The sequence below is a fragment of the Calliphora vicina genome, chromosome 1, assembly GCF_958450345.1.
Source record: "Calliphora vicina chromosome 1, idCalVici1.1, whole genome shotgun sequence".
Taxonomy (NCBI): domain Eukaryota; kingdom Metazoa; phylum Arthropoda; class Insecta; order Diptera; family Calliphoridae; genus Calliphora; species Calliphora vicina.
In genome coordinates, this window is record NC_088780.1 from 136,810,843 (window position 1) to 136,882,931 (window position 72,089).

Here is a 72,089-nt window from a genome sequence, read left to right on the forward strand (position 1 = left end):
TCATAATTCCAAAGATTGTATTGTTTCGCAAATTTGACAAATAACTAAAGGTAAAGGGAGTCTTTCGATCACTGTAGATGAGTGGTCCGATAGCTTCTTCTATAAATATATAAATATTACTGCAAGAAGTTACAATTCTAAAAACAAATCTTTCATAATGTTTAATTTAGGACTTAAACCAATGAAAATATAAGGTAAGGAATAAAATATTTGTTATTTAGTAAAAAAAGGCTGATTTTATAAATATAAATTTTAGCGTCTAAACATTAACATATGCTTGCGAAATATTAGCAAAATAGCAATTTGTTTAAAATTCTTTTAATGAAATCAGATATCTAAATAAAAACACATAGGAGCTTGTAATACACATAGGAGCTAATGCGTTTTTTAGAAATTATATTTCTTTTTTTAAATGGTCCAAATTGCATGATACACATAAAACCTAGCCCAAAAAATCTAGCTTTCTCTGAACACTCCGTATATACACTCCTATACACCATTGTATATCCGCCAGTTTCCGCCTGTGTACACCAGAGCAATTTTTCTGACCCAAGGTCAGATATTTTGAGATGCTTAATGATAAAATATGACACATTTTTGATACCAAAATGTTCTCCATAAAGATAACTTACAGAAAAACCTAAAATTTGTTTATGTTCTTAAAGTTTTTTTTTTAATAAAAAAGTGTTAAGTCACCTTTTCGGCTTTTTTAAATTTTTAAATTGAAAATCGTTTATTTTTGGATCCATAATACTGTGTGTAATTTTTATGTCATAGAAATATAACCATATACGGACACCAGTACGTGATAAAAGACCAAAAAAAAGTTTTGCTCAAAGTCATGCACATTTTTTTATGGGACCCAAAGATTTGGGGCCTCGGTATCATTTTTGCAAAAAAGTGATAATTTTCTCAGGCTCTTATCCTGCAAAAAGTTCGGAATTTTGATTTATTTTCTGTAGCCCTTGTTATAAAGAACAAAAATTGTGAACATACAAAATCAAAAAAACTTCATCTTCAAGATCAAAAACGCAAAAAACTTTAAAAAATTCGAAATAAATTTAGAAATTTATTTCGATATTGATCTAAAATCTTTTGTATATTATTTGTAATTTATATTTTTAAAAAAGCGGACCAAGGCATGACATGCCGAAGGGCCCATTTTAATAAATTGACATCCATGTCAAATTTTATCCCGAGCGGGCCAGACGTTTAGAAGATATATTTCCAAAAAATATACAGATTTCTCAAAAAATGGAGTTAGAAAACAATATTAAAAATGATAATTTAAATAGTTGCTAAGTAATATCTTCTGTCTATATCTATTTTTCCAATGTATTCATAGTATTAATTCAGTTCTTATTTAATTTAATTTTAATTTAATTTATTTTCTTTTTGTTTTCTTTAATTATGAAATGGCTAGTTTGTATACACCATTTGGTATGTATAGCTGTAAGCAGTTTAAAAGTAAATGTGTTTTTACACACAAAAAATTTAAATTTACATGAAATTGTTATTTTGCTAAACATTTTTTCAATTTACACCATTTTTGTTTATTTTTGACCGATAAAATCCTATATCTAGAGGACATTTGTGTGGAGGATAGGTGAACTTATATATTTCAATAAGCTACATCCTTGGGCAAACAATATCTATATGCCAAATTTTATCAAAATATCTTCAAAAGTGGGATCTGTACTTTGCGAACACAAGATGAACGGACGGACTGAAAGACATCGTTAAACTCACTAAGAAAGTGATTCTGAGTCGATCAGTACACTTTATGATGGTTGTTAGACAAATATTTTCGGGCGTTACAAACATCAGTACAAACCCATAATACCTTCCACACTATGGTGGTGCAGGCTATAAAATCCTCAATTCCATTGTTCTTCAGATTTTAATTTGCATCATAATTAGTTTAGCTTTTGTAATATATAACAATGCATTTTGCGAAATTATATTGAATTTTGTAATATTTTGTAATAGCTTATGGAGAGGGTTTCATTCATTTTATGCGTACAAATATAATTTTTAGGCTACAAAAGAAATTGTATGTTATCTGGACACGTCAGCTATGTATTGTTATACTATATTTATGTATTGTTGTCGGTTAATACTTTTCAAATCAACTCAGACACCATTACAAATATTTCATTGAATAAAATAGATTAAATATTGTATTTGACTTCAAATAACATAATAAACAAAATTACTTCATTTCGATATTGTGTATGGCTGTTTCATCTTTTCATTTACGTGTGTTTGAGACACATTTATATAAATAAATGATAAAATTTGTAAAAAAAAATATATTTTTTGATATAAAAACATTTCAACATGTCTACAATTTAACAATAATAACCACATTTCAAATACACAAAAAAAGTAAACTAAACACATACAGAGGCAGAGACAGAAATACTTACATTCACACAAAATAATAAAATAATGAATTGATTGAGTAAGTGAGACAAATATAATAATAATGATATGAAGGAACACATTCTCCAATACACACACACTCTCTCTCTATGTACAGGTAAATCCCGCTATGAAGAACGATATCGCACACCCAGTTCAAAAGTTACACAACTCAAAACCCAAAAAACTAATTTTCAGCTTAAACTATACACAATACACTTGTTTATCTATACAAAAAATACCAGTGCATTCTGTTGTTGTTTTAACATAGCGTTCATTCCGAGGGATTTCGATTCTAAAAATAATTTTATCATTAAAAATATCCACGTTTGAATGAATATACATTATTTGAATGAAGATTATTTAAAACAATAACACTTTTTTATGAAACGGAAGCTGTTTCTTTGTCTTTTCCAGAAGAAAATATTTTCTTTGTTCCAGATGCATTAGCGCATACTAAAATTGCAGGTTTATCGATAAGTTTCTTGCTGGAGCACTAGTTTTGCTAGCGTGAAAAAACTATTTTATCTGGTAACAATTTCCAATAGAGACCAGTTTCATTCACTCTATGAATAACATCATAAGTTAAATTGATCACTTCTCTCCTGATACTTCGAGAAGTCTTACAGCATATATATTAATTTTTAATATATCATCACTTACATAAAATCCACCATTATAAAACTATTTTTATGACTCGGTTTATTAAAGCAATTCAATCAACTACAATGTGTGTTCACCTCTGCACAGTGGGGCATTTCTAAACGGCTGGTCTGATCGGAATAAAATTTGACATTGGGGTAGCCAAGGAGTATTCGAGTTTAAGTTATTAAAATGCTCTAGGGGCTCAAAGTAGGGTACCTTTGACAAGTAAAATTTTTTTGTTTCCCATCCGATTTCCAAGATTTTTATGTCCTTCAAAAATATTGCACTTTTACATACTAAACAAGTAAGAAAGTATGGTCGGTCAAGCCCGACCATATAATACCCTACACCAAGAATGTGAGTAAAAATATTTTTCTTTTAAAATATCAATAATTTATATTCATGAGTGATTTTCGGAAGTGGACCTTATATGGGAGCTATGACCAATTATGGACCGATCACCTCGAAATTAGGTCGTGTGATTTATGTCTATATTAAATTTAATTATGTTGAATTTTGTGTATAGCAACATTTTTAAGCGATTTATGCACGTTAAAGTGATTTTCGGAAGCGGGTCTATATGGGAGCTATGACTAATTATGGACCGATCGTAACAAAATTTGGTGAGATGAATATTGTATATATAAAACTTATTTGGAGCTCAATTTGTGGAGATACATTTATAAATAAAATATTTATGACCGATAAAGTCCAATTTCGGAAGTACATTTGTATGGGGGCTAGGTGAAATAATGAACGGATTTCAGCCAGTTTCAATAGGCGTGGTCCTTGGGCCGAAAAAATAATATGTACCAAATTTGATCGAAATATCTTCAAAATTACGACCTGTACTCTGCGCACAAGGTTTACATGGACAGCCAACCAGACGGACAGACGGACATCGTTTAATCGACTCAGAAAGTAATTCTAAGTCTATCGGTATACTTTAAGGTGGGTGTTAGACTAATAGTTTTGGGCGTTACAAACATCTTCACAAACGCATTATACCCTCCCCACTATGGTGGTGTAGGGTATAAAAAGTGACATATTTTTTAAAATTTCATTGAAATATTGACTTGAAATTTTTTTGTAAGAACAAAAATTAACTTATCTAAACAAACAAATTAGTTCGGAATAAATGTGGATCAAATTGTTTCTAATATTTGCAATCCTATTAAAATTTTGTTATAAATTTTTGTTTAGAAACTCAATAAATATGTCAATAAAATCTTTATTTATTAACGGAACTCAATGAAGTTTTCAAGGTTTTTTAAATTTTTTCATTCATTGACAAGTAAAAAACTTGTCAAAAGGGGAAAAAAATGGACCTTAAATCCCAAAAATGGTAATGTTTACAATTTGGCCCATAGGGTCCACATTTTCTTCAGGGCTGGGAAAATACTTTGGCGATAAATAGGTTTCTAAAGCTGCTTTCTGTTTTCTGATCCCAGCTTTGGGATTTTAGAACATGTGGCCCAAATTTGAAATTTTGTTAAAAATAGGTCAAATTCCGAGGGCGTTATATTCGAAAAATAGGACATGTTTTTAATACCGAAATGTTCTCCATAAATTATAATTTTTATATGTTCTTAAATAAAGTTTCTTTTAATAAAAACAAGTAAGAAAGTATAGTCGGTCAAGCCCGACCATATGATATCCTACACCAATCTAATTATGGGCAGATCGTTATAAAATTAGGTGACTTGACTTCAATATATATAAAACCTATTTGTGTTGAATTTTATTTGAACAAAAAATTTTTTAAGAAATCTATACTTATTAAAATTATTTTTGAAAGTAGGCTTTATATGGGAGCCATGACTAATTATGGACCGATCGTTATAAAATTTAGTGACATGACTTTTGTATATAAATAAATTATTTGTTTTGATTTTTATTTGAATACCAACATTTTTAAGACATTTATGCTAGTTTATGTGATTTTCGGATGTGGCCCTATATGGCAGCTATGAACAATTGTAGACTGATCATCACAAAATTTGGGGTTCGGCTAACATAAATCTTATTTCTGATGAATTTGGTTTGAGTATCTATATAACTTGGAGATTTATGAGATCTAGGAGATATAATATACCGATTCTAACCAAATTCAATAGGCTTTGTCCTTGGGGCAAGAGAAGAGCTTGTACCGAATTTTGTTCAATTAGCTTTGAAATTGCGATCTGTAGTTTGATTAAAAGGTTTACATGGACGGACAGAAGGGCGGACGGACATCGCTAAGAAAGTGATCCTGATCAGATCGGTATACTTTAAGGTGGGTATACCTTCTCCACTATGGTGGTGTCGGGTATAAAAAACAGCAAAAATCTACTATTTTTTAATTTTTAAATTGAAAATCGTTAATTTTTGGATCCGTAATTGATATTGTTCTTATGTCTTTTATATATTATTCTTAACTTAAATAACAAAAAAAAATCAAGTCCATTCGGTCCAAAAGTACACTCTATATTTTTAAAAGAGCGGGCAAAGGTATAGCTAAATTTTAAAATTCTAATTTTGAAATACATATAACTCGGAAATTATAAGAGATAAATATAAAAATCTTTGAAATCGGATGGGTAACAAAAAAATGGCACGTGTTTAAATATTTTACATGTTGAAGGTACCCCCATAGCGCTGCCCCTGAATCATTTGTAGGGTATATTTTAATATCTTGAACTCGAATGGGAACACCCGTTTAGAAATGCCAGATTTATTTACAAAAAATTTTGATTCTGCCCCACTATGCAGACCAGATAAATCAACAATCACACTTCTTTTCCATCTGGGGAAACACATTATTCTTTACAAATCGAAGATTTTTTAAGCCATTCTTGAAAGCTTGATACAATTGTCAATGTCTTACGTTTCGAGCACATAATTGTTTAAACATTCGTTATATACTTAAGGTAGTTAATGTTGGTTGTACGTTATATCGGATGTTCGTTAAAGTGAGATTAGTCATACATGGCTTTTACTGTATATGTGTATTGTGTTTCAGGGTGTGTGTGTTTGTGAGCGTCGGAAATAATTTCAACAATAATGATGAGTTATGATGACAACCAAAAAAAAATAATAATAAAATATAATAAAAATATATAAGATAAAATGGTGTTAATATGTCAAAAGTTATTGTTGACATTATTATTGTTACGTTTTCCTTGAATGTGAGTGCATTAGAATGCGTAATTTACTTTAATTTAAAGGTTAAATATATTTTTTTTTTGGAGAAAAAGTTTTCAAATTGTTTAAAATGGCAAAAGTTAATTGTAGGTTATTGAATGATAACTAAAATATGAAGGTTGTAGACTATTAACTCTCACTATTAAAACTCAAAAATCCAAAAATAATCTGCACACCTTATGGTAATATTTGAATGGAGTTTAGCGAACAGCTAATCGGTAAAATCAAGTTGACCGAAGTTTTGACCGATTTCAGATACATAATGGTTGTTTTACGAAAGTGTTAACGAACAGGCATACTGCATTCACTTTTTGACATTTATGATCAGTATACTTTGGCAAATCATCATGAATAGATTGACTCTTGAACAACGCTACCCAATTATCCAAATTGACTTGCAAAATCAGTCGTCGATTCGCGCCACTTATAGACGACTGTTTTATCTCAAAATTTGGTTCTACGATGAGGCTAACGGGTTTGTTAATAACCAAAATTTACCACATATGGAGTGAAACCAATCCACAACAGACTCCATTACATCCGAAAAAATGCACTGTTTAGTGCGGTGACATAATGTGACCTTATTTCTTCAAAAATAAAGCCAGAGCGCGATGTGGTATACGGCGACTACAACCATTGATTTGTTGAAATCAACAAACATTTGTCAACAAATTGACCTGTCAATTTGCCTCCAAGATCGTGTGATTTGACACCTCTCGTGTATTTCCTGTGTGGCCACTAGAAGTTACTGGTTCATGCTGATAAACCAGCAACAATTGACTCTTTTTAAGCCAACATTTTTAGTGATATTCGGGACATATGGCCAGCTATGCTCGAAAAAATGGCCCCCAATTGGTTTTCCGGAATGTGATTAGTCAGAAACAGCCGCGGTAGCCATATGTCCGAAGTCATTTTCAAATATTAATGCCTTGTATTGAACTTTCGAATTAAAAATTATTTTGGTGTTATTATTATTTCAGTTCTATCGGGTTTAACAAACACCCTCTATAAGCATTTTCTTCAAATGCAAGAATTGCAAAAATTGGGTGTTTGACTTAAAAATTAGGGATTTTTACAAATTTGTAGCTTTTATTTTGAAATATTTGTACAAGATAAATTTATTAAAAGTATTGGCCTTTGTTAGCTATGACATTTTCCCATCTTTCTGACAAAACATGGATTCCAAGCCAAAAGAACTGATCATCTTTTGAGAGAGCGTTTTGCATCGATCGAAACAAATAGTAGTCGGACGGGCACGATCTGGACTAAATACTTTTTAACAGTTATTGCAACATGTGGCAAAACGTTGTCATGATGGAATATTATGGTTTCATGTCTCTTCAAACTAATCAGATGTGTTAAGTACAGGTTGATGTGTTGATCTGACCAGATTTCAGCAGATCATAATACATACCTTAGCGACAAGGATATTTGGCTTTGTAGTCATTGCGGCTGGTTGATTGGGCTTCACGTACGATCTCTTACACTTACATTTTTCATCGCCAGTAATGATGTGGTGCAAAAATTATTTTGTTTTATAGCGTTAAAACATCATTTCGGATATGCAAAATCATTTCAAGGTCACTGGGCATCAATTCGTATGGTAGCAAATTATCCTGCTTTTGGATGAATCCTGCTGCTTGCTAATATTTTGAAATTACTGCCTGTAGCTCCAATGATTTAGCAAGCCCTTGTTGAGTTTGCCAACAATCTTTATGGATTAATGTCTCCAATTCTTGGTCTTCAAACTTTTTTGGCTGTCCGATCTTTGTCTTTCATATCAAAATCACCACTTCTGAACCGCACAAACCATCTCTCGCACATTGAAACTGATGGAACACATTCACTATAAGCTTTGGTGAGCATTCGTTGTGCTTCCGTGAGACATTTTTGCAATTTAAGGAAGTAAAACAAAACTTCCCGCATATAAAGATTCGATGGTACATAATTCGACATTTTCGAAGCAAAAAAAAACTTAGTTGTTTACACTATAACACTACCTAATTTGTTGGCGATGGGTCCATAATTGGTCATAGCTACCATACAAGGCCAATTGCGAAACGAGCATAATCCCATCATTAATGTTGGTATCCAAATAGAAATTAACAGAAAGAAGTTTGATATAGAAGTAACGACCTAACTTCATGGCGATCCGTTCATAACTGAACATAGCTCCCATATAAGCCCACTTCCGAAAATAACTCACGAACATAAATTTTTGATATTTTAAAACAAAATGTGTTTGCTCAATCACTAAGTGAAAAGAATTATAGGGTCGGGCTTGACCGCCTAACTTTCTTACTTGTTTAAATTTCAATTGTAATGAATAATTATATTTGAAAATAACAATTTTTCGTTTATTTAAACGAAAGATCCAAATAATTTGGGTTGTAAATCAGTAATACTTAGCTTTCATCTAGTTCGATGTACATTTCAATTCCTTTTCATTCGTTACAAACTTTCATTATTATTTCTTTATAACAAATTGAGTTAAACTATAAAAGCATGAAAAATTACACTCTGCTACAAAATAACACTTTTTGTCAGAACCATAGAGAATAGACATAGAGCGGAAACTCTGCTGTCAAAGACCTAACTCAGTTGTCAGAAGCCTAAGTGGTGAGAATGTATTAGTAGAAAAAACTATGTGAAAACAAAAACAACACTCGTACGTGTGATTAATTTGAGTAATATTTTTGTTTGAGTTTTTTTCAAGTTTCCGCTCTATGTTTCTCTATGGTCAGAACTTGAAAAGCGACCTAATGGAGGTTGTAGGCCTACACAGAAAAAATTATATTTCAATTCAAACATTTATCCCATATGGAACTGGTTTCAATTATTTCATAATTAAATCAAGTATTCATTTACTCAAAAACAAAATTTCCTTATATTTTCTATTGTATTTTGAGTTTTGAATTTGATTATTTTGACAATTGAACATATAATTTTCGTTATTGGTTGAATTTCAAATACAAAAATGATTGAATAGATAATTTTCGTAATTGAAACACAAAAAATAACAAAAATGTGTTTTCAATTACGAAAATTGTCTATTCAATAATTTTTGTATTTGAAATTCAACCAATAACGAAAATTTTATATTCAATTGTCAAAATAATCAAATTCAAAATTCAATAGAAAATATGAAGAAATTTTGTTTTTGAGCAAATGAATACTTGATTAAATTATGAAATAATTGAAACCAGTTCAATATGTGACAAATATTTGAATTGAAACGATTTAAGAAATGTGTAGGTGAGGACATACTAAACCGTTTTCAAACATTTTGAAACAAACAAAATTTTGAGTTATTTTGATAAAACTATTTTAGGGTAGGTCGAATTACTTTAGTACCTCTAACTCACACAATTTAACACAGATTTCAAAATTGTAAACAACTCTGGATAGGCAAAGAATTAAGCTTTCATAAAATGTATGCAATGGATATATATTCCCCAAAGTTGTGTAAGTTTTTATAAAAAGTTTCACTTTACTTTTTATTTTTTTCGATATTTTTTCAATCACTAAATTGAACAATAGTGATTTCTTTCTATAAAAACCTATTTTGTTTTGCACAGTGTTAAAACTTTTTCGAAAAAAGTTCGAAAAAATTTACCTTGTAAATTAAAAATTGTACAAATATTTTTTTATATACTTTTTTGTTTTTTTTTTTGTATTCATATGCGCTGGCACAGTGCACATAGGTCTAGAAATACACAATTTTTGTTAAAAAAAAACTAGACCCCAGACCTATGTGCAGTGGGTGAAAACCCTAATTTAGTGGAATTAAATTCGTATCTTCTAAACACTTGGCCAAATTAATTTCATTAATATGGAAATATTGCAGGCAAGGAGGTAAGATAATAAAGTAATGCAAAATGGGTAGAATGAGCGGGAGAGGCTGCTGAACTACACTACCTCGGAAGAAATTTTATACTATTTTCAATTGTAAGAAATTATTTTAATATATCTTTCAAAAAATTTAAATTTTGTAAGTAATTTTATTTATAGCAAGTAACTATTTAAATCTATAGATTTTGGACATTTACCCGGCAAAGGTCGAAATATTCATATAAAATTAAACTTTTTTTAGTTTTATTAATAAGTTTATTTTTAAAAACGAATAACAATTATTAGTTATGAAATGATTTTATTTAATTATTATAAATAATTTAGTTATAATTAAACAATGAAATATAGAGTAATTAAGCTAACTAACACTTGTTACAATTTTGTGAATTTTTATTATGAGATTTTTAAAATTTATTTAAATTAGTCGTCTTCAGAGTCTGATGAATCACTAGGAAGTAATGGATCCAACAAAAGTTGCCTAACATCTTTTGATAACGGTTCCAATTTGTTATAGCTTACAGATGAAGTTCTGGACAATGTGGATATAACACAGCGTTAAAACAAATATATTAATATTGACATAAAACGCTTTGCAAATGTTATATTTTTAATCTAAATAAAGCACTACCATATTTAAAAGGACTCATAATTTTATGTCAAATTTGGTATATGGGTATTTGTTTTTAGCAACTTGTAAGTAGTTAGAATTACATAAATTTCATTTTTATATAAAAAAATAAGGAACAAATTTAGTACGAGATTTTACATCGACCCAACGATAATAATTTCTTAAAAAAATTATATAAATTCACCTCGCACTTTTTCGTAGCTAAATTATTCACCATATGTAGTCTATAATATATCCCTGATATTGGTAAAAAAATTAGGACTGCATCTCACACCTTCCGAAAATTCAAAAAGTAAAAAAAAAATCGATAAGAATATGGCCATTGGTTATCACAAATAGCGGAAAATATATTTTTATTTTTCTGATTTACCACATAAAAACAAGAAAACTTTGTACTATCCTGCTTAATAACAACTTTGAAAAAAATTCTTCATAAACAAATTTCTGAAAAAATTTTTACATTTAAATAGTTGTCAATACCAAACCACTGAAGTTATTAATAAATGTTAAATATTTTTATGTACTGCAACAACTATAGATTGAAACTACATAACAATAAATCAAATATGCGAAAGTTTTTTTTTTTATTTTGCGCCACTAAATTGTTGATTTCTCCCACAGAGGCTGGGGGGAAAATACTAAAAAATGTGTTAATGAAAAGTTAAATAACTTTTACAATTTTCATCCGATTTGAATAATTAAAACTATAGTTTTTTAACAACTAAATTTCCTTTATAAATTGGTATAGGTTTCCATATATTTTTATATTTTTATAGGTTTCCATATCAAAATAAGCAATAACAAGTAAGAGTGCTATATTCGGCTGTGCCGAATCTTATATACCCTTCACCAAATTATACTTCAAAATTTTAAATATTTTTAGGTAAACAAAATTTATTTTTTTTTCCAGTTGTTTTTTTAATTTTTTGGAAAAAAAATTTTTCGATTGTTATTTTTTTTTTTAAATTTAAATTTTTTTTTTTTTTAAATTTAAAATTTAAAAAATTTTTTTTTTGTTTTTTAAATTTTTTTTTTTTGAAAAAAAATTCGGGTTAACAATTTTTTTTCCCGATTTTGACCCATTGTAGGTCCAACTTATTATGGTCTTATATACGTCGTTGCAAATGTCTTTGAAATATCTATCATTAGATATCCATATTGTCTATATTAATGTCTTAGTAATCCAGATATAGGTAAAAAATATGTCAAAAATAGAGGTTGTCTTGGTTTTTTCCTCATATCTCAGCCATTTGTGGACCGATTTTGCTGATTTTAAATAGCAAAATTCTCGAAAGCATGTCTGACAGAATTATTGAAGATTTGGATCCCGAAGATATCTGGGGTCTTCAGAAAACTGATTTCAACAGACAGACAGACGGACAGACAGACAGACAGACAGACAGACGGACATGGCTTAATCGACTCCGCTATCTATAAGGATCCAGAATATATATACTTTATAGGGTCGGAAATGAAAAATGTAGAAATTACAAACGGAATGACAAACTTATATATACCCTTCTCACGAAGGTGAAGGGTATAAAAACCGACTAACCGACTTAAAGCGTAATGACCTTTGTTTCCAAACCCTTTAACAAATTTAAAGTCGGACAAAAACTGACTGAGTTACATATTGATAAGTTGACGAGCATCACTGAAAATGTTTTTTTTCAGAATAACTTCTGAATTTGAGGGTGTTTCTGAAATTTTCTGACACAATTTGTAATGTACTCAGCAAGACCTATAACCCACGCTAGGTCGTTTTCCAAGTTTTTTCCATCGTAGCACCGTGTTATCATTTCTTTTTTGATCCAGTTTTATAAATTCCATTCAAAATAGGTTTCTTCTATTTTAAATATATCCATACATATTTATGTGTCCGTTATCTCAAATATACAGAAATATCAATCGCTTTCTGTCTATCCCATGCCACACAAATATTTTGGGCATTTACGAGGATAAATATAAAATGAAGCAGAAGCAAATATGAACAAGTAAGTGTATAAATGAGGGCAAGCTGAACCACATATACCCTATCCCTGTTAATAGTTAAGTGATCTATGCTAATTTTACACTGATACTTTATTTTTTATATACGATACGGTGTTTTAGTTGACATTTATCCATACCGGAGCTAAAAGTTATATCTATCCGTGAATATGGGCGCATAATTTTTAGAGCCACCATTTTCAAAAACACATCATAACATAAATGTTGGTGTAGGGTATAAAGAGAAATCCTGGTATATCATTCATCCGGCATCCATCAGTGATAAAGAACCGATATGTACAAATGTCTGTGAATACGAACGGAGGTAACAGAGTGTGCTTGCGTATATATGCGTGTTGGTACAAATATGTCAAATGTGGGATAGAAATGCACTGTTACCTCTGTAACACTTTGTGATGGATTTAATGTTGAAGGTGCATACTTGGTCTGCACAATAAATGTGAAACAATATGTGAGTGTGTGCTTTCATTTTATTTTCATTTCAGTTTTTTTTTTCCTTTAGCAGATTGTTAATGCAGACATACGATACACGCATCCATCGAGTTCAAAAAGGTGATGTATTAAACGTCGTTATACATTATTCTGGAGACTAGTTAGGTGATATGCTACTGTTACCATTTTGATAGCTACCACCGAAATATGAAGGCTTATATTGAGTTTGTTGTTGGCTTTGCAACACAATAGAATATTGGATATCGACGTTATTACCTATAATAATTATATGTGTGTATCTTGGACTGACTAAGTGTGTTATATGTTTAAAATAAACTAGGTGTCACAATTATAAGGCCACTTACTTTTTGTTGAATTTATCTAAAAATACAAGTGGTATGATTGGTGCTATTGGGTGAAGTTCTTGTTGTTCAAACGTTGTTCATATAAGTATCATTTTATTAGCGTTAGTTGTTCTATTTATGCACTAAAATATAAATAATGTGAATTTTGAAGAGCTTAAAAGTTATAAATTTATTCTGAAAATCATTGGGTGCCTCGATAGAACAGTCAATAGTGTGCTGAACTATTACTCTGAGGGTTGCGGGTTCGATTCCCGCCAGAGACTCTGGGTGTAACTGCAGACAAGCAAAACGCTTCGCAGTTTGTGTTTGTTTTTTAAAAAAAAAAAAAAATCATTAGTATACTAATGATTACCAGAATAAACAAGCCGTACTACATGGCGATTCCATACTAGATTTCGTGTCTAAGATTTTTGTGGTTTCCTGTAATGAAGCCTTAATAACACAGTGGTCGTAACTCCGGATAGAATAAAGCCATTGCGTGGCTTTTACTGCCCACAAGTTTGGCGATGCTAGCTTATCGTGATATAGATTTTGACACTACGTTGTGTGACTTGCAAGAAACACACAATTGGCACCTTGCTAAAGAGTTCGGGCTATATAATACCAGTCACACATAGCTACTCAATAAGCAAAGCAATCATCAGAGCAGCAGCGTCTGGCCTGGTAATCCAGTCCGACATATGATCTCTGATTTCTAAAACCCCAGGCAGATATAAGTTAAAGTGTGTGGAACCACAAAAAATTTACTTCAACCGAGACCCAAGCTCAGCAGCCATTATATCACGAACATCACCACTCCAATACATTGCCTAAGCACTGGGCCAATTGCATTTCGTTATTAATTAACAGATCTATTAAGTCAGCAAAAGCAGTTAGTAAGATACAATTTGATGTCCGAAGTTTGCCACTAACATAAACATCAGTCATATAACCAACGATATTCTTCCTGCTTTGTATTTTAAATCACAGTCGCTGCGTGCTCCTGTAGGGTCCTCGCTGACTGCCAGTCAGGGCAAGTCCTTATGCTAACTAGATCATACAGTTTCAGATAAGTCTCTGTAATTAAACGTTTTAAATAATAGGATTCCGTGAAAACCCGGATCCCATAATTATATACTCTACACCACCATAGTGGGGAGGGTTAATACGTTTGTGCACAAATATTAGTCTAACACCCACCTTAAAGTATACCGATCGACTTAGAATCACTTTCTGAGTCGATTAAACGATGTCCGGCCGTCTGGCTGGCTGGTCGGCTGGCTGTCCATATAAACCTTGTGCGCAGAGTACAGGTCGCAAATTTTGAAGATATTTGGATAAAATTTGGTACATATAAGGCCCAAGGACGAAGCCTATTGAAACTGGCTGAAATCTGTCCATTATTTCACCTAGCCCCCATACAAATGTCCTCTCGAAATTGGACTTTATCAGTCATAAATGTTTAATTTATATATGTATCTACAAAAATTTCGCTCCAAATAATTTTTATATATACAAAATTCATGTCACCAAATTGTGTTACGATCGGTCCATAATTAGTCGGTATATACACCAAAAAAAAATGTCGGTATATACACCAAATTCAACATAAATAACTTTCATACAGACATAAATCACACGACCTAATTTCATTGTGATCGGTCCATAATTGGTCATAGCTCCCATATAAGGCCCATTTCGAAAATCACTCACGAATATAAATTATTGATATTTTAAAAGAAAAATCTTTTTGCTCATTTACTTGGTGTAGGGTATTATATAGTCAGGCTTGACTGACCATACTTTCTTACTTATTCTAATTAAAAACATGTTTAAAAGAGCTTCCATAACAAATAATCTCTGTTGTATAAATCATTCCTGGCTTGATGAGGAAACATGGATTTTATGGTTGTCTTGCTGAACTGAAACTACTTTTCTCACGATGTTCTTCCAAAATAATTTGAAAGCTCTTCTTGAACTCCAAACTATTCATACTAGTTGAGGAAAAAACGTAACAGTATGTTTGGATGAACTGAACTATAAGTAACCAACCTTATAATTTTGATACTCTCCTTATTAAAAGTGTTCAAAATTTATTAAATCGGGAATATGTTTTGAATCCAAATTTAGTGTTGCTTATGTAGCATTCGACCTAGTCGTATAACACATACTTTCGTAATTCATATGTGAATGTATGGAGATTTGTCAGGCTCTGCAAAATGTGACTAACAAAATTAGCTATTTTTAATCACAAATGTAATTGATTTTATACAGAAAAAGCTAATTAGACTAAAAATAAGAGTATGGGGTGGGTAGCATTTTGCTTGATATAATCTTATTGTTCGGTTAGTCGTCCTGCAAATTAGATGCGATTAGATTTCTCTACACTTTTTCTTGTCACTGTAATCCCGGCTAATGCACCTGTGTATCACGCATCTCATTTTTAGCGTTTTCATGTGTGTTACAATCACCATAGTGATTTGGCAAGAATGCCACCGTTTAGTTCACATAAACAGCAAGCAACAGCAACAATAAAAATTGTGCAATTTTTTTGCTCACTTCCTTTTCAACATCTAGGGTAAAACCAAAAGTAGTTGATATGTGTACTATATACAACAATACATACGTGTTGTTGTTGTTATTGTATCTATTTGTTTCTGTTTCTGTTGGTGCCGTATTTGGTTGCATCATTTGCTGGTTGCTATTGCATCGTCATCATCAATATCCTCTTGTTACTATGGTTATTTCACGGTGGTTTCGTCACGTATGGTCTTTAATGTTACTTATTGCAACACTGATAATTTGTTTGTTGTAGCGAAACGTGAAAATTTCAAATGACTTGGAGCTTTTCTTTATTTGCAACAATGACAAAATGCATTATGGGGCCAAAAAGGGTTACAGTTTACATTTCAATAATATTATTGCATTGAAGACGAATTGTACAGACAGCTAAGCTAGTAAGACAACGGAAAAAATATGTATATATGAGGAAAATCCAAAATTTTCGAAAATCGTTGCAACTAAACTCAGATGGCTTGTATTTCTTTTGGGTTTCGAAATGAAAATTAGCATGTTTTTGTTTGAAATTCAATGTTTTATTTAAAAATACAAAAATCATAAATTAAAGTTTATTAAAATAGGGAGGATCCATGTGAAAGCGGACAGCAGTCGGATTTACCATCTCCGACTTTAATGAAATTTACCACATACATAATATATCCAATATGTTCCTTATATCGGTGACTCAATCCGATGTAAAACTATCGCGATTTGAAAATTGAAAAATTTATTAAAATTTAAAAACTATCAAAGACCGCGGTGTTAAAAATTAATAAAGAACACGGTATGAGGACACCAAAACTATCTACTATATTCGTGCAAAAACATTTCGATGGAGACTAGACTAGTTCAGGAGTTATAAGGAAAAACGTTATTAAAAATACGTTTTTTCATATAAATTCATATAAAAAATTAAGCACTATATAAATTTAAATTGATTCGAATGTGTTCTGTTTTCTATTTGCTTAAATTTTTATATGAGTTTATATGAAAAACGTACTTTTAATAACGGTTTTCTTTATAACTCCTGAACTAATCGAGTCTCCATCGAAAATTTTTTGCACGAATATGTAAAAAATATATACTCCGAAAATTGAACTTTAACCTTTTAGATGAAATCAATTATATTCACACCATTTTAAAGACAATATCTTTGCCTTTAAAATGGAATCAAAAATTATGTTCGACTTCGAGTTGTTTCATAGCTATGGGCAATTATGTGTATATAATTTTATTATGCAATTTTAACAAATTTTCAAATTTTCAAATCGAGATATTTTTTTAATGAAATGGGTTTCCGATCAAAATGTCATTGATTTGAGAAACCCTTTGGAACGGTAATATGTGTGGTAAATTTCATCAAAATCTAAGATAAAAATCAGAAAATATCAGTTTTCTGTCCGTTTTGATATGGATTATCCCAATAGCATTAAATTTAAATTTTAAACTTTAGTAGTTATTTCATGAAAGTAAATTGATTTCATTCATGTTATAATTGCAATAAATTGTTGTGTTAACTTATATTTTCAAATAAAAAATATTTTTACAACGTAAAAAATACTTTGACACTATCTACTATCTACTCTCTCTCTCTGAATTTTGCTTTGAAAAACATATTCGAGAAATACCAAAATTAAAGTGTACCTCAGTAAGAATGCACCTTTTAATTTTAAACTTTGAGATAGTTGTGATATTTTTATTTGATTATAAAGAAGACATGTTCCGAATAAGTATGGAAAAAAATATCCGTCAAATGGCCCCCACGGCTCTGATGACAGGCCATTAATCTTTTCTAGAAATTTTCCATGACTTTTTCACAGAGATGTGGCTGCATCTCACCGTTGTCGCATAGGATTTCGGATTTGAGCTCAGCAATTCCATGAACTTGGTGGCAAGTTGATATCAGAATTTCTTGAAATAATTTGTTCTGGAAATCGTTGCTACAATAAATCGATTGTTGTATGCACGGTGTGGCAGGTGGAGCCATCCAGCTGAGGCTACAAAAACTTCGTTATCATGTTCCTGTGTCGAATGCAGTTCACAGTCGCTGCATTTTTGGCTTCATCTTCAACAAATTAAGGCCCAATCACGCCGCCTGACCAAAACCCGCTCCAGACAGTTGCTCGTTCTAAGTGCCCTCTTATTGATACAACCTAATCATTATACCCTACACTACATAGTGGGGAGGATAAAGTGCGTTTGTGCAGATGTTTGTAACGCCCAAAAGTATTGATCTAAATCCCACTTAAAGTATACCGACAGACTTAGAATCGCTTTCTGTGTGTGACGATGTCCGTCCGTCCGTTTGTCCGTCTGGCTGGCTGGATGTCCATGTAAACCTTGTGCGCAAAGTACAGGTCGCAATTGTGAAGATATTTCGATTAAATTTGGTACACATAATTTTTTTGGCCCAAGGACCAAGCCTATTGAAACTGGCTAAAATCTATCCATTATTTCACCTAGCCCCCATACAAATGTCATCCCGAAAATGGACTTTGTCGGTCATAAATGTTTAATTTATATATGTATCTCCACAAATTTCGCTCCAAATAAGTTTTAAATATACAAAATGCATGTCACCAAATTTTTTTACGATCGGTTCATAATTAGTCATAGCTGCCATATAGAACCGCTTCCGAAAATTACTTTAACGTGCATAAATCTCTTAAAAATGTTGGTAACATACAAATTCTACGTAAATAACTTTCATATAGACATAAATCACACGACCTAATTTCGTGGTGATCAGTCCATAATTGGTCATAGTTCCCATATAAGGCCCACTTCCGAAAATCACTCACGAATATAAATTATTCATATTTTGAAAGAAAAATGTTATTGCTCATTTACTAAGTGTAGGGTATTATATGGTCGGTCTTGACCGACCATACTTTCTTACTTGTTTTTTAATGTTATTTAAAATAAATCCATAATTGGCTCCTATAGAAGTTAAATCTATTTGTTTTAGATTTTCGTAGAGTTTATTTTACAAACTTAATCTATTTATTTTCTTGATCTTTTAAACTACCAAATACTACAAAAAATTTTGAATTTTTTACAAACGAATCGTCGTATGTTGGAAGTTTTGCTTCACTTCTTTAATTTGAAAAACGTACCGCTAAAGAGAACCGATTGCTCACCAAAGCTTATGGAGAATGTTATCCATCGTTTTCAATGTGAAGTTTGAAGACCAAGAATTTGAGGCTTTACTCCTTGAAGACTGAAACTCAATAACAGCACGCAAAATCATTGGAAACTACTCAAGCAGCAATTTCAAAACGGCGAGCAGCAGGATTCATACAAAAACAGGGAAGTTGGGTACCATACGAATTGAAGGCTAGATACCTTTAAAGACGATTTAGCATGTCAGAAATGATGCTTGATCGATATAAAAGAAAATCAGTTTTGCATCGAATAGTTACTAGCGATGAAAAGAGGATCCATTACGATAACCCAAAGCGTAAGAGATTGTATGTGAAGCCCGCCCAAACAGCCAAATCGACACTAAAGCCAAATATCCATGTCGCTGAGGTAATTCTCTGTATTTGGTGGAAGCAAAAATGTAGGCCACATGTTGCAATACCTGTTAAAATGTATTTAGAGTGAAATGGTTGGGATGTCCCATGCCCCGTCCGACTGGAAAGTTTTTGGTTGCCCTGGTTATTAGCATTTTTTTGGATATTTTTTCTTGAAACATACTAAGGCATGTTTGTGTTAATATGTACCTACTCGTATAATGCGTCTGTTAATTAAAAACTTCTTTATTTTCGGAGTTAAAAAGTTATTTTGTATAAATCTATTCCTATTTCATTATTGTTGTAAGAGAAAGTTTTAATGCTACAAATCTCCAAACCAATTTAAAGATTCCGCCTTTTATTGCCCAGGATCAGCAGCTCATCCAATATATATATATAGGTACATCAGTATCCATTAAATACATTTACAGACAGTTGTATGGTGATATTTGCAAATTTAATTGATGGCGCTCAATTGTTAATGAGTTTTTTCTTTTCTTTTTTTGCTGGTGAATTACGTTTGTGTGTTTTAAAGAAATATTGATAAAAATGTTAAATGACGTTGAATACCATTATGCTGTTTTTGTCGTTGTTAATTTTTTATGCAGATAAAGAATTAAAAACAACAATAAAAGCCGTTAAGTTTGTTTAATTTATTATGGTGATGATATAAAAATATTTTGCTTTTTTTATCTCCTGAATTTACAAATTAATGCATACGCTTGGAATTTTTATTTAAAAGCAATAAAATGGGAATTGTATTAAAACTATTTTACATTTGAAAACATATGGGACTCTTTGCGTTTTTTTGTTTGTCTGGTTTTAAGGGACATGTACGGTAAAATGGTTGAATATTTTTTATTTTAATTGTTGGAATAAATCATTCAAATGAGTGGCGTTTTAAAGTCAGAACAATTGTGGTTTAATACGGAGTCGAAATTTAAATTTATATTATTTGAGAATTTTAGATGCGGAGAAAAATATATTTATGTGAATATTTACAATGTTATCTTATTTTAAATATTAAGGCACAGATATGTGATTTTTGTTATATTTATTTAAGCAGATCTATGACATTTTTGTAAAATAATCTTAATTTTTAAAAACAAATCATAAATCTTTAAGTCTCTCGGCGGGAGCTAGGTTTTAATTTTAAACCCATACTTTTTTTTTTTTTTGGTAATTTTCTTAGAATTCTGTATAGATTCCAATTCCGATATACGCCTGTCACGTTTTTCCTCACCCGAACAAATTGACCCACCCTACCGATCATATAAATAAACTGAGTAAATGACTAATAACATTTTTCTTAATTTTGGTCTTATATGGATGCTACATATGGGCAATTCCATATCATCGTACGTGACATTTGTACGCCTATAGAGTGTAATAGATTTTGCAAAATAAGAGTATCTGAAAAATAATTTGGTCTTTATATTCCATTCAGAGGGTACTATTATTAAAATAATAAAAAGTTCTTTCGAAATATTGTTGTTCAAAATATTGAGCGAAATAAGGGTGTATCGTACATGACATAAAACGGAACTCATTTTGAGGTACATGTAGAAATATGTATGAGAAAATATTCGAATCGTGAGAAAAACGAAATATTTTTCCTTTACAATCCGTCATATTTAAATAAAAACAATCATTGGATGATTTTATAATAAATAAAATTTAATATCGTACGTGACAGATTTTTCTATTATAATAAAACAATATATATTCCAAGGCGTATTAACAAGGTGAGTGCATAAAATCAGCTGTTTCTTAATTCGCTGTGGATTTATGTACACTATATGTCAAACATTGTTTATGTTTACATTTGTTATTGTAAATAACATAGTAATATTTTAATTCGCCTTGATTTTGACATTTACCGTACATTTTAACAAAAACAAATTGCCTGTTGTTTTTGCATTGTTGTATTTGTTGCCGGGACGCACTCACCTTGTTAATACGCCTTGATATATTCTGTAAATATATGTATGTATACAAAAACTAAAAAAATTAATAGAAAATATACATTCGTTTTCAATAAACAATTTGACAATAGCAAAAAAACAATCAGAGTCAAATTAATTTCATACTGCAGGCTAATTGGGAGCCTAGTTTTCGCCGCAATTTTAGCCTAAAACATACCTAAAACATTAAAAATTTAAATATAATCAGTTTAAACTATTATTTTTGTCTTTTAAATGTTGTAATATGATCTAAATACTTTCACATAGTAACATTTTATTATTTTCTTCTATTCAAATCATCTTGAAAAAAAGTTTCAAGGGTTTTTGTGTTTTCAGTCGCTATTTGGAGCTAAATTTGTGTAAATACCGGTTTAAATTAAATATTTAAGGCCGATAAAGTGCTATTTCGGCAGCGCATTTATATGGGGCTATGTGAAATAATGGAACTATCTCAGCTAGTTGCAATAGGCTTCGTCCTAGGTTCGAAAGAAATGCATATGCCAAATTTGATTGAAACATCTTCACAAGGACTGCCAGCCAGACTGACGGATGGACGGACATCATTTAGTCGACTGAGAAAGTGATGCTTATGCTATGTTTAGACATAAGTTTTTAAACGCTTTTAAATAAAATGTTTATTATGTTAATCAATGCTACTATGTGAAGAACGCCCATGAGTTTTATTCTCACAATAATGTAAATTTTGTACCACGGGAGGCAAATCCACCCAACAATTTAGAAGTTCGGCCAGTTGAAAAGTATTGGATTCTTGTAAAAAGCGAATTAAAGAATACAAGAAAGGTATCCCCGGACATGTCTGATTTTAAGCGTAATTGGACCACCTCATTCAAAAAGGTAACGGAAGCAACTATAAAATCTTTAATGGGAGAATTTCCGGAAAAACTGAATTTATTTATAAATACCGAGTAATATACAGAAAAAATTATATTTCAATTCAAACATTTATCCCATATTGAACTGGTTTCAATATCGTAATTGAAAAACAAAAAAATAACAAATATGTGTTTTCAATTAAGAAAATTATCTATTCAATAATTTTTGTATTTGAAATTCAACCAATAACGAAAATTGTATATTCAATTGTCAAAATAATCAAATTCAAAACTCAAAATTCAATAGAAAATATCAAGAAATTTTGTTTTTGAGCAAATGAATACTTGATTAAATTATGAAATAATTGAATTTGTCAATATGTGACAAATATTTGAATTGAAACGGTTTAAGAAATAGTTTTTTCTGAGCATTCCAATATTTTAATGAATTTATACAGTATTTGAATAAATTTACGTATTTTTGAGAATTTTTATTTTGAAAGATTTAAGTTTTATTTAACTTAATACAATAAAAAATCCCCATACTATGTGCAGCATTTTTAGTAAATTGTTTTATTGTTTAAATTTTTCAACATTTGGCAGTATTGTCAAATGAAAACTTTCTCAAAGTAAAAAATGCAAGTTTTTGTTCAGACATTTATTCATTTCTTTATTTTTGGTCAGTTTTTAATTTTTCCCCACAATTCACCCCATAGACAATATGTAAAAAACCCAAAAAATTTAATAATTGGTAAATTTTTCATATTGATGTACTTTGAGTAATTTTTTTTGGGAAATTTTTATACCCACTAACAAAAAATGGGGGGATTTTGTCGTTCCGTTTGTAACACATCAATATATTTATGATTTCACCTAGTACCCATACAAATATCCCGCTGAATAAAATAATATTGTACTCAATTTTGTACTGAGTACTTTGAAATTATACTGTACATTTGTCTCTAGTCCCCATGCAAGGTTCACCTTAGAACATGATTTAAACAGACATAGTTGTCTTATAAATAATTAATATTGTGATGAAATTGGACATAAACTAGTTTTAAATTATCCTAACAGCCTGGCCCACGATGTCGAAAGAAAATTTAAGCGAAAGAAAGTCAGTCACTCACTTTCATTCGAAACAGTGGCCCACTATCTTATGACTTATCGTTCGTTTTGCTTTACCCCCTGTTTGATCATGATAAACTTCAAGATGGTTGTCAAGATAAAACATTATTAGGTATAGTCTCCATTTATTAGAATTATTGCTTCATTGTGAGAAAATTGTTAGTGCTTTTGCTCAGACAACTTTGTCTTAAAAACAAACGTCAGTAATTGTTATGATAAATATTTGTCAAGTATAGACAGGGGGATTTTTTCTGCAATTCCAGTAAACAATCCACAATATATTGAAAACCATTATTTGACGCACAGTAAAATAACTAAGCAGTGGTGTAGTGAGTAAAACAGTTGACTAGCAGCCGGATGGTTGTTGGTTCAACTCGTGAATGAATTTGACATTTCAGTTCGTACAAATATCAGAAAATGTAAATAGTTAGCCGCAATTTTGTATAAGCTTTTTATAAGTGGAAATAAAATGATGCCAATTTATAAAAATTTCTCGGATCTATCAGAATATTCCACCAAAGCAATAAATATTTAATGAATATCATTTGAAGGAATCAGGTAAATAAAGAGCTACAATCGTAAAAATCTTACAATTCATGACAATTTTCCTTCATATGTTAAATGATATTTATATACATACTTATATATATATTATATATACTATACTTTTTTATTTAAACAATTCCCTGGAATAGTTTTTTTGCGACATTCTTTTTAAAGCTACAGTACTATTTCTGCACAAATAGAACAGATTCGTTGTGTTTAATACCAATCTAATGATTCGAATATATCCATAGAATTTTCGATAAAAGCAATAGAAAATCAGTTGACTCAGAAGAATTACGATTTAAATAGCGGAAGTTTTGTCAAACCAATTAAAATTTTTCAGTCGGAACTGAAAAATTCTGTGATTTCGACTAAATCATTTGATTCAGTTATCACAAAAAAATCCATTTTACTCTGTGTAGTAAAATAGGAAATTAAAATTGGAAAATTAACACAATTAAAATTATAATTTATTTATTAAAGGAATTATTAAGATGCATAACATTAAAACTTTTAGTGATGATATTTTGGAAAAACTACTCAAATCAATATTATATCAAACACCTCTCTCATATTCACAAATACTTCCACCTACATCATACTAAAGATACAGCGAGAGCAGTGACATATAACGAAACATTAAAAAACTGCTCAAAAAGTGAATTATTCACCCATACTAATGACATTTGACAATAACATAACGAGTTCAATTAGTTTTTTTACAAATCACTGATAAAAAAAATCTCACACATACTCCTGCGCGTTCTCATTTAAAAACATACTGAAGGGAAATAAAAAAAAGTATCGAAAACAATTGAATGCCAACCGCTACTCTTACATTCATAAGTTTGGGAATGAGTGTGAAAATATGCACCATACTGGTACAATTTTAACCATCAAATAGAGAATCAATTTCAATGACACATACCACAACAATAAAATTACATTTTTATTTTTTATAATCTCTATAACGACATAATTTACATACATATGTGGTGCACCCAAAAAAAAAGATACGAATGCTCTCAACTAAAATAAACGTTTAGTTCATTCTAAGATACTGATTGCCTTGAATATATAGTTAACATTAGATAGTGAAGAAAATAGTTTTGGAAAATTATAAACTTGGAACTAGACTGAATTTTGAAAAATTTGGGTTTATGAGATATTTATTATTTTAAATAATTCCTTGTCAAAAATATATATATATATATTCTTTTTTTCAAAAATTACAAACATTTTCAGAAATGATCTTCTTAAATAAAATAAATATTCATTTTATTTGGAACATTGACACCTCCATATAAACAGGTCCAGCCTAATGTACATACAATGAACATATATGCATCTGTATGTAGAGTAGACTGAGGAACAAAATATAAATATATTAATATTGAGGTTTAATCAGAGAATAAAAAATATGTACCACCGAAATCATAACTCAATGCAACAATGTAAAAAATTAAAGGACAGTGTTGTCAAAATAAATTTTGAAATTTTGTTGCCTTAAACTACTGGCTTTTTTGCGGGACTGTATAAAATTTTTATGTGATCCGGAAAGAGAACTTAATGCAAAAGTGTCTAAAGTAAAATTTGGCTAACTTAAACGGACACAGTACCCACAAAAATATATAAAAAAAAACTTTAAAATTTTTCAAAGGGTGCACTGTAGTTCCAATCAAAATCTAGGTGGACAAAATTATAAAAATCTGTATCTTCAGAATTTGAAAAAGCAATGTTTTTTCGGAAGCTGACAATCTGCTCTCCTCCAACACAAATGGGTTTTTCAATTGGACATTTCGTTTTCTCGACAGAAGCGCCAGAAGTTCAAAAAATTTTTAATCATATTTTCGTTAATTTCTTTTAATATTTTACAGCTTTACTAAATTACATATATCTCAATTGTTTTACAATAACGAAATTCATACTTCAAAACATAGATAAACATTGATATAGGCTTTTACTAAGTATTGTATTGTATATCGTATATTTATAAGCCTCTCCATTTTCCAGTTATAGTCCTTTAAACTTGGGTCTCAAATAAACTGATATTTTTTTCGAAGAATATTATATAGCTTGCCAAAAAAAAAGACCGTCGAAGCTCGTTCAATTAAAAAAAATTCTGGGGAATGTCTTTGTAAAAAAATTGTAGCCGCCAGCACCCGCCGAAATATTTTTTCGGAATGGATTTTTTTTTTTTAATTTTCTGTTTTTTGTCTTAAAGCAGGTTTGAGTTTTAATTTCATGAAATACTTAAATATAATAAACTCAACCTAATATATGCAGTATACTATTATGTAAAATCCTAGTTTTACGAAAAATTCTCACGGGACATCCCTTATTTATTGCATGCAATATATTTTTTTCAATAATTGTATTACTGCAGTTTTTGCCTTCTTTCTTTAATATGAATTTAATTGTCTGTCCTTTTTTAACTTACATGATCTCTTAAATTTAAATTGTTCCTATTCTTGAATATTAAATTTTTTCCCTTTTCATTCATTTATTTTCTCATTCATTAATGATCAGAATTCTTACTTTTTTAATCTTAAGTTTTGTTTTGATTTTGTTATCTTTTTTTAAATAAACATTCACATGAAATTGTTATATAAAACAAGTAAGAAAGTATGGTCGGTCAAGTCCGACCATATAATACCCTACACCAAGTAAATGAGTAAAAATATTTTTCTTTTAAAATATCAATAATTTATATTCGTGAGTGATTTTCGGAAGTGGGCCTTATATGGGAGCTATGACCAATTATGGACCGATCACCATAAAATTAGGTCGTGTGATTTATGTCTATATGAAAGTTATTTATGTTGAATTTTGTGTATACACCAACATTTTTAAGTGATTTAAGCACGTTAAAGTGATTTTCGGAAGCGGGTCTATATGGGAGCTATGACTAATTATGGACCGATCGTAACAAAATTTGGTGACATGAATTTTGTGTATATAAAACTTATTTGGAGCGAAATTTGTGTAGATACATATATAAATTAAACATTTATGACCGATAAAGTCCAATTTCGAGAGGACATTTGTATGGGGGCTAGTTGAAATAATGGACCGATATCAGCCAGTTTCAATAGGCTTTGTCCTTGTGCCGTAAAAATTATATATACCAAATTTGATCGAAATATCTTCAAAATTACGACCTGTACTCTGCGCACAAGGTTTACATGGACAGCCAGCCAGCCAACCAGCCAGACGGACGGACATCGTTTAATCGACTCAGATCGACAGTGTTTCTAAGTCGATCGGTATACTTTAAGGTGGGTGTTAGACCAATATTTTTGGGCGTTACACACATCTGCACAAATGCATAATACCCTCCCCACTATGGTGGTGTAGGGTATAAAAAATGTAAGTCTTATTAATATGAATTATTGTAAGTGTAAATCATGCAATTAGGGACATATACAAAGTTAATTATGGTAGACAGAAAATATCCGGCGCATAACATAATATTTAGAATTGGTGAAAACCTTAAAACCTTAAAACTTGAAGATTGATATTGTAGTAAAACTAAATAATTTTGTGCATTTTTAGACCGTCAGTTACCTTACAAACTAAAAATTTGTAATATGGTGATTTTCCATGAAGAAAAATATAAAATTGTAATTAATGTAAAATTTTAAGTGTTAAAGATATCATAACAAAATTTTGAACTAATATAGATCCATAAGCTTATGGTGAATGTTTTCCATATTTTTCAATGTGCGAGAGATGGTTCGTTCGGCTCAGCTGTGGTGAAGTTTGAAGAACTCCCACAGGCTTTACTCCAACTGCACGATTCATACAAAAAGAGGACAAATGGGTATCAAACGAATTGAAGCCAAGAGACATTTAAAGACGATTTAAAATGTCCGAAATGATGTTTGAACGATACAAAAGAAAATCAGTTCTGCACCGAATCGTTACTTGCTATGAAAAAAGGATCCATAATGATAACCCGAAGCGTATGAGATATTATTTGAAGCCCGCTCAAACAGCCGAATCGACACTAATGCCTAATATCCATGGCGCTAAGGTAATTATCTGTATTTGGTGGAAGCAAAAAGGTAGGCCAACTGTTGCAATACCTGTTAAAATGTATTTTGAATGAAGTGGTTGGGATGTTTTGCCTCACCGTCCGTCCGACTACTATTTCTTTCTATGGATGCAGAACGTTTTCTCTGGGATTCGCTTTACTTTGGAACGGAGTATCCGATATTGATTTGTTCTTGGCCTCAAAAGATGAGCAGTTCTTTTGGATCTGAATTCATATGTTGGCAGAGAGATGGGAAAAGGTCACAGCTATCAATGGGAAAAATGTGTTCTAAAACTGAGTTTTTTTATTTAAAATTTGGGCATTGTGAAGTTATTTACCGCGTGATAGTAAAAAAACTTTGTATGTATTTAAATAATACAAATTTGGAAGGTTTTAGACTTTTTTATTATTTCTTTTTTTCAAAATTTGCCAAGTTTACTATGTCCGCTTATGTGAACTAAATTTTACTTTACACACTTTTGCATTAAGTTCACTTTCCGAATCATATACCAATTGTATATAGTTTCGAAAAAAATTTGTTTCTACGGAAGAAATAACTGCTAGCAAGTTATTATTATTTTATTTAGAATTTTATCGCCAAAATAGCTGATATTTGCCATATCTGAAAATCCAAAAAAAGATCGAGCAAAATTACCAAAAAAAAATAATGAATAAATCTAAAAATCTCTTCAACTAAAGGAGATAACGCAGAGTAATTTTCAAGTACTTTCTAAAAAAAAATTTTGACATTCGGATAAGAACTGACTTTTTTTTAACTTTATTAAAGTTTTCTAGGTTAGTGGTGAGCAAGTTTGAGGGACCATGTAAATTCAAAACAACTCAGAAACACTTCAGCTCTGACTGTTTTGAACTTCATTAATACAAAAGGTTTTTCAAAGTGAAGCGAATTCCAGAGAGAGCATTCTCCATCGACAAACAGTAGTCGGAAAGGGCATGCTTTGGGCTATAAAGCGACAAAACCAATGATTGCTTCTAATGAGTCAGTCAGATTTCAGCAGCTCATTGATCCCTCCAAATACAATACTAAGTTATCGTCATGGATATTTGACTTTCGTGTCGCTTAGTCTAATTGGCCGGGTTTCACATACGATTTCTTATGCTTCGGGGTATTGTAATGGATCCAAATGATTTTTAATCGACTCAGAATTCTCAGTGATTCTAAGTCGATCGGTATACTTTAAGGTGGGTGTTAGACTAATATTTTTGGGCGTTACAAACATCTGCACAAACGCATAATACCCTCCCCACTATGGTGGTGTAGGGTATAAATATCGTTATCCAATTTGTTTTGACCGACACTGTATGTGGGAGTATTTTATTTTTATATATTTTGTATTTAAAATCTGTGCGAATACCTAAAATTCTACAAGCATTTGTATGTGTTGGACATAAACTAACACAGACATACATCAACTTGCACCCTCTACACACATATAGATAACTTAATATAGAAAGGCCCTAACTAATATTTTCCATACTTTACAGGAGAAGGAAATAATTTAATAAAATTTGAAGTTATGTACTAAATATGTTGGGATTTTTTTAACTCAGATTTTTATGAAGGGATTTAATCAATTTAAGGTTGTGGCATTTTATTGTATTTTATCAGTGGTGTATTAGGAGATAATCTATTGAAGTATACAAAAAACTCAATTTTGGAAAAAAACGAGTTAAGGCTTTACTATATTAAGGTAACGATATGTATGGTTGCTCTAGCGAATACCAATATTCAACATTTACCAAATTGCAATATGTTGTTAGGTGATATCGTAGGCCACTGTTTTCGATGAAATAAGAGTTTTTGCCATTGTTTTCAAACTGCTGGGTAACAAATGAAAAAACACGTTTTTTTGTAATAAACATTCACCTGCGAATGAATACAACCAAATTCACTTAAAACAAAAAAAAAATTTTATATGCGAGACAGAATTGTATACATACAAATTCGAACTTTTACAAAAAGTACATACATATTTCTTTTTTGTGTATTTAAAAAGACAACACGATGTATAAAAATTGTCCACTTGTTTTATTGTTCTATACCCTATAACTCTAGAGGTGAAAGTACATATTTTAAAATTGTTATGATGTTTGTAACAATTTATAAAAAACTGTCTAAATATTTAAAACTAGGGACCGAAAATTAGTTTTTAATGTATTGTAATAAATAGTGAATTATTTATTTCTTATTTGCTATCCTTAATGTGAATTGTAATAAAAAATAAAAGTTTAGAAAAAGAAATGCTTGTGCAACATTTGAGGACTATAGCTACTACAGTTTCGCAGATACAGTTTCCTAGATTTTTAAAATTAATTTTGTATGGGAGGTACCACGCCCACTTGAAATTTCAAAACAGAAAGTAGCTTAGCCTTCTATAGTAGTTTAGCCTTCTATAAACTTCAAACAAATACACATGCAAATACACATTCACTTTTATATATATGTATAGGGGGGATTTAATGTCAAGTGAACTTCCTCAATCTACACCAAGTAAAAGAGCAAAAAAAAAATTTCTTTTAAAATTTCAATAATTTATATTTTTGAGTGATTTTCGGAAGTGGGCCTTATATGGGGGCTATGGATCAATTATGGACCGATCACCATGAAATTAGGTCGTGTGATTTATATCTATATTAAAGTTAACTATGTTGAATTTTGTGTGTATACCGAAATTTTTAAGCGATTTATGCACGTTAAAGTGATTTTCGGAAGTGGGTCTATATGGGAGCTATGACTAATTATGGACCCATCGTAACAAAATTTGGTGACATGAATTTTGTGTATATAAAACTTATTTTGAGCGGAATTTGTGGAGATACATATATAAATTAAACATTTATGACCGATAAAGTCCAATTTCGGAAGGACATTTGTATGGGGGCTAGGTGAAATAATGGACCGATTTCAGTAGGCTTGGTCCTTGAGCCGAAAAAATAAAATGTACCAAATTTCATCGAAATATCTTCAAAACTGCGACCTGTACTCTGCGCACAAAGTTTACATGGACAGCCAGCCAGCCGACCAGACGGACGGACGGACGGACATCGCTTAATCGACTCAGAAAGTGATTCTAAGTCGATCGGTATACTTTAAGGTGGGTGTTAGACTAATATTTTTGGGCGTTACAAACATCTGCACAAACGCATAATATCCTCCCCACTATGGTGGTGTAGGATATAAATACAAAATTCTTAATATTTTTTTTTTCGAAATCAAAAACTTTTTGGACTTTTTTTTCAAAATGGGAACTTTATTTTTTTTTCTTAAAAGAAAGCTAAGATATTTACCTTGAAGACCTATTTGATTGCTTAGTGGGATGCGAGGTTAGACCTATTGGATAGTAATTCAGACACAATTTTTCAAAAAGTTCGGTCGAGAACTCTCTGAGTTATATGGGTCAAAATTAGAAATTTTAGCCAAACAAGTTGTTTTTTTTCATCCATGTAACTTATTACCTATTGCTCTTAGCAAAATGTGTCCCAAATAGTTAAGATAGCTATTTCTTTAATATTTCGAAAAAAAATATTAAAAAAAATAAAAAAATTTTAGTAATTTTTTTCAGAAATCAAAAACTTTTTTGACTTTTTTCAAAATGGGCTCTTTTTTTCTTAAAAGAAAGCTCAGATATTTTCCTTGAAGACCTATTTAGTTGCTTAGTGGGTTCGATATCCATCAAAATAAATGTTTTGCAACTCAAAACAAGCTATTTTTGATTTTTTTGCAAAATCAAAAACTTTGTTGACATTTTTTTCAAAATGGGCCCTTGAAGACCTTGTTAGTCGCTTAGTGGTATATCTATTAAAATAAATATTTTGTAACTCAAAACATAAAATTTTTGACATTTCTTTGCAAAATCTAAATTTATTCCAAAATGGGCCTTTTTTGATTTTTGTTGGCAAAATCAAAAACTTTTTTTCCAAAATGGGCCCTTTTTTTAAATTTTTTGTTTGCTCAAATTAAAGTTTAGGTCTATTCCTTTATGAGATTTTTGGTCTCATAGTGGGATTTGAGTGCGATATATATCAAAATAAATGTTTTCTAACTCAAGACATACAATTTTTGAGTTAAAACATTCGAAGACATCGATTTTAAAAATTGGTTCACTTGATATGAAATCCCCCATAGATAAAACAAAATAATCCACGACCCAAAAACAACAATCATAGATTAAACTTTATTTAATCTACAATCTTCAAGTTTAAAATCCGCATAAAACACTCAAAAGCTCATGTTGCGCCGATCTGTTTGACATTAAAACATTTTATTAGCAAAGAACTGGGTCGTGTTTTGAAAATATTGCATAAATGTACTTTTCCTAATTAAGTTTTAACAACAATGAATGTATGTATGTACGTTGTTATAGCAATCGATCTAACCTGACTAAAATTTCTTCGCTGGTTTTGTCAAACGTATTTTTCACTTCCACCGAAGTCATATTTTGTCCACAGTAGGTGGGTTAACAGCCCGCTTTTATAATGAATGTCCAATACATACATACATATACTAGTTTTAAATATTTTCATATGGAAATATTATTGTTCTCTTTTTATTTTAGCTTTGTGTCAAAAATATATTCTAGGCTAACATTTTTTTTATACGTTTACATAGTTTGTCAATATGGTTGGTTATGTGCTGTAAAAAACATGAAAAAATACTGTGAAGCACACCAGGGATGTGAGAGGAAATTTTTCAATTTTGTACATAAATTTTAAAAAGTGCACAGTGCCAAAACATCAATGGGAAGGTCAAATGCTTAAATTATCAATTCTAGAAATGCGAAATAAAAAATTTCCAGTAAAAACTAATTTTACTGCAACATTTTTTAACTATTACAGATTAGTGTACACTGAAATAGGACTCAAAGTATAAAATACTGGTAATTCCGATTTAACTAGAAGTCTAGGCCTTGTCAATAAAATTGGCTTCGTTAGAGTAAGAAGTTACACAACTATGTTTCATAAAATGGTATTACAACTGGTTATTCAAACTTAATTACTTATTATATTTTATGGCAAATGCCATGAATATGATAAGTTTTCGCCTTGGACTTACAATAAGGTATTCCAGGTTGAAGTTGTGCTAATTAATGAAGTCACTAAATGTATTCTTGATCATGCTAACAGTAGAACTATTAGAATCTTCGTAAACAATCGTTTTGCTTTTATGGTAGGAGATGAACTTATCGTTCTGAAATGCATATAGATATTTTAAAAAGCTTATATTCTGAAACTACATTGAATGTTTAAGTTCGAAATTAGAAAATGTAAGAAATTGGCCTGAAATATTTTAAGAATCCTCATTATTTAGAGATGATTTTAACAGCTTTAATATATTTTCGAACATAAGTTCGAATTTTCAAACTTTCAAATAAAATGCATCATCTAGATATTTGGTCTGCTATTAGTAATATTGTCATAATGTCCTAATATTTTATAATAGTTGTTGTGTTTTAAACCAAAAAAAGTATTATTTTATGACAAAACAATTAGTTTAGAACTTATTTGTTTGAAACACAACAAAAATTTGTTTAAACTATCATAATATATTAGGACATTATAACAAATAGTAGACCGTTTGAATACCCCAATTATTTCAACAGTTTAAACAAAATTTCGAACATAAGTTCGAATTTGATTTTGAATTTTCGAACAGCATATTTGGGTTACGAGAACTGGTTCAATATTGAGTTACAAGTATTGACCTAAACTAGCAAACAAACAGATCTTACAAAGAATTAATTCTTAATTCCATTTTCGAAATAAAATTAAATGATATCTCTTAACCATTCCGTAAAAGCATTCATTATGATTCCTATGTACTTCAACTGTATTGAATTCATTACTTTGAGAACTCATTATTGAGAAAACTAATTCTTTATTGAATCAAATCCATTAAAAAATAGCTTAAAAAATGCATCGAATTATTAATTTTTCTTCGATTCAAATCTATTACAAAAAAGTTTGAGAAAAACTGGGTAACTCCATTTTTAGAAAACACGAGAAAAACACACTTTTTAATATGAATTTATGTTATTATTAGGGAGCGGATTTATATGCAAATTCATGTTTTTTCTCGAACGTCCAAATACAATGTAGACTAATTATCTATCCGAATAGCACATTTTGCTGCAAAATGGCATCGATTTGTTAGTGCATATTTTTGCATATTTTATTGATAATGCATATTTTGTTATATTTTACTTCAAAATGCATATTTATATGCGTATTATGCCAATTTTTAATAAAAATATAATTTTTTGTCATTAATGGGCAATACATTGTTTCAACAAAAAATTTTGTTATATAAATAGCAGTAAATGCTATCGACTAACTTCTTTCGACATCGATAAACTGGCATTCCAGGTATAATTTAAAGAGTTCTAACTGCTGGCAACAGTGTTGTGTATTTTTTGGACATTTCGAAGTCCATACTTAATTATTTTATGTTTCTGCACAAAAATATAAGTGCATATTTTTAGGTCATATTTTGATTTTTTTGAAGCATATTTTAGGCGCATATTTTCCAATAATAAATGCATGAAAATCCGCCCCCTAGTTATTATGCATGAGCATTAAACAATAAGTTCCGAAAAATAAGGTAACGTATTTTTCGAAAAATAGGAGTTACCTAGTTTTTCCAAAAGAACTTTTTTTTCAATTTATTTTGATATTTTACGGAATTAAAGAAACTTTAAAAATCATTTGTGAAAAAAACATTAACTATTTCACTCAGCCCGTTAATTTACCCGTTTTCTTACGAACAAATTGAGTTACCTAGTTTTTTTCAAAAAATATTTGTTCCTTTTATTCTTATATACATATCAAAAATAAGCCGAGTTTTTTTCTTTTTTTAGGTTCAAAATTTGGAACCAAAGAGCTTGTCCCATTTAGCTTTTGCTCTCTTCGTTTTTGAAATAACATGAAAATTACTTTTAAATTAGAAACTATATCAAAATTTCGATCTGTCAGAGTGATAGTAAATGAAACTCACTTTCTATTTTTGGTGTTATCTCAATTTTCTCAAAAAGTGTAGTTACCTAGTTTTCCATACAACCACTAATTTTGCAGAATTAAGTCATTATTGAATTATCCAGCTTTTCTTTTTATTTCAAATTCATTACAAAATAGCTAAATAAAATATATTACAAGTATTCCAAATTAGCTTAAATCAATTTTTTTCTATTAGTTTTGTAAATGTCTAAAAACAAATTGATAATAATGAAAAATACAATTTTAATTAAAATTGCATTAGATTTGAATAAATAAAACTTTAATCATTCAAACGTTGAATGAATGAATTTAGTTATGAATAAGTTCAACGATGAATGTTATCTTTTTAAATAAAATCCTTTTAATGAAGCTAAAGAATTAGATTTTGGGAATGGATTTATTGAATTCATGGCTGACATTTTTTAATTCTGATTTAAGATTTTAATTTAAGCTGAAATTGAATTAAAAATGTCGAAGCTCTGATTCAAATTCAGTTTAATTGCTAATATATATTTGAAACAAATTAAACATTTCCTTACCAAAAGTACTTTTAAGCATCATATTTGTAACTGCAAACTACATATTTTGTACTGTGACATAAATACTCGCAAATAAATAAAATGAATACTATATGCAACGATAAAATTAATTTTCAATTTTTTTTTTTATAAAGGGTATTTCATTAAGATTTTCCAATCCTTAAATTTAAATAAAACAGATTGTTTTGAAATGTCCATGGATGCTTTTATGTGAAAATATCAGCCTTGGTTTCGATGGGTTTCGAGCATCCGAAATGTAACATTTTTCACGAATTTGGCGCATAACTCAGTATTATTCTAATAAACCTGAGACTTAAGAAAACCCCGCAATAATTAGTCTACTGGGGTCAAATCGCACGATCTCGGTGGGTAGTTCACAGAACCTCAAAGCTCTCGGTTGAAACCACATGTCGTTGGGTACCAAATCACCCAATTCTGGCCAAAAGAAGTGGGTAAGCATCAACATGTAGCACTTGTCATTGATGGTCGTTCTCAGAGAAATATAATGCGATGAATCTGCACCAGAAAATCCAAAAAAATCTCATGTGAATTGTTATAGTCCTAAATCTGTTTGTTGGCGTACCCATTTAATGGGAATCATAGCTGAAGATGAATTTTTGTTAAAACAATTTCATCATTTGCACGTATTGTTGAACGCTATATCCGTCATTGGTTATTTAGCAAAACAAACTGAATAAAGGATAGCCAATTGAAAAAATATAGCAGATATAAATTTGAAGTTCCTACTGGAACACCCTTTATTTTGTTCTACGAAAAAATATATATAAATTTCGACAAAGGATAATTAATTGTTTTATGCAACGTTACCAATTCGTGTTTTTATTTTATTTTTTTGGTTTGGTTTGGTTTTATTATTGTTGGCTACGTACAATGAAACATACATAGTTCTGTAAGTCTGTTATTTAAAATAAATTTTATTGTTGCCTCTTTATTGTATAAATGTATGGCATAAAATTTTTTTTCTTTGTTTTTCAATTTGAAAAAAATTCGATCACAAATACTATGTGCAACAAAAAATTTGGTTTCAATATTTAAAGTGTTGCTGATGCTGACATTATAAGCTTTTGTATTATTATTATTTTAATTTTTGTTGTGGTGTCAGGTCGATTCATTCGTTTGTTGATTCTTAAAACGAAAATTGTTAAAAACTATAAAGTATTTTTTAATTAAATAAAATTTATATTTATTATAAAACAAATACATAACAAGAAATACCTAAGTGTATTTTAAGTAAATTTAAAAATTTATAGATAAAATTCATAAATTTTGTTTGTCCAATTTTTAGAAAAAAAAAATATTTTTTTTAATATGCTTTTCATTAATTTAAGAAGCGTATACTTAATAAATAATAAGTATACGTCACACATGACAAGGCAAAAAACAACTAAAATGATTCTTATACAGAACATATGGGTCGTATACTTTATTTACAATTCTAATGTTATCACTAGGGTATTCAATTAATCGGGTTTCGTATTTAATCGGTTAATCGAGCAAATAGTTAATTGGGGTTTAGATTTAATCGGTTAATTTTAAATTATTCGATTAACCGAATAATTTCTATTTAAATGTTAAACTGAAACTAAATCACGAATTTTGTGTACTTATTGAAATATTTTATTAATAAAAATAAAGAATTCAAACAAAAAGTAAACAATTTTCTTTAGTTTTAATAAAACTCAAATTGGAAAAAACTCTCTCGCTGATTGTAGATGTTGGAGAAATCGAAAGTAATATTTTTAGTCAGTTATATTTTTAGTTTTTTCTAAGCATATAAAATCCCATTATACCATTGGAGTCCTTTTTGGACTTTTTAGATTTTAAATGCTTTTAATAATTTCGATAAGTTCTGATAAAAACTCGTTTCAGTAGTGTCTCCAGTTTCGTCTATTATGATTAGAGATGCTAATCGGTACTGATTTTTGAAAATCCCGGGGATCGGGAAATCTAAAATCCCGAAAATTATAAGAAAGAAACGTACATAATTATGTCTTTACAATTGAAAGTAATTTTTTTATTTAGCAATTAATTTTTATTAGACACTAAAAAGCATACTATTGCATCTATGGTTTCGTCTGCCATTCTGGAACGAATTTTGTTTCCAACGTATGCTGCTGCCGGATAACATCTTTCATACTGGCAAAACCGTTTGCAAATACTTATAACAAATCTGCAAGTATTTTCCTCTTGTTCCTTCAGAAATAAAGTGATCTATTTCTTTTGCAAGTTGCAAATCTACATTATAACTTGGTTTCGTTATTGTTATTTGGGTTTTTTACATTTATTAATAGTATCTTTTAGCCTTTGAGTAATCGAATTATTTTCATTTTGTTCGAGTTCCTCATCTGAGATAAAAGCAATTTCGTTTGAAGATGATTTAAATTGAGTTTTGTTAGATAACTTACATGTGAAGAATTGATTTTCCAGGGCCCCACTCTAGGAAACCAAAAAATACCTCTTTCCTTTATTAATTATGTTGTAGCAGGAGTTGAGCTTAACAACTTTGCTGAACATCACTTTGCGATATTCGGGCATGTAGAATGACAAAATGCATAAAAAAGGCACACAAAAATGACAATTTCATCTATTTATTTATGAAAAACGGGATTTGGAAAATCCCGGGATTGAAAATTAAAAAATCCCGGGCTTCGAGGTTTAAGAAATCCCGAAAACCCCGGGATTTTCAGGAACGGGATTCCCCGTTTGGCATCTCTAATTATGATGTTCTCATCCGACAATTACATGAAAATTAAATATATCAGTTACTTACTATACTCACTAAACATATTTCTTGAATGTTCGAAAAACTATGAAATTTTACTTTGACATTTGTATTTGAATTAAAATGGAAAATTAAAAACAAAAAAAAAATATGTTAAAGTGCGAAAAAGAAATTTCGGTTAATCGGTTAACCGACACAAATTAATCGGTTTATTGGTTATTTGAAAATTTTGAATTATTCGAACAGTTAACCGACCAAAATTAATCGGTTAACCGATTGAATACCCTAGTTATTACAGTGGCTCAGAATACATTTTTTTTGCAGATAAATCTGCCATTACTAAATGGCTTGTCCGATCGATGTAAAATTTGACGTGAGTGTAGCCAATGAGAATTTGAGTTTATGCTATTAAACCTGGCCCTACAAATTATCCAGGGGCGGCGCTATAGTTGCTCAAATTAGGGTACCATAGACATGTACAATTTTTAAACAAGTGGTATTTTTTTGTTTCCCATCTGATTTCAAAGATTTTTATATTTTTGGAAAGAAATCGGATAAAAACATGATTTCATGTGCTATTTATCTGTTATAATCTAACCAGTCAAATTGAGAAATACGTATCTGTGGAATTATTGTGGAAATATTTGATTCGAATTTGATTAAATAGAAACAAATGAATTCGTATAAATTTTTTTTAAAAATCAGAAATATATTTTATAAACTCGGAGAACTTAAAATTTAAATAAAACACATATATGAGTTTTTAATATTCATCCAAGTGGCTTTATTAATTAGACAATTTTATGCCATTAAGTCGGTATTTATAATCAATTTTTAAATTTATTAAAGTCTTATAAAACAAATTTGGTGTGGACATTTTGTTATATAAACCTTTTATAAAATTAAAAATTGATTGTGAATAAGGTTAATGTTTAAATATGATATCGGGCATATCACCGCCATGGCTAAAGTAAATTAGTCTGTAATTTGGCAACAATGCGTCGATCATTTCTGATTTATCTACATAGATAGACCTGGGACTTTACATATCCCCAGAGAAAATAATCGAATGGCGTAAAATCACATTAAAGATGGCCACCTCTTTTGTTTGTAGGTCCATTTCCTGAAATTATTCATTCACCAAATGTTTAATAACTGTGAAGCATACGAATTCCTGAAGATATAGTATTTTGAAATTTTTAAATAAATATTTGAAATAGTACAAGGAAACATATTAATAATTTATTCAGCTTAATTAGTCTAGTCAAATTTAGTTTTATGGATTGCTTTGTAATAATTAATTTTTGTATTATATTAACATCTTAATGTGAAATAACACACTGTCTTTTATATGGGAGGAAGGAACTTTAATGAACCTATTAATTCATATTTTGAAATCCTTTTATAAAGAATTTTACCAATTCATTGAAAAATATTTATCATGTATTCTCTCACAAATAATTCAAAGGCTTTTCATATGATATTACAAATTTGCTATTGACCTTGTATCAATACCTCTTAAAAAATGTTCTCACAAAAGTAGTTATCGAAATTTACTTGATTAATAATATATTTATATTTCTCCATTAGAGCAACAAAATATAAATGATTCAAATAACAACGATTTAATTGTACTGAAATAAAATTACCCATCGTAATAAAACACATAACGAACCTCTTCAAAAGTTTATCATTCATAAAATTGTTTCTGCAAATACATACTTTTAAAAATTATCGTCTACAATTACATAAATGCATACATATTTCTTAATTACTGATAATTGTTGGACAATGAGTATTGTATGTTTTTTTACTTCTTTTGTGTTTTTTTATTTTTACTCTGGCTGTATGTAATTCATGGCTCCCTTTAGATACGGGTGATTAATTTCCTTGTCCTTGCTGTAAGTATACAATTTTTAAAACTTTTTTTTTATTCTGCTTGCATTCTTGGGTAGAGTACATATTTTTCTTTAGTTCATATTTTCAAATAAAGTCATTTAACACAACAAGAGAATACGAGCATTGTAAATGGAATGTATATTTAAAAGGAAAAACAAACCGAATCAGTTCACTTCATACTAGTAGTGTTACAAATGGAAGTAAAGAAATGTAAGGGAATCATGAAATGCGGTTAATTTCCGTAAAGTATGCAATAATTTTTGCTTTTTACCAACAAATTCTGAAAATTTATGCAACAGAAAAATTAAAAGAGCCAGATAGGGCGAAATGTTACACAATCGGTTTGGTAGGTTCTTCAAAGGCTATAAAGTTTATAAAAATTAAATAAAATTGTTTAGAATTACAATCAGTTTGGAAGGTTCTTCAAAGGCTATAAAGTTTATAAAAATTAAATAAAATTGTTTAGAATTACTCACGCTACTTTTGAAATTAAAATTAATTAAAAAGACATAACAAAAAATTAAATTTGTTAGGCATGGGTTACAAAGGGGAACATGCGCCACTTTTTTTTTTTTTTTTTTTATAGGCTCTCTTTTAAAACCACAAAATATATTCTTAAAATTGTTCTTGTTTCAAAAACTCAGATATGTAAGCTTCACTTCGTTTTACTTATTTCAATCTTGCCTATGTCTTGTTATTTTAAATTTGTTTACATGAAGTAAATACTACAGTATTCATTCGACTAATGATCGTTCGATTAATTCGAACAATTTTATGTAGAATAATCGAATAAAACGAATAAATGTTCATATATATTTATATTTATTAAATTGCTTAAAATTTTTCATAATTCCAAATTTAAATAAGCAATGACTCACAAAAATTGTATTGTTTCTGAAAATTTACAAATAACTAAAGGCAAAGGGACTTTCGATCACTGTAAATGAGTGTTCCTATAGCTCCTTCTATAAATATATAAATATTACTGCAAGAAGTTACAATTCTAAAAACAAATCTTTCAAAATTTTTAACTTAGGACTTGGAGCAATGAAAATACAAGGTACGAAATAGAATATTTGTTATTTAGTTGGCGAAATATTAGAAGAATCGCAATTAATAATCAAAAAATTAACTTAGATTAAAGTGGAGTTGAATGTGATGGAGAATGTGATTTTGAAACGATCATCGATAGTGATATTGAGGATGACATTTATAATGATTACATTGAAATAGATGAAGGCCATGATCTTAAAATATATATAAGTGATGTTATTAACTGCGTACGTTAGTGTTGCAAAATATTTAATAAATCGAATGATAAACACAAATATTGCAAACTAACGTTTTTCTATAAGAAAAAAATGGAGTTCGTCTTATCCATGATTTTGAACATTGTTGAACATCTTTGTCTAACATGGTAATAAACTTTTTGCGTATTTGTAAATGCGTCAATCATGCACTGCCTGACTTCAAATTAGACACGTTCACTGACAATGATATCAAACTTTGGACAGATTCCCTTTATTGTGTAATTCCCCAAGACCACTTTATTAAGCAAAGATTCGGCAACGCTGATAGATATAACTTCATGTATAATACAATTTGTTATAAATAATTTAGAAATAGCGAATAATTAATTTACTAAAGAATTAGTTACTCAATTTAAAACCCGAATTAATGAACGACATAAAAAAGTTCTTAATACGTTTACGTTGTATTTGAATTTAGGATCATATCCAAGTCGCTAAAATTTTTTAATGCATAGCTCCAAAACGGAAACTAAAGGGTTTGCCATTTAATTGTTTTGTAGATTGTTCGGGAGTTAATGTGATCACAAAATTTCTGATGGACATAGTTTTCGAATGTTTTTTAACATTATCAATACTTGAATTCTTAACTTTAAAGATATTTTTTGTTTTTCTTTAACAATAAAATATTAAAAAACCGACATCAAAACTTAATTCTTTACTTTTTTAAAAAAATTTAAATTATTCGAATATTTTATTCTGTACCTTATATTTTCATTGACTCTAGTCCTAAATTAAACATTTTTAAAGACTTGTTTTTAGAATTATAACTTCTTGCAGAAATATTTATATAAGGAGTTATCGGACCAGTGATCGAAATACTCCACTCTCTTTAATTATTTGTCAAATTTCAGAAACAATAAAAATTTTTTTTATATAAATTTGGAATTATGAACAATATTAATCAATTTAATAAATTTAAATATACATATATGGACATTTATTCGTTTTATTCGATTATTCTACATAAAATTGTGCGAATTATTCATTATTCGAAATTAGTAATTTTTAAGTTGTTCGAATAATTATTCGTAAGAAATTATTCGATTAATCGAACGATCATTATCCGAATGAATACCCTATTTCTTACTTTTTTTCAATTATGTAGTCTGAAGAGGACATAAATATCTTCAAAATGAAGCTTAAATAAATAAAATCCTACATTAGCTTCAAAAGATATGAATATGGGGCATTTCATGTCAAGTGAACCAACTTTTGAAATCGATGTCTTCCGATCGGGATGAAATTTGAAATTTGAGTTACAAAATATTTATTTTGATCGATATCCCACTCGCATCCCACTAAGTGACCAAATAGGTCTTCAAGGAAAATATCTAAGCTTTATTTTAAGAAAAAACAAGTAAGGAAGTATGGTCGGTCAAGCCCGACTATATAATACCCTACACTAAGTAAAAGAGCAAAAACATTTTTCTTTTAAAATTTCAATAATTTATATTTTTGAGTGTTTTTTGGAAGTGGGCCTTATATGGGGGCTATGACCAATTATGGACCGATCACCATGAAATTAGGTCGTGTGATTTATGTCTATATTAAAGTTAACTATGTTGAATTTTGTGTGTATACCAACATTTTTAAGCGATTTATGCACGTTAAAGTGATTTTCGGAAGCGGGTCTATATGGGAGCTATGACTAATTATGGACCGATCGTAACAAAATTTGGTGACATGAATTTTGTGTATATAAAACTTATTTGGAGCGGAATTAGTGGAGATACATATATAAATTAAACATTTATGACCGATAAAGTCCAATTTCGGGAGGACATTTGTATGGGGGCTAGGTGAAATAATAGACTGATTTCAGCCAGTTTCAATAGGCTTAGTCCTTAGTCCAAAAAAATAATATGTATCAAATTTTATCGAAATATCTTCAAAATTGCGACCTGTACTCTGCGCACAAGGTTTACATGGACAGCCAGCCAGCCGACCAGACGGACGGACGGACCGACTCAGAAAGTGATTCTAAGTCGATCGGTATACTTTAAGGTGGGTGTTAGACTAATATTTTTGGGCGTTACGTTACGAATAATTCGATTAATTTTAAACGTGTGATCGAATTATTCGACCAAGTTAAAATAAAAAAAACGAATAATTCGAACAAGAGAAAAATCGAATAATTCGATTACCCTAGTAAATACATCAATGAGATGGGCAGTATTTTCAGAAGTAATCTAAAACAAATATTTATTAATATATAACAATATTTTATTGCTTTTATATAGGGCATTTCATTAAGTGCCTTCATTTGCGAGGCCTATCAATATCAATGTATGGAATATAACATCGTGAAAATGTCTGCCGTGGCTTCGCTATTTGGTGCGCGTCTGAAATGTCAAATTTTCCATGACTCTGACTTATAAATGAGGCTAAATTCGACCGATGCCATGTATTATGTTGGCTTTTAGGGCCGTTGCGGTTTGTAGATTATTCTCATAGACCTGCGACTTAAGAAAACGCTACTAGAAAAATTCTCACACGATCTAGGTAGCCAGTTCACGTGACCTTCATGTGACGATGTGAAATACGGATATAACGCCGGTAGCTTAAAATACATAACAAACTTTTTCGGGATGAAGTGGATGCTCTTAGATCTCATGTATGTAGATTGATATCGTATTGGTATTAGTTCACATCACCTCAAATCGTACGTGTCCATATCATCCAACTCAGGAGAACAGAAGTTGGTAACCATCGACCTATAGCGCTTGCCGTTAACGGTGATGGACCAATGAAGCCGCCAGTCCAAAATCCACTCCAAAAATTGACTCTCGGGATGCATTGAATGCATCAATACTTAACACTTAACTTTACATTGCACAATGACATAACAACATCAACTAAACATCTTGTAGCTGATCGGGACAATCCTGGATGACGATTGTGTTTCTGACCACTATAGAAAAGTAGGGGGGCGAAATCACCTGGTGAGGTGTGTATACATCAAAATATTTTTGGGAATTTTAGGAAAGCAGTTAATCACGTCTATCTCCGCTCATATGTTAAAATAAACATTAAAACTATGAGGGATGATACAAGATCGATAAACGAAAACAAAAGTTAGCTATTTTTTTCCATATAGCAAATTGAATAAAACCAACATAACAACCAACTCATTAGCTATAGGGTGTACCGTACAGAAAACAAAAGTGGTATTAACATTTAAAGAAGAAACAACAATTACCACAGTTCAAGTACATTTGTATACAATATAACATATGTTGCACATGATGCTTGTTGCAACTCTTCAGCAGCAAAACAGCAACAGAAGAAAACACAAGAACTCTTACATAATATTGTAGTACTACATTCATCAATATAAATCAAGTGTGAATGGACCGCAAAGGAACATCGACTAGCAAGCAACATGGCTGGCAAGTTTATGGGGGCATGTAGAATACAGAAACAAAAATAATAATTTCGCAAAATGTTAAAGTTAAAAATTATGCCTTGGAAAAAATTAAGTACATACACACTGTCTTTTAATTTTCATTTCCATTTATTTATTTAAATATTTACTTTCGTCAAATAATTGGGCCACAGTAGGAATCCTAGTGTGTTTGAAGTCACGCCAAGTAAATTGAAAACGAATGTATTTTAAATAAGACTCTTTTGAAATGAAAACATAAAGATTAATCAAAAATATTTCTATTTCCAATGCAGTATTTTGAAACCAATCAAATTAAATAACTTTATAAAGTATTTTTTGTTTATTTTTTTTTTGTTAAACAAACACAAACTGCGAAGCATTTAGCTTGTGTGCAGAAACAACCAGAGTCTCTGGCAGGAATCGAACCCGCAACCCTTGGATTGATAGTCCAGTACACTATCGTCTAGTCTATCGGGGCACCCAAATGCATAATGTATATGCTTATCTTGAATTCCAAATACTTTTTAGAGTCATTTGGATATTGCCATTTTAATTTTTGAAAAAATTAAAAAATTATGGCATCATGTAATTTTATATATGGGGCGTTTTGAAAACGATGTCTTCCGATTAAATTTGCACCAAGATTAGTTCTAGGTAAAAATTTGACATTTTGGCCAAGCAGGTGTTTTTTCCTATCCATGTATCTTTTTACCTATTGTTCTTAGCAAAACGTGTCCCAAAAAGCTTAGATAGCTCTTTCTTCAATCTTTCGAAAAAAATATAAAAAATTTTAATGTTTTTTTTCCGAAATCAAAAACTTTTTTGACTTTTTTTTTAAAATTGGGCCTTTTTTTAAAAAAATGGGCCCTCCCCACTATGGTCGTGTAGGGTATAACACGACCATAGTGGGGAGGGTATAATGCGTTTGTGCAGATGTTTGTAACGCCCAAAAATATTAGTCTAACACCCACCTTAAGGTATACCGATCGACTTAGAATCACTTTCTCGACTAAACGATGTCGGTCCGTCCGTCCGTCTGGTCGGCTGGCTGGCTGTCCATGTAAACCTTGTGCGCAGAATACAGGTCGCAATTTTGAAGATATAAAATTTGGTACATATTATTTTTTTGGCTCAAGGACTAAGCCTATTGAAACTTTTTTATATATGTATCTCCACTAATTCTGCTGCAAATAAGTTTTATATACACAAAATTCATGTCACCAAATTTTGTTACGATCGGTCCATAATTAGTCATAGCTCCCATATAGACCCGCTTCCGAAAATCACTTTAACGTGCATAAATCGCTTAAAAATGTTGGTATACACACAAAATTCAACATAGTTAACTTTAATATAGACATAAATCACACGACCTAATTTCATGGTGATCGGTCCATAATTGGTCATAGCCCCCATATAAGGCCCACTTCTGAAAAACACTCAAAAATATAAATTATTGAAATTTTAAAAGAAAAATGTTTTTGCTCTTTTACTTAGTGTAGGGTATTATATAGTCGGGCTTGACCGACCATACTTCCTTACTTGTTTGTTCTTAAAATAAAGCTTAGATATTTTCCTTGAAGACCTATTTGATATCTATCAAAATAAATATTTTGTAACTCAAATTTCAAATTTCATCCCGATCGGAAAACATCGATTTCAAAAGTTGGTTCACTTGACATGAAATGCCCCATATTCGTATCTTTTGAAGCTAATGTAGGATTTTATTTATTTAAGCTTCATTTGGAAGAGATTTATGTCCTCTTTAGACAACATATTTGAAAAAAAGTAAGAAACAGATTATTCATTCGGATAATGATCGTTCGATTAATCGAATAATTTCTAACGAATAATTATTCGAACAACTTAAAAATTACTAATTTCGAATAATGAATAATTCGCACAATTTTATGTAGAATAATCGAATAAATGTTCATATATATTTAAATTTATTAAATTGCCTAAAATTGTTCATAATTCCAAATTTAAATAAAAAAAAATTGTATTGTTTCTGAAATTTGACAAATAATTAAAGATAAGGGAGTATTTCGATCACTGCACTATAGGAAATTTTCCCCATTTCTTGGCCAAAATGTAAAATTTAAAATTTTGAAAAATACATTTTTTATGCTTTAGTATAAATAAAAATATAACAAAGTAAACATATATTTTTAAATTTTGCAAAAACGTTGATTATTTGTCACTTTATCAGTTGTTTTATGTTCGATTTCTAAATAAGTTTTCATATAACGATTGAGTGCAGCAAATTTTGATACAATTTCTAATAAAAGTTTTCATAATAAATATATAGAGTTTTAAAAAATTAAAAAATGGAAAATAATGCTGAAAGTGAGTACTTTATTAATATATAGAGAAATCTTGGTGAACTCGGCTATTAGACCGATTAAATTGGAAAAATTAAAGTGACCTTACGATTAAATAATAAAATTATGAAACTGAATTTTATTTGGACTTACAAAAATATGTTAGTAGATGTTAGTTATAACATCATAACAGTTCTTTAGGACAGTCAATTACCTACAGAATTTTTCATATTTCAGCTGCATATATTTGCCTACTTTTTCAAAAACCGCATTTTTTCAGGTAAATACAGTGTGAAAAACTCAGAATTATTTAATGTATGCCATGAGAAATATGGTGAAAATTAAAAAAGAGCCGCTATATATGCATATTTCTTGTCACATATTGATGAAAGTGATTGTTCAGAAAATCTAAATCAATGTTTAGAGGAGCAGTCACGAATGTTTTGTGCATTCAAGGCAAATTATTGAATCAACTGTGCTTCCCGTTGAATGCTTCGGTGAAGACGCCTCTGAATCGCGTCATAAAATATATAAATCTGATAGATTGTTGCATGTACGAAAAAGCAGCCGTGTGAATAATTTGACCGACGTTTTTAATAGAGAATTGGATACATATGATCCTTTCATTTCCAGTATTTCTCTGAACAAACGGATTAAAAAACAGAAGAAATTAAAGCTTCCTACAGAAGTAATCCATATGCTCAAATCTTATCCTATTTCTTTAGAAAATTACCAAACAGATGAAGAGCAATCGGAAAGTGAAGATGAAGAAATAGAATCGAGCGTTCTTTTGAACCCTTGTTTTTTAAATATGGTTGATAATTTAGAATTAGAAAATCAAATTGATGAATAAATTAAAATTTTAAACTTAAAATAAAACAAACTTAGTTATGTTTGTTTTATTTTCAAAAGTTAACTACACTCAAAAAACAAAATAGAAGAAAAGAGTTTAGGCAAATACCACAGTTACAGGTATGGACTGTATCCAGGAACATACAACCCGGTAAACGCAGTTTGGAAGAAATTTTTAGTTAATTTTATTTTTATCTTTGAAATTTTTTTTTCAGTGTATGGAAAAGTTTTGATGGTCCCTCCCTCCCTTTTAAGAGTCTTCAAAAATTCGAATTCAAAAAAATTATTTAAATCGGTCCAGCTGTTTGGGTGTAATTAATTATGGCCAAAAAATGGGGAAAATTTCCTATAGTGCACTGGTCCGATAACTCCTTGTATAAATATTACTGCAAGAATTTACAATTCTAAAAACAAGTCTTTCAAAATGTTTAATTTAGGACTAGAATCAATGAAAATATAAGGTACAGAATAAAATATTTGTTATTTAGTAAAAAAATGGCTGAATGATTTTCGAAATTGATTGCGAAACAGAAATTTTAGGGTCTAAACATGACGGTGAGGCCGTTGTTAGATTAAAGTGGTGTAGAAAGTGATGCCGAATGTGATTTTGAAATGGTCGTCGAAAGTGATATTGAGGATGACATTTATAATAATTACGTTGAAATAGACGAAGGCTATGATCCTAAAATATATATAAGTGATGTTATTAACCGCATACGTAAGTTTTTCAAAACAGTTAATAAATCTAATGATAAACACAAAACATTGCAAACTTACGTTTTGTTGCCAGAAAAACATGGAGTTCGTCTGGCACATGATGTTAAACATCGTTGTACATCTTTATCTAACATGGTAATAAACTTTATGCGTATTTATAATGCTCAGTTAAGGCATCTCATAGACAGTCCAATAGGTTACTATAGGCGGTACAAAAAATAAAAGTTTAAAGTGACTAAAATCTAGGTACTTAGAGACACTAAAGTGACAATAGACCTTAATAATAAAGATTGTTGATGACGCCTTTGCACAGTGGGGCAGAATCAAAATATTTTGGAAATAAATCTGGATTTCTAAACGGCTAGTCCGATCTGGATAAAATTTTACTTGGGCATAGACAAGGAGTATTTAAATGGAACCTACAAATGATCCATGGGCGGCGATATGGAGGCTCAAAGTAATTTTTAAACATGTGCCATTTTTTGGTTTCCCATCCGATTTCAAAGATTTTTATATTTTTGGAAAGATCTTGAAAAAAAATGCTTGCATGTACAATTTATCTCTTATAATTTCCAAGTTATAGGCATTTGAAAATTTAAATTTAAAAATTTTGCCACACCTTGGTCCGCTTTTTTAAAAATTTAGGGCGTAAATTTATTTGGTTAGTTAGACAAATAAATTGTCAATAATATACAAAAGATTTCAGAGCAATATCAATTATGGATAAAAAAAACAAGTAAGAAAGTATGGTCGGTCAAGCTTGACCATATAATACCCTACACTAAGTAAAAGAGCAAAAAAAAGTTTTCTTTTAAAATTTAAATAATATATATTTTTGAGTGATTTTCGGAAGTGGGCCTTATATGGGGGCTATGACCAATTATGGACCGATCACCATGAAATTAGGTCGTGTGATTTATGTGTATATTAAAGTTAACTATGTTGAATTTTGTGTGCTTACCAACATTTTTAAGCGATTTATGCACGTTAAAGTGATTTTCGGAAGCGGGTCTATATGGGAGCTATGACTAATTATTGACCGATCGTAACAAAATTTGGTGACATGAATTTTGTGTATATAAAACTTATTTGTGGAGATACATACATAAATTAAACATTTATGACCGATAAAGACCAATTTCGGGAGGACATTTGTATGGGGGCTAGGTGAAATAATGGACCGATTTCAGACAGTTTCAATAGGCTTGGTCCTTGAGCCGAAAAAGTAATATGTACCAAATTTGATCGAAATATCTTCAAAATTGCGACCTGTACTCTGCGCACAAGGTTTACATGGACAGCCAGCCAGCCAGCCAGCCAGCCAGCCAGCCAGCCAGTCGACCAGACGGACGGACGGACGGACATCGCTTAATCGACTCAGACTAAGTCAATCGGTATACTTTAAGGTGGGTGTTAGACTAATATTTTTGGGCGTTACAAACATCTGCACAAACGCATAATACCCTCCCCACTATGGTGGTGTAGGGTATAAATAGTAAAACTATTTGATCCACATTTATTCCGAACTATATTTTTTTGTTAAGATAAGTTAACTTTTTGTCTTACAAAAAAAATTTCAAGTCAATATATCAATTAGATTCAAAATTATGCCACCTTAATCATCTGTCCTTCAAAAATATTGCACTTTTTCAAATTTTAATGTGATTAACTTCAGAACCATTAACTTGCTGTTCAATAAAATATTAATTTAAACAAATCTTTTGGTATGAAAAGTGCAATATTTTTGAAGGACGGATGTTTAAAGTGGCATAATTTTGAATCTAATTGAGATATTGACTTGAATTTGTAAGACCAAAAATTAATTTATATACAAATAGTTCCTAATATATGCAAAAAGTGCAATATTGTTGAAGGACGGATGTTTAAAGTGGCATAATTTTGAATCTAATTGAGATATTGACTTGAATTTGTAAGACCAAAAATTAATTTATATACAAATAGTTCCTAATATATGCAATCCTATTAAAATTCTGATACAAATTTCTGATTTAGAAACTCAATAAATAAGTAATAAAATCTTTATTTATTATCCCTTAGTAGTGTTTATAAACCGGTTATCCCTTAGTAGTGTTTATAAACCGGTTAACCGAAAAACCGGTTTTACTTCGAAATCTCGGTTTTTTGCGAACCGGTTAATTTAAAATGTTGATTTTCGGTTAACCGGTTTATCCGGTTTTTATCACTCGGTTAACCGGTTTTTAAAATTTGGTACTAAAATTACTAAATCTCATGTCATTGGTACTAAAATTAATAAATCGCATTTTTAATATTCATTGTATATTGTACATTATTGGTCTGATTTGAAACCTAAACTGCTGATTTACAATACAAACCTCTTTAGATTAATATTTTTAAGAATTACAATGATTCTAAATAGTAGAGGACGATGAGTTTACTTAAAAACTTTAATAGAATAAATTGCACATAATGAAACTATTAAAAATTAAATTCCGCATAATTCAATAAGTTTAGGCTAAATCTTAATAATGATTCATTAAAAACTTAGTGATGATTGTACCAAACGTTAAATTGAATTCGATGTACATACCTTAAAATTTTAACTTATTAATCATTTCGTTAGCTTTTCAGAAATATTACAGGAGAGACAAAAAAACTTTCTAAATCCATGATTTGAAATATTTTTGAAATCTGATAATGTAGTTTTATTAATTATTTGGTATGATTTATAATGAAAAATAATCACAGCTAAGAAGAAGTGGACTTGTTACATTTTCTGTTTCATATGAGAAAGTCGAGGCGATAATAAATTTCAAAATTATTTTTTTACCAATAATTAAAACAAGTATTATATATTTAGTATTATATATTTAGTTATTTATACTCAATTCCATTTGACAGATATAATAATTTTGAAATATTTACAGAATAAAATGGACTTAGCACTTTTATATATTTATAGTTATTTAATATTAACCATTCCTAACTACTAAAAACTAAAAATTTTAAAGCAGTATATACTTTATTTTACATTTTATGTTTTCTACATATATATGACGGTTAACCGGTTTTTTCGATGTCGGTTAACCGAAAAACCGGCTTTTTAAAAAAGGCCAATTTTCGGTTACCCGACAAACCGGTTTTTTAAAAAGTCGGTTTTTTATAAACACTAACTCTTAGACATACATATAGGTCTGGCCAGACTTTTTTGGATTTTTTTGCAATTTAAACGATTTTGCGGTGTTGCTAGAGACTTGATTTTTCAGGTACCCTCTTAAAATTTTCTTGACTTTATAATGGTAAAAAAAACGGGCCAAAAAAAGTAACAACGAAAGGAGATAGAAGGATTTTTTAACTTATATATCACATTAGTAACACATGAGTCTAGCCAGACCCGCGTATATTTTTAGTAAAAAATTGTATTTAATTCTAATTATTTTTATATTTTTTGCAAAATGCGTAAAACAAAATTTTTTTTGTCAATTCACAAAAAAGTTTTCAGTAACAAAATCAGCTTTATACGGTAAAAAAAAGGTAAGCTCTCAAGTACGTCGTTATATTTTTTCGTTGAAATAGTCCTTTTTAGTTTGCTACAAACTTTAAAAAATATTTATGTGAATTTTTTGCTACAAACTTGACAAATTAAATAAATTTTTTTGTATATTTTTTTATAGCTTTTAGATTTGAGATTATTTAAGCTGTTTTTACAATTATTTGTTTGAAAAAATCGATATTTTTTAAGTAATTATACAGTAATTATATTATGGGGTCTGGCCAGACTCATGTGTTACTAATGTGACAAATGAAACATGTGTATCAAGGAGGGTTAAGAAAACTCAAATTTTCAATGTTTTTTTAAATTTATCATTCTAAATAACAGAGTGTAACAAAACTTGTCAAAGGGTCAAGGGGAATCCCGCACTTATTGTAAATTGGAGCGTAAATCCCAAATTGTTTACAATTTTGTCACATTTCCTTCCGGGTTGGGAAAATACTTTGGTGATAAATATAAAACACATCAAGGTTTCAAAAGCTGATTTTAATTTTATGATCCCATCTTTAAGATTTTAGAACATGTGGTCCAAAAATTAAATTTTTATAAAAAATAGGTCAAATTCCACAATTACACAAAAATGTTCTCTGTAAAGATACCTTACAGAAAAACAAAAAATTGTTATATGCTCGAAGAGAAAGTTTGTTTTTAATAAAAAAAAGTTAAGTCACCTCTTCGTTGTGTAACTAACCAAATAATTACGAGTCCATTAGGTCTAAAATTACGCCCTATATTTTTAGAAAAGCGGACTAAGGTATGGCAACATTTTTCAATTTTCAAATGCCTATATCTTGGAAATTATAAGAGATAAATAGCACATGCAAGCATATTCTGGACCTAGCTGAGCGCATTTCAAAAATATAAAAATCTTTGAAATCGGATGGGTAACCAAATAATGGCACATGTTCAAAAATTATTCATGTCGAAGGTACCCTACTTTGAGCTTCCATAGCGCCGTGCATGTAGCATTTGTAGGGTACATTTTAATAACTTAAGCTCGAACAGTCCTTGTCTACGCTCATGGCAAATTTTATCCCGATTTAGAAATGCCAGATTTATTTCCAAAAAATTTTGATTTTGCACCACTTTGCCTTGGCAGAGTAGAATATGCATTCCAATTTGCCAATTGTCTAAAAATTAGTATTCAGTGATATATTTTTTGAATTTGATTAATTATAATAAATGAATTTAAGCCTAATTAAAAATTTACTTATAAATTATATAAAATAAAAAGTTCGAATAATTAATTATTTGTATTTTTCAAAACAAAGCAAAAAAAAACTTATTGGCTTGTCCTCGTACATGTATTTTTCTTAAACCTGCTGCTGGCGTGTGAGAGAAAGGTGTGCACGAGCTGGTTAAAGAATGTACTGGGATTAAGTTGCACATGCGATCATATGGATTTCATTCTATAGAATTTACATTTCATTATAGTTAAGCCTAAAGGCTGGTAATGCTTTTTACGGATTTTCATTGAACAGATATATATGTATATATATATATATATATTATTTTTGATTTTTTTTTTGCTGTTAATATCCATCTCATTCGTTATGAGTGTGTGTGTGTGCGTGTAAGGGTTTTCGCAATGGGATTGGTTTTTGAATAATGCATTCACCAGTAAAAGTGAAAAACAAAATAAAATAAAAAACGAAACGAAAAGAAATACAAGCCCGAAAAAGCCAGCATATTTTACATACAGCTGCAGTTGTGTTATTCTGGGTATTTGTGGTTTTTACATTAATTCCTGTTAATTTTGTGTTGTTGGTGCTTTCCTTTTTATAAATTTATTACCAACTTATGTACAATTGAAAAAAAAAGAATAAGAACAACAATAACAACAAACAAACATCGTAGTCATCATCATCAGCGATATTCTTATATGTTTCATTGATGGCTTCTGCGACAAATTCGCGCTCAAAAGACATATACATACATATTTTTGTAGTAAAAAGGTATTGCAAGTACTTTGTTGTTATTGTTGTTGCTTTTAGTTTATGTCCTGCAAATTTTAAGTTTCAGATTTTATAACACGAGTCCCTGCGGCCAATTTCTGTAATTTATGTATTTTATTTGTATGTCGTTAATACGTTTTATACGATTTTCTGGCTTACTTTATTGTAGTTGTTGTTTTTTGGTGTAACATGAAAAAATATATCCATTTTTATGTGTTGCATTTTTAAATAAGCGCATGTCACAAAGGAAATCCGAAATGAAATATTAATATTTCACTTTGTAAATCTTGAAGATTTATTAAAAACTTTATTTTTTATGTGTATTAATATGGTGTTATAAGGAAATTTACATTATTGTATGGCGAACTTTAATGTGATGATTGATCATTAAAATTGTTGTAATTAATGTGTGGGTAGCGGATTTTACAAAAAGAAATTCGTTAATTTTTTTGGATAAATCGTGCAACTTTATATGTATAAGTTGGAAATTTTAAAAATCTGTTGATAGGTTTATTAATTGGCAATGCAACAAAATTTAAAGTTAAAAGAGGCCGAGGCGTTTTTTAAAAAAACTGTTATAACAGACAAGATATTAACAAGTGATCTTTTTTGATTACTTCCGAAAATCTTGTTAATTCAATATATGATGAATTAAGCTCACAAATGGTCGAATAAACAAAATTATCTAAAAATTACACATAGGTCATTTTGCCGACAAGATGACAATTTTATAGTATCTTAATTATATTTTACAAAAAACTGAGTTCTACCAGATAGAGCGCGTATATGTATATGGTGCGTTTCAAGTGTTAAAGATGACATATGGACAATTCCACGAGAATCGCTACCACGACTGAAAACACAAAAACCCTTAAAACTTTTTATTGATTTGAATAGAAGAAAATAATAAAATGTTACTATGTGAAAGTATTTAGATCATATTACAATATTTTAAAGACAAAAATAATAGTTTAAACTAATTATATTTAATTTTTAATGTTTTCGGTATGTTTTAGGCTAAAATTGCGGCGAAAACTTGGCTTGAAATGAATTTCACTCTGATTTTTTTTGCTACTGACAAATTGTTTATTGAAACCGAATGTATATTTTCTATTCACTTTTTTAGTTTTTGTATACATACATATATTTACAGAATATATATTGTTTTATTATAAGAGAAAAAGCTGTCACGAACGGTATGTCACTTACGATATTAAATTTTATTTATTATAAAATCATCCAAAGATTGTTTGTTTTTAAATATGATGGATTGTAAAGGAAAAATATTTCGTTTAGTGAAAGAAATTAAAAGAAGAGAGAAAACTCCTCTCACGATTCGATTATTTTCGCATATTTTTACATGCACCTCAAAATGACTTCCGTTTTATGTCACGTACGATATACCCTTATTTCGCTCAATATTTTGGACAACAATATTTTGAAAGAACTTTTTATTATTTTAAAATATAGAATGGAACAGTATCTTAAATTATTTTTTTAGATACTCTTACTTTTGCAAAATCTATTCTACTCTATAGGCGTACAAATGTCATGTACAATGATATGGAATTGCCCATATGTCACATATTTTCTGGTCTACCAATATTCAGGTGATTCAACCATATAAACTTGCATTTCATGCCGGCATTGAGACACTTAGGCCTTAAATTGTTTGCAGTTCGATTTTAGGTTTGTAGGAGTCTCCATGTGATTTAATCTTCTTCTATGATCATCAGTCATTTTGATCGCATGAATACCCTGATGCTCTATACTAGCCAATATCCTAGCCTATATCCTAGCCAAAACTCTTTTCCGCAATTGCTCTTAGTTTGGTTAAGATACGATCACCCGTTTGGAAGATAAAGCCCATTTACAAAGTTGCACCCTTACGTCAACAGCATACATACCTGGGTAGCCATAGTAAAACGCATGCAAATATAATGATAATATTGAAAAGTATAGTATTTTTTCAATGTTTTTACACACCCTACTCCACATTTCTGATAACAGCGGGAACAAATATATCCCGATGTTCTCCATTTTTTTTGGACTAACAACAAATGTATATGTCAAACAAAAAAACAATTATTTAAAAATCGTGACTGACTCCAAAGTTATATGTACTTGAATTTAAAAAAATTTAAAAGTGCGATTTTTCGCTAATTTTTGGGAAAAAAGTACTTTTTTTATTTTTAAGTTATCTAAAAAATTTCAAAAAAGATGTATTAGGAATTTATACTTTTTGAAAAGCTAACTTTACACTAAATATTTTAAATGAAAATAACTATAAAAATTGTTGATACGGAGCGGACCAGGTCCATTCAAATAACGCCTATTTTTATACCCTTCACCTTCGTGAGAAGGGTATATATAAGTTTGTCATTCCATTTGTAATTTGTACATTTTTCATTTCCGACCCTATAAGGTATATATATTCTGGATCCTTATAGATAGCGGAGTCGATTAAGCCATGTCCGTCTGTCTGTCTGTTGAAATCAATTTTCTGAAGACCCCAGATATCTTCGGGATCCAAATCTTCAATAATTCTGCCGACATGCTTTCGAGAAGTTGCTGTTTAAAATCAGCAAAATCGGTCCATAAATAACGGAGATATGAGCAAAAAACCGGGACAACCTCGATTTTTGACCTATTTTTGATCTATATCTGGATTACTAAGTCATTAATATAGACAATATGGATATATAATGATAGATATTTCAAAGTCCATTGCAACGATGTAGATAAGGCTATAGTAAGTTGGACCTACAATGGGTCAAAATCGGGAAAAATATTTTTTAACCCGATTTTTTTTTTCATTAAAAAATTTTTTTTTGTCATGCATTTTTTTTTACAAAAAAAAAAATTTTAAATAAAAATTTTTAAAAAAATTTGGAAAAAATTTTTAAATTAAAAAACAATTTAAAAAAAAAAAAATTTTGATAAACAATTAAAAAAAAAAATTAAATTTTGTTTCCCTAAAAATATTTAAAAAAATGTATTTTAAAGTATAATTTGGTGAAGTGTATATAAGATTCGGCACAGCCGAATATAGCTCTCTTACTTGTTTTATTTAAAATTCAACTTGCAAAAATTCTCAAATCGCGTAGTCAATATCAAAATAAAGTAACCTATTTTAGATGGCCAAATATGTTTTTAATTATTTTGTAAAGGGTTCCGATAACCCCTCTTCTGGTGTGGATATTATAGCAAAAAAACTAAAAAATCCCATTTTTCGGATTTTTAAAAACTTTTTTGGGAATTACGGGATTCCTGATTATAAATTTCAAAATATGTTTTTAGTTTTTTATTTCTAATAGAAAGATCTATATAACTGTGAAATTTCATAAAAAAGTATTAATAAATAAAAAATTAATTTTAATTTAAAAAATGTCTATCTTTGCAAGAACTCAATAAAAAGATTTTTTGACATACCTACACAACCACTTTTTCAAAAAACAATGACTAAATGTACATTTAAAGCTGGTTATCATAAAATGTTTGAACCTTTTGTCTGTTTCTAAGAAAATAAAAAAAACGAGTTCGATATTAGCATTTTTATGCTAACGGCATGCCATTCACCATACAAAACGTATGAACATACCCAGGTATGTTGCTGTTGACGTGCGTAAAGCAGTTCTGCTGTTGACATAAAGGTTAGAATGATTTTCGGAAGTGAGCCTCATATGGGAACTATGACTAATTATAGACCGATCGTCACAAAATTTGGTGGTGCAAGTTCGGCTTATATAAAATTTATTTGTGCTGAATTTGAGATATTTATAATATGCGAGCTAGAAGAAATAATGACATATTCTTCGTCCTTGGGGGAATTTAAAAGCTTATCGTTTTTATTACAAAGTTTACATGGACGGACGACTTAGAAATCGATCCTGAGCAAATTGGTATACTTTAAGGTGGTTTTAGGGACAAGTTTTTTTGCACTTAACAAACATCAGCACTAACCCAATATAGCCTCCCCACTATGGTCGTGTAAAGTATAATTAAAATAATGTAAAGATATTAATGTTTGTTAACCATATTTCTGCCTTTGACAAACATTAAATGAAGTCAGTTTCCAAAATAAAAACATCAACAATATTCCTTAAAAATTTTCAGTAATAAATTTAGCATTTTAATCCAACCTCTTAGTTAAATTAAAACTAATAAAATTAAATATACATACATATTTTTCACTGCGGAAATTATTACTAAAATAAAAGTTTATTATTCTCATGAAACATAAGACAAAATAAAGTGCGAATATAATGCTGTTAAAAACAATTACTTACAATAAACCTTAATAATAATTTTTACCCCATTTGAAAAAATGTGTTGCTATAGTAACTGATAAACTGTTGGTTAAATGCCATATCCTTTTTCTCCGCAGTGATTATATTATTTAATTCCTTACCAAAAGCATACCTTCTAGTTGTCCACTGTAAACGTTTCCATAATAATTTGCTAATTAATTTTAAATATGTTTTCCTCTACTTTTTTCCGTTTTTGAATTTGAAATTAACATTTTGTTTATTCGCTGGCAAATTAGTTTCTTTAATAAATATGAAATGAAAGCTTCCTCTACTTTAATGAAAGCTAAAACCCGAAACGAGCGTAAAAAATAAAAAGAAATTATTAATAAATTATAATTGTTTTTTATTTTGTAATAACTACTTAATGTATATTTAATATAGAGTAAATTATAATGAAGGATACTCTAATATAGATATAATTTAATGTACACTCTTATAGTGAAGACAGTGCTGTGTAAAAGTATTCGTCCATATTTTTAGTGTTAAAATCAAACAGACACACATTAAGCAATCTAATATGAAAAAGATTTTGAGTCAAGTGAAGAATGGAGTTGCATTTTATTTTACAGAAACATAAAAACATCATAAAATTTTAAAATTTTATATTCTGTCTGCTTTTTTCCTACATATGCCAAGATGACTAAGTTACAATGAAAATCTTCAAGAGATAAGTAGTTGAAATCAATGGATTCGAAAGGCAAAGCGGAGAGCGAAGTTCTGTAGATTGCCCTATAATTATTCGTAGACTATACATGATTTTTGAGGCCGGAAGCCAGCTTGTTCTGGCCTTAGATCAGTGTTGGATATTCTCCGGTTAATGATTAGCGCTATGATCTTATTAACTGCACTAAGAATGGTAATGCCCCGCCAGTTCTTGTAGTTTGTTAAGTCACCCTTTTTGGGGATATTTACTATAAACTCTTCCTTCAAATTTGAATCAAGTTCATGAGTGAGCCAAAAGTTTTGAATAAGGGGAAGCAATATGTTCGCTAAAGTATGGGGGTCTTTAAGAATCTCGGGCGATATGTTGTCGGCTCCTTATTCGTTTTTAAGTGATTTACAGCATCCATAACTTCTGCGATATCTGGGAATTCGATGGAGATATCTTATTTCATGGGAAACACAGGTGCATATGTCTTGGTGGTCAGAAGTTATATTGGAATAATGCTGTTTCCATATTTCCAGTTGGTATTTCGCAGATGTGTTGAGTTCGACTTCGGCGTTACTCAGCGTTATGGTGTTCGAAAACTTTTGTCCAGTTAGTTTCTTAGTGATGCTATAAAGATCCTTGGATATATGCTCCGCTGATGCTTTTTGTGTATCCGATGCTACGCTTGACCAGCTTGTCTTGTTGTGCGTAGATATTTTTTAGTGATGATTTCTCACCGAATGTTTTGGCTGCGTTTAATTTTTCCTTTTGGGCCTTTCCTTCAAGAATGAAGTTCCAGGTGGCATCAGACATCCAATGTGTTTTCCTAGGTACCTTAAGACCGATGTAATTACTCGCAGCATCAACAAAATTACTTTTAACTGTTAGCCACTCAGAGCCACTGTCCCTAATGATTACATGTAAAAAATAAATACATAATTGAATAAATACTTTTACAGGTTACTGTACTACTGCTAAACAGTCTCATAAACATACCACGCTCTTACTAAAACATATACATTAATATAATCATGTTGTTATGACAATACAATACAATTATTATATGGTGATTTTAACAAACAGCCAAAGAATTAGTAAATGAAGTAACAAAACCAACAACAGCAACACCACTTCCAACACTTACAATAAAATTCAAAACTAAGTATTTAGAAGAATAATGTATGTGTGGCATCTTACCTACAAGGCAAATGAATAAACCCGACAAGAACAACAAAAGAACCAGAAAGGAAAACTTCACAAGAATAAGAAACCAAATAAATCCGTTAACAAAAAAATAATAAACAAAACATAGTAAATGAAAAAAATAAAGAAAAACGCTTATCGCACCAAAATACTCGACCATGTTGTTATTTTTATTACTTAGAGAGCAAGTTTTCGAAATAATCCCAACATTAGCAGCGCAATCAAAAGTATTAGCAGGAAAATGTGTTGAAATTTCATGTTGGCCGGCCATATTAAATAAACGTCTAGCAATGCTGTCGCTGCTTTCAGCTCTGTCACTGCTGCAACTACCTACAACTGCTATTGCTACAGTTTTCCACTCTTTTAGGTCTTCGTTTTGTTTTGTTTCTTTTGGATTTATAATGGTGGCATGAAAACAAAGAAGCAGTATTGAGCAGGAACTGAAAGACGCACGTAAACTTTGCCCAAGTCTTAAGGCATTGTTTTCTTTTCATGTTATTGTTGTAGCTGTTGCTGCTATAACTACTACTGTGCTATTGTTTTTGTAAAGATTTCTTCTTATTGTGTTTCTTTGTATTGGCTTCTTAGGTTTTTCCTTATCCCCCTCCTCCACCAAACACCACAAAAGCAGCAGCATTAAAAGCGAATACAATGCGTGCGGTTGTAACACAAACTAATCTTAAGACCTCCAAACAAATGAAAAGACAAATTTTCATAATTACTTTATTGGGATAATAATTTTTGTGCCACGATTAACTACCAACATCTACTTAAACCATCACCATTTATTTTATACACTTTTCTTCAATTGTACTAAACCTCTTCCCAAACTATGTTTGTATGTTTCTATTGTAAGCATTTGTATTTATTAAGGCTTTTATGATTTTCTTCTATTTTTATATGAATGGATGCATGTGAGTGTGGTGTATTTTTGGTAAAAGAATATTATGATTATGAATAGTTAGTATGTGTTTAAATGGGACAATCTAAGCATAATATTTTTATTATATAAGATTTTATTTTACTATTGTTTTTATATGTAGCAGTCAGAGGCGTTTACATTAACGAACATTGTAACTGGTTCCTGTATATACAAGAATAAACAATAAATACTTCCGGTAGTATTTCTGAATTAAATTGTTAAATATTGATGGAAAGTATGAATTAACAAGTTGCCCTTCCTATCAAAAACCATACTTTCCAATTAAGTCAGCAATTTGTATTGAAGCTAAGTGAAAACTACTTATTATTCGACTGAAACTCTAGTAACTTTTGTCCGCAAACACACTTGAAAGCAAATGTTGTTTACCAACCTGTATAAAAGTAAGTACCTACTCTACTAAATCAAATAATGTGCTGGGTAACGATCACTCATTATAAAATAATGTATGAGGTAACTAGTTTCCATTATCAAAATTCACGAAGTTTTTGCTGAGTTATTATGCACTTTATATTCTCTACGTCTTGTTAAGTTTTCCCTAATTAATTTTCCATGTAAAAAAAATAAGGGAGATATATTATATAGCAATATAGAGAATTTTGTCTACTTTTCAAAAATGTATATAACTTTTGACAATTAAAAAATTCATGGAATACTTTTTGAAAAATATGACAAAAAATGGTTTTTATTGAATTTTTGCATAAATAGAAAGTTTTCAAATTGAAATTAAATTTTTATTTATGAATAGTTTTTAACAAAATTTCACAGTTAGTCCCGGTCCACACTGTGAAACATTTGCTGCAAAACATTTTTAAATTCTCTTTTGAAACTGCATTCGTGTCCACACAGTGAAGTTTTTGCTTTTCAGTTTTTGACATTTCTGTACAGTACGAATACGAACGAATAAATGTGGATGACATACTCAACGAAAACTTCATGTACATGAAACAAAGTTGCCTTTTTCATTCCTCTTTCCCCTTTCATTAACAAACTCAAATGTTTTGCAGCAAATGTTTCACAGTGTGGACCGGGACTTATGTAGAATTTTCTATTTAAAATGCAAAAATGAAAACAAATTTTTAAATTTATTTTCAACAATCCCGCAATTCCCAAAATATTGTTGAAAAATCCCCAAAATGGGAAATTTGAGATTTTTGGCTACAATATCCATACCAGGATCGAGGTTAATGAAATCCTTTACAAGGTAATTAAAAACATATTGGGCCATCTAAAATCAGTTACTATATTTTTGGAAATATTTAAAATATTTTATGAAAATTTGGATTTTCAAAAAGTATAAATTGCTTATACATTCTTTTAGAAATTTGTAGCGATAACTTAAAAAGAAAAAAAGTACTTTTTTCCCCAAAAATTAACAAAAAATCGCATTTTTAAAATTTGGACTTAGTCATTATTTTTAAACAATTATTTTTCTATTTGAAACATACATGTGTTCTTACTCCAATAAAGGAAAATTGGAGAAATATTTGGATCCGCTGTTATCAAAAAACTGGAATAGGGTGGGTAAAATTATTGAAAATTTAATTTTCAAATGAGAATGTCTCCTAAGCTATAAGAGATAATTGACAACTACGAATCATTCAAATCGGATTTACCGTTTAGAAGTTACATATTTATTTTCCTCTATTTTTTTTCTATACCACTGCAAATTCCGGTGGTAAATTCCGGCCAAAAATGTTTTTTTTGTTTTTTTAATTTTTATAAAATGTTGATGGTAAATGTTTCTTAACACTTCATAATATACAGTATCATTATTATTTTGGCTATGAAGTAACTATGTGGTCATTTATAGTGCTGTAAAGTCAAAGGTTTTTTCTTGTCATTTTAATATTAGAAAAATGTGATTTTTATTTTTGAATGAAGTTGCCTGTGCTTTTTTCTTTAAATTTTTTTTGGAAAATTAGCACATATCTTTATAAAACGGTTAGCAGTTAACCATTCCATGTAGTTATTAAGGAGTTTTTGCGTGTTCTTTTTATATAAAAGTAAAGTGATTAGGAACTAGTTTTAAATCTATAGAAACTAAATTAAAAAAAGTTTGTAAGGCCAGAACAAATTAAAAGGGGATATTAGAGGTTAAGTGTAAATTACATCTAATACTGTAAAGTATCAAGAGTAAGTGCTATAATTTTCAGCTGCAATTATCTGCCATTCCAATAACCAGAACGATTTCAGTGCCTTCATATTTTACACATTTTTTTTGTATTTTTTTGGTAAATTTAAAAAATTATGTAAGTTTGAGAGTTATTTACGTCTATGCTGAATTGGCCAAAACCATGTATTTGTATGTCGAAATTTTTTCAATGGATCATTTATGTTATTTTTAATTATAAACCTAATTGAAGCCATTTACAAAAATTACATACTTTTTTCGATACTTTTATAACGTCAATGTTTCTTTGGCCAACTCCTGTATGCAATTTCTAATATTTTTTGCGATGGATCAAGTGTGTTTTTCTTAAATGTACACCAAATTTCAAATGTTACATGAATAACTTAACTTTTCCGATAATTTAAAAACGTCCATGATTGTTTGGCCAAACCCTGTATATGTATTCCGAAATTTGTACGACCATTTGTTCAATCATTTATGATACTCTTAATTTTTGAACTAAATTTCAGGCATTTACATGAATAACCTAATTTTCCAATGCTTTTAAAACGTCCATGATTGTTTGGCCAAACCCCGTATATTTAATCCGAAATATGAATGATCAATTTGTTTTTTTCGATCACATATTTTATTCTTTAATTTTGGACTAAATTTCAGCCACTTACATGCAATTTTTTTGATACTTTTAGAACGTCCATGCTTTTTTGGCCAAACCCTGTATTTGAACATCGAAATATTTATCGATCGATCGGTTATGTTAATCTTAATCTTAATCTTAATACAAATACAAAGTTTCAAAAATTTGTATGAAGAAATAAAAAAGTTATGTATTTTTGGCCGGAATTGACCACCGTGCACTGTGCGTAATTTTGTTGCTCGTTCTTCGGCTTCTAAGTTCTTTACCGCATTGTGATCTGGAGCTTTATACGATTTCAACCCAGCATTAGCTTGGGCTCTGCGAGTTTTCTGTGCTCTTCGAAAGATTTGTTTTGACTTCTTTTCCCTTATCTGTTAGACGTTTTTTTCTTCCTGATCCAGGTTTTTCAATGTTCAAGTCATCCTTTCAATCAATGTTCAATTAATCCTTAGACCGTTTAGCGGCTTTTAAACAGTTTGACGATGAACCTTAAAATCTTTTGCTATTTTTCTGAATGTCTATGTTGGATTTTTTGAAAAGTTTTAATTATTTTTTCACGTACTTTTTTTTCGCTGTCCATTTTGACCGAACAGTTGAAAATTAATGATTTAGAAAAGATTAAAAAAATAATAGTTTGCTGGACTGACGATCACTCTTTATATTAAAATATATCTTAAAATCAGAGTCTTAATTTTACATGTAATGTGTTCGGATAACTTCAAGCCAAAAAGCCTACAAATTTAGATCTTTAGAAGAAACTGACTTATCTGCATGTTTTAGTGAAAATATTCTCATATTACTTAATTAATAGATAAATAAATACTTAAGTATTATAATAAACCCAAGTATTAAAAAAAATATCAAATAACACATCGCTTTACAAAAAGAAAAAAAAAAGAAATCACTGTAATTGGTGGCAAATACGCCACTGTCGTATGATTACTCATGTGTATGTATGTTAAAAAAGATCTCATTTAATCTTTGTGCCGGAATTATGGTCATGTTAAATGAATGCAGACCATGAATACAAAAAGCTGTACAATTAGTAGGCTTAAGAGGATTCTACAGATACAAAATACTATACACACATACTACATACGTACAAACATAAATATAACAATACATAAATTAAACAAATGAGCAGAAAAAAATAAAAATAATGTATAAAATAAAAAAGAAAATAAATATAAATTGAATAAAGGACTGGCTGACTGACTGACTATCTCTCTCTGTAAAATCAACATACTCAGTAAGACTGGACAATAATAATAATAATGATATGAGCCTCCCTTTTGAACATTTAGTGGTGATGACCATTATTTCCATTACTGTATTAATACAATGGAACCAAAGACGGCAGCATTAGTACTGGCAGTAAATGTTGAGTAACAGAATTACAAACAGCAGATAGTTAAGGAAGAAAAATGTGTGTATTGGAGAGTAAGAGTGGGGGCATTTCTGTAGCAACAGCAAGACTAACAAATTACACAATTGCAGCATCCGAAAGATTTTATAATTGTGGTTATCACTACCATCGCACCCATCGCCTTCACCACTGTGTGTACTACATACACACACACATACAAACAACGAACAGTGGGGTCGAAAGAAAGTCTTTTGGAAATATGTCAATCCGCCTAGTCGTGAAAAATAACACAAGGCAACAAAATCGAAAAAATTAAAAAGGCAAAATTTTAAAATTAAATCATTACACAATTTTGATGTATTTTGGTTCCAGTAGTACATATACGGTCCAAATTTTAAATTTTATGGAGATGTTTTTTTTTAAAAAAAATATTTAAGTAAAATAATAAATTTTTCTAGACGTTTCTCCACATAATTAATGATAACTCAAAAAGGGTTTGTCCGATATTATTAAAATAAAATTAGAAAAGTTGAGATTTACATAACTTTTAATCATAGCATGGGGAAACTGTTTTAAAAATTCAATCAATCGGAAGAAGAACATTAACTACTCAGTTTTATGTATATCAAACAAAAAACTAAAATTATGTGAAAATTAGCAAATTCACTTAATTGTGAATAAATTGGAAAAAAACCATAAATTTTTATTATCAATATATTTTTTTTGTTCCAATTACATGTAGCTTTGCGATAAAGTCTAACAAAATTTATAATTTTACTTGAAAATTTTTTTTTTTAAATCTCACCATAGCACAGTGGTCGGTGCTGTATTGAGTCGGCGGCCAAAAATACTTCCAGTGTAGGTATCAACTTGTAATTTCGGTCACGGCTTTATAAATATGTCAGAACTATTTAATGATAAAATGGGAGTGGTTGATGACTCATACCCTCCCCCTACCATACCTTAGCATCCAAATTCACCCCAACGCGCAGTGCGAGGTTATGACATTTTAGTTAATCAAAATTCCATATCTCGGTAATAAATAATAGTACATTTATAATTTTTGGTACAATATATAATAAGGATATTACACACATCTGTTTCAAAAATGGGCGTAATTGGACAACTTATAAACTTTTTAAAATTGATAAAAAATTAAAAATCAATAAGAATTCTTACTAAAAAAATTGCAAACTAAATCTGGGCGTGGTCCGCACGCTCATGTGAGTATAATAAAATCGACTCCTTTTAGGCAAGCCAATCAGAATATGTATTTTGAACTTTTGTTTTTATACAATTGCATTTTTGCCAAAATTTTGAAATTTTTCTTTAACGACATCCTTCACTTTTCGAGCTTTTTCAGCATTCTAAGCACCAAATATCAAAAATATGTGAGCGCGAAAGTTTGCAATTATAAGATGTGACTATTGCAAAAACAATTTATATTAAGGACCAAATTCATAAAGTAAAAATATTAAAAGTTCGTGGAAAAGAAAAAAAACAAACACAATTCTTTACATGTATAACAATAACAAAGCAACGCGAACATAAACTATCAAAACACCTCACAAAAATTCTAAGTTGGACATCAAAAACAACGAGGCCGCTTTGGTGTATGGGAGATAAATCAAAGAGATGCAAAAGGATGCAGCTGAAATTTCCAGAAAAAAACTTATTGGATACTTCAGGGGGAAACACAACTAAAACTCTAGTTGAAATTGAAATATATGGACGAACGAACACTAAAAATGACACTGGGCAAATATTAATTTTACAAAAAAATACACAAGAAGCTAAACACATTGTAATTATATTAAAATTAAATTAGTACCTTCCAATTCAATATTCATTTTGATTTTTTAAAAAAAAACATTTTTTTATATGGTTTTAATTAATTTAAAGTTGCGCTTAATTTTCCACTTTTTTACTCTGCAAAAACCAACTGTAAAAATGCTCTCACTTTTGAAGCTATTCTTGAAGAGTATAGTTGGAATAAAACAAAAACAACTATAAATATTAAAACCTTGTTTTTATAAGAAATAGTGATGACACATTTGGTGACAAACTTTTCACTTTGTTTTTTTATTTTTGCCTATGGGATCGACCAGTGTGCATAGGATTGAAAAATTTGCCCATTTTTGTACACTAATACCAAGGTTGTTTCAGTTTGCGTCGTACGGCTTCGAAGTTGCGTCGTTAGTACTTCGATTTGCGTCGTTAATATGAAAATGTTTGTATTGAAAAATCATTTTTTTTCAGCAAAAATTATGAATCTAGGAACCAATTAAATAAAAATCAATACATATGTATGGAAACTGTTATGTAGTGGCTTCAAAAATTACAACAATTCTTCAGTGGTCGTGGTTGTCCGAGCGAGAAAAAAAATAACATGTTCAATAAGCTCAATTATTTTTTTTTTAATTTAACCGTTTTTATACCCTTCACCATGAGTGGCATGGGTATATATAAGTTTGTCATTCCGTTTGTAATTTCAATATTTGTCATGTGTGACCCTACCTTTACTTGTTCTAACTCAATTCAAAATTTATTGGTTATTTTTCACGACTAGACGGATTGAGATATTGCTAATTTTGGAATTTATTAGAAATAAGTGGGTATTGCTAGAAAAATATCTGGAAAATTTCTAAATTTAAATATTTTTTTAAACTATGTGAGATATCGTAGTGAAATAAAGGAGTTTCTTTACATTTCCACTGGATTTGTTTCAAAGTAGCTTTCATTGAAATTTATTCATACTTGTACAAGTTACAATATGTAGACAGTTTGTTTAAACAGAGATGGTCTTCTTTGACACCCTGTATCTCACCTTGTGTTCCAACACAGTGGTTTAATGCATGCATACTAGGGATGCCAAACGGGACTGGGTTTTACAAATCCCGGGATTCGGGATTTTAGAAATGTAAATCCCGGGATCCCGGGATTTTTCGGGATCCCGGGATTTTTCGGGATTTCGGGATTTTTCGGGACTTCGGGATTTTAGTTAAACGTCAAAAACATCAAATTCAACAATAAAAACTATTCATTTCATTAATATATTTAAGTAAAAATATAACAAATCAAAAACTAATGCATTAAATTAAAATAAATGGTCCATGATTTCCCCTAGCTCCATACAATTGTCCCCCGGAGTACTGTTTCAGCAGTCATAAATATCTTGATTATGCTGCAATCCTTATAAAATTTTGCACAAAATAAGTTGTAAGTACTCTGAAATTATACTGTAGAGTACTGCGGAAATCGGGCTACATCTGGCCCTAGTCCCCGTCAGAAAATAACTTGAACACAAATTTCGTAAAAGTTTAAATTGTGTAAAAGCCTGTCAATGCAAGGGAGACGTGCTGCTCCCTGATTCAAATGAAAAAATCTGGCTGCGTTTGGATTTGAAGCGAGATTAGTATTATAAATATGCTGAAATTTAGCTTTCTAAGTATTTTGGGTGCTTCAAAAATCTTCCTAAAATATCAAAAATCTCATAGTATTTCGGGATTTGTTAATCCCGAAAAATCCCGGGATTCTTTTTCACAAATCCCGGGATTCGGGATATCCCGATCCCGAAAAATCCCGGGATTTTCGGGATCGGGATTTCGGGATTGGCATCCCTAATGCATACACAATTTTTTAATCGGAGCAGTAGTTCATAATATTGAGATAGACTCCACTGTGCAACGTTAGCAACAATTTTTATATTTAAATACACTGTTGCGTTGTTAAAATTTACTTTACAGTTGCAAAAGCAAATGAACGACTAAATAGACAAATGGACGGACAGACTGATTTTCAGAGCGACGAACGGACATAACGAATAAATGAATGAATGAATGGATGATTTTGTCTGTTTGTAGGTTTATTTGTCTTGTTTGCCATTGTTTACTTTTTCTTTAATGAATTTAATCGCGCATAATAAACAAAAACAGAAATAACAAAAGTGTATATATGTGTGTGTATGTATGTATGGAAAAGGAGAGAGAGAGAGTAAAATAAAATAACAAACACAATGAATATACTGTTATTGTTGTTGTATTGTATACAAACATAAACATGCGAATACATTCGTACACACAATAATACACAAGGATTATAAAAGCGAGGGTTATGTGAGATGAGACAAATGACTTATGAATAACCAGCACACAGTGGTATGAGAAAAAAATGGAAATAAATCTGTAACTTCTAAACCCTTAGTCCGAATTGAATAAAATTTAACATGCGCAAAGAGGAAGTTCTGTCGTATTCAAGTTTTGAGTTTGGACGTCATGAACCCACTAGGAGATGGGCCAGAGGTCCCCAAAGTAGGACACCTCGGGTATATTCAATTTTAAAAATGATCCTATTTCTTCGTGTGTGATCCGATTTCAAAAAAATTACATATATAGAATATTTGGAAACGCGGTCATCAATAAACTGGAGTAGGGTGGGTAAAAATGTTTAAAATTTTTACCCATGTTTTGCGAATATCTCCTAATCTATAAGAGATAATTGATAGCTACGACGAGGTTTTATGTAGTGCTCGATGAGAAGATTCTATGTATGTAATTTTTTTGAAATCGAAACACAAACGAATAAACAGGATAGTTTCCCTCTTTTTATACCCTACACCACCATAGTGGGGAGGGTATTATGCGTTTGTGCAGATGTTTGTAACGCCCAAAAATATTAGTCTAACACCCACCTTAAAGTATACCGATCGACTTAGAATCACTTTCGGAGTCGATTAAACGATGTCCGTCCGTCCGTCCGTCTGGTTGGCTGGCTGGCTGGCTGGCTGGCTGGCTGTCCATGTAAACCTTGTGCGCAGAGTGCAGGTCGCAATTTTGAAGATATTTCGATCAAATTTGGTACATATTACTTTTTCGGCCCAAGGACCAAGCCTATTGAAACTGGCTGAAATCGGTCCATTATTTCACCTAGCCCCCATACAAATGTCCCCTCGAAATTGGACTTTATCGGTCATAAATGTTTAATTTATCTATGTATCTACACAAATTTCGCTCCAAATAAGTTTTATATATACAAAATTCATGTCACCAAATCTTGTTACGATCGGTCCATAATTAGTCATAGCTCCCATATAGACCCGCTTCCGAAAATCACTTTAACGTGCATAAATCGCTTAAAAATGTTGGTATACACACAAAATTCAACATTGTTAACTTTAATATAGACATAAATCACACGACCGAATTTCATGGTGATCGGTCCATAATTGGTCATAGCTCCCATATAAGGCCCACTTCCGAAAATCACTCGAAAATATAAATTATTGATATTTTAAAAGAAAAATATTTTTACTCATTTACTTGGTGTAGGGTTAATTAAGTAGACAATGTATCCCTTTAATTAAGTAGACAATGTATCCCTTATTGTCACTTGTCTGACCACTTGACTCACACTAATTTATATATTTTGGGTCATTTGACACGTATGTGCTCTTTGTAGTGCAGAGATAAGTCAATTGGTTATTTTATACATACAACGTAATCTATCGATAAAACAATTGTCACTTAAGTGTCTCTAAGTAATCTAAAGTGTAGCCACTTTCCATGTTTATTTTGTTATGCACTTTTTTGTAAGTATTTCGTAAAAACTGGTATTATACAAATTGTGTTGATATAATTCTCATACAGTATGAATTATATATTTGAAAATTGTCCATACCGAGCGAACCAGGTCCATTCAAAATACGCCTATTTTTTATGTAAAATTCAAATTTATGGCAAAAATTCTCAAATCGCATAGTCGGTATTAAAATATTGTAATCCATTTTAGATGGCTCAATATGTTCCTAATTATTTTTTTAAAGGGTTTAGATCTCCACACCCCTATTATGGATACTATAGACAAAAACTAAAAATTCCAATTTTTTGGATTTTTCAAGACTTTTTTTGGGAATTGCGGGATTCCTGATTACGAATTTATTTGACATTTATGTACGTTTGCTTTTAGAGCAATAAAAGAAAAATAGCGAAAGTCGGGAAATATTTGGACCCGCTGTTATCAAAAAACTGGAGTAGGGTGGGTAAAATTGTGGAAAATTTAATTTTCAAATACGAATATCTCCTAAGCTATAAGAGTTAATTGATAGCTATAATATGGTTTTTATGGCGTAGTGCTCGATGAGGAGATTCTATAAATGTATTTTTCTTTTAAATCAGATAACAAACGAAGAAATAGTATTGTATTAACTATTTAACATACCGAGGTGTCCTACTTTAGGAACCCCTGACCGCGCCTTTGTTGGGTCCATGGGGTCCTAATTCAAAACTTTAATTCGACAACGCTTCCTCTTTTCGCATGTCAAATTTCATTAAAATCGGACCAACCGTTTAGAAGTTACAGATTTATTTCCCTCTTTTTTTTTATACACCACTGTGCAAATAAAAATGGATTCCCCGATCCCAAAAATAGTAAAATACCACAACTTTATAAATAATAAATATAAATAGGCATTGTTTTATAAAATTTT